Raw genomic sequence first — 72,089 nt, forward strand, 5'->3', positions numbered from 1 at the left:
CAATGCATGCATATGCAATAATGGCAGAAGCTTCTGTGTTTTAAGAACTTGTGAAAGTACTGAAAATAATTGGGTTCACACATGAATTTATTCTTATTATAAGGAAGATTAATGTATATTTTAGAATACATAGATACTAATATAACAGACCTAAAAATAGACTTATGCAAGTATCTCCCAGTTTCCATCTTGCTATTTAAAGCATAATTTTAAAACCCTCACATGTGAAATGATTTTTATTTAGAAATACATATTTGTGATTCCTTTTTGACAAAGAAAGGCCTTTTGTTCTGCTTTCTTCAGCAGAACCTCATTTTGTGACTTTCTACTGTCCCCTAGTGGCATTTTAATCTTTGTAACTATTGTGATAACACTATTCTGCATTGCTTCTGTGCTTTTCTGTTTCTTTGAGACTATCATTAACAAACATTTAAAATACTATTAAACAACCCATCAACTGACTGTGGAAGCAATAACATTGCTCTTTAGTCCAAGCGGTCCTTTCAGATATTTTAAAATGATATAAACAAAGCCAGCAACCATATGCTATCTATATAATGCATTAGTTCATTACAGTAAACATTTCAGATTTGCAGAATGTTAACACAAACCTGATGAAAGAAAAATGTTATTAGTTATGACGAGCCTATACATACCCTACAGTAGCTAAAATGTAATTTGTGACCGCTTAGAGAATTGTCGGTAGTCTTAGAGCATGCATTCCAGATATTTCTTTTATTTTCTTCCCTTTAAGCTCGCATTGCATTACCATTAGGTGGTTTGCAAATATTCTGTACCCCACAGTGTCACTTTTACATCAAATATTAATATGTTGCAGGGAAGTACCAGGTTAGTAGCTTTCTCAACCAATTGAAAATGGACTTCTTAAGTTTTTCATGTTATGTGTGCACACATTTCATAGCTTTTGCTTTTGTAAATGCATAGTTACATTTTCTTGCTTGTGAGTATACTTGTATGTGTTTCCTTCATGTTCGTTAAAACTCGTTCACATTTTCTCAATTACGTGTAGTTTTTGATTAGGACATGTTGGATTTTTGTGTTTCACTTTTCATTTTCATACTCAACCATAAGTAGTCTTTGCTGTCATGGGCTTCAGTGATTAGTTCTCCCATGCTGATCATATATGTTATTTTACAATACATACTAGAATACTTCTTTATCAGATTTTATATATGTATATATATATATATATATAAAGATATGATATTGTAGATTATAACTTGTGTTTTTATATGATGAGTCACATTTAATAAAGGAATTTAGTTCTTATTCAGATTTGGAAAATATGAATCAGAAAATTCAGAATTTAGTTAGTGTAATCACGTAAATTTTGAATGATGGTGCAAAATTCCAAGTGTATATGTAAATATTTCCAGAAACCAAACATTCACTCAGATGCGTAAATTTAGATTTAAAATGATGAGAATTCTTTTAAGCTGTTTTTTTTCCCCGTAATATTAACAAAATAGGGGTCATCAGAAGAAATACATGTTTAGTGTCTAACATACTATTTTTAGTAGATGTAAAAACGTCAGAACTACAAAGTATAGTGATCTTTGGCCCATTAATTCAAAATTTTTGGAATCAAGAAGAGAGATATAATGCATTAATGACTTCTTGGCACTGTCACTGGAGTACTATCCTTATAGTAACCATCACATTAATACAAATGTTTTATGCTTTTTAACTTGAATGGGACTAAAGGTAGAAACCCTTCAGTCGTCATATTTTCTTGAGGTGGTATATTGTTCATTACATGCCTTGGTTGAGAAATGAGAACAAGATATGACACTGTATACAATTAATACTGTTAAAAAGATTATTCAATTGGGTGCCAGCTTTTGAGTGTTTTTTTGTCTCCAGCACTTATATTGTGTCTGTGTAGATCTATTTTATCCATCCTTAGGACTGATGAAGATATCTGAAAACAAAGACCCAGAATGCTGTCACTTTCAGCACATACATACAAAAATGCAACCAATGTTAACATTCTCTTGATATCGTTTTTTAGATGTGGAAAGGAGTCATTTTAAAGTCTAAAGATTATTTAGTCTTACAAGAAAGCTAAAAATCTGTTCCTCTTTATTTGTACATTTTCATATAATGTGGCGCAGCTTTAAAATTGCTTCTTTGATGACATACTTTTCAAACAGTAATATTTCAAACTGAAATGTAGGACTTTTGCAGCTTTCTTTCTCACAAATTTCTGCATTCTTTAAATATAATCCTTTAGTAAGCAGATTTGTATTATGATATAGCTGCTGTGTTATTGGAAACACTCAAATTACTTTGACAGGCTGAAATAGAGTGGAATTTTTTCTTTGAAATCTTGTGTAGCTTTGTTTAATGAAATGTAGCTTGTTCGTAGCCTTAGTTTAAAAGATAAAATTATCTGTAAGGTTTTTATTAAGAGGTTATATGTTTGTCTGAAGAATTGCCTAATTAATACCAAGGTACTGAGAAGATTAGAAAATAGATAGCTTCTCTGTAAATCACAAGAATAATTTAATGCTATCAGTGACCTACTTCCCCAAAATTAGTTTTCTCTAAAACATATAATAAAGCTAAGCAGTCTCACTTTTTACAACTCAAGAGACTGTCTAAACAGAATGAACAGATTTATATGGTTATTTTTAGTATGTGTCGCTAGGATTGCAGTTTACATTTGCTTTTGAAACTTACTTGACATTTGTGGTGCAAAATACAGTCAGAATTCCCATTAAACTTCTTCGTAAAGTACGGTCTCAATAGGGTTGTTACCTCCCCCCCCTCAATGAGGGGAAAAAAAACATGAATATGCACATCATGTGGTTTGGATTTGATGTTATTTTATTACTATTAAATAAAACCATGAATTGAAACACCTGCTGATGAATGTGTAAAGAATGTTTATGTAAATAATTGCTCAGCTTGCAACTAGCAAAGTAACAAGGCATTTTGTCACTGTTTCATAGAGCAACAGGTAAATGCTGTCATGTCTAACATGATAATTATTTTCTTTCATCAACCGAAAAAGCAATTGTTTATTGAGATAAAATCAGGATTAGATTCTTGAAAGGTAGAACATTGTGCTTTTTGGGAAGCTGTTTTTGTGTGAATCATAGGTATACAAAATTATGTAAGATGCTGATATCTGGCGTTGAATGTATTTCCTGAATATGCAGTGTTGTGCTCCATGTTAAACTACAGTTATACACAGCTGTGTTAAATCTAGCTGGGGTAAATTGTGTGTAAATACATACAGGTTTTCTTGTTTGTTTGTTTCCTTTTTGGTAAGCATTTATATGAACTGCAGAATATTGAAGAGATAAAACTGAATCTATACTTAACCAGTTTATGTTCTGTTAAATCTATGGGAATGTTTTTGTGATGTGAAAAATAAATCTAAACTGCCATTGTTATTTTTTGCCTTCTAAAGCTATCATATTAATTGGGTTAGTGTAAAAGTGGAACAAGGAAATGCCTTAGCCAGCATATCATTCAGCTATATGAAACTATTCAAGTAGTTCTTAAATTTCAAAATATGACAACAAACAGGAATTTTACTCTGATAAGATGTTTTACAATAGGATTTCTTGAAACTGTGAGTGAAGCATTGAGTAAATTGTAAGAAAAATGTTGCCTTACAGATTTTTTTTTTTCTTATGCATACACGTGCATGAGATTCTACGGGCTTTAGAAAAAAATCAGTTTGCCATAGCCATTTTTAAGTATTAAAAGTCAACGCGCAGCACTTAAACATTGAAACAAATCATTCCTGTGAATGTATCACTTGATAGATTGCTTTCTACAAGGCTGGCATGGAACTGAAAGAATAAAATGACACATTCAGGCTAATAGGGTAATATTAATCATATCTGTGGTGAAGAGGAAATTGAGATAACTTGTAAGGGTTAAAAGTGGGCTGGTTTCTTTTTAGACATATATTTAGGAGGCTTTTGTTGTATCTGGCTGAATATTAATTCAGCAAAGTAAAAGTAGCAAATGGTTACTGTAGGCTGCCAGCAAACTGTATATGAAACAAAGAATTACTGGGTTCATACAAGCTGATAACAGATTACTACACAGACAAAGCAATTTAAAATTTGCAGCTCCAACCAGACAATTTTTTCTGTTTTACAAAGAAGTACAATTACATTTTGAATGACCTTATGCCACAATGATGATATAAAGAACAGTGCTCCTGGCTCTAGCTTGTATATTCTGTATACATTAGTGCATTTCAGTTGCTGTAGATGTAATTGTTTATCTTTGTCAATTTTAAGATATGAATTAAACACAAATGTCTTTCAAATGTGATACTGTACTTACTCTGCTCAAACGATAAAAATAATTTATTGCAGTAATCTGGATTTATGACTTGGTTAGTTAGAGTAAATATACGGCCTCTATGGGATTCCCTTTTGCCCCTTAAATTTTGCAGTGCTTTGAAATGTACTCCCAGTCAGAGAAAGTTTATCATGTTTTGCATAGAATGCATTAAAATCTAACATGTTGAGATATTTAACTTAAAAAATAATGTGATGAGACAAAAATTATTTCAAATATCTACTTTAGGTTTAAAGTCACCAGATTTAATGTTATCCAACATGAGATTTGAAAGCCAAAGACTGAAAATCTATGTAAGGTATTTTTAGCTATATACACATGCCTATTATATATAAAAAAATAAAGATATCTAAAAGGCTTTATGTAACAGGGACATCTTTAATTATTCAATTTTTAACTATTTATTTGTCTTTGTATTTGTGATTCATACTACTGTGTAATTTTTTTCGTTCTCTCTGGCATTCATGATAAGCCCACATCTATTCATCTCTCGGTATTAATGAACCAATACAGAAGTAGAGAGAGAAAGAAAAATTATCTTGTTAATTCAAGATAGTCTTGTGTTCTATTGCAATGGGAAACTCAGATGATGTTAAGCACTTTTTAGAAAAGTCTTCTTATGGTATTTTAGCTAACAAAATATAATACATGTAAAATGTTAGCTATAAAAAGATTGCTCCTTACCTTTTACAGATATGCCTTTTCAGCAAAAAGCTTAATTGAAAGAGAATTGATGATGGGATTTTCATTATTAGAAGAGAAATAGACTCCTGTATTTTCCAATAATTACTATTTTTTTTTTTTCTTGGGGTTTTGTGCATTCTGTAATGAGTTAAATTTATGAAATGATATAAAGAACATACATGTGTATAATCATAATTCACCTTACTTTCAAAGATGATGTAGTTCTGAACAGTGCTTTTAAACTGGGGAGTAGAGGTTTTAATTGTTTTGAGCCAGATACCTCCAATTATACACAGTTAAGCATACATAGTTATATGTTCATAATAATATATGAATATATGAATATTTTCATATATATATGAAAATAAATATTATGGACAAATAAACATGTATTCTGAAAATGATTAGCCTTTTTAAATTACTGTAATAGATTGTATTCTTTATTCTGCTACTTCAAGCTAGGGTCACTACATTGGTGCATTCACTCTTCTGTAACCCATTTGAACCTATGACACTAGCACAAAATGTAGAAAGTTTAAATACAAGGTGAGCTCCCAGAATAAGCATGTAGTGAGTGAGAAAGTAATTTGATATCTTTATTGTGCTTTTCTGTATCTAGGTATATTTTTAATCAAACATTAGTCTATAAATAAGCAAATAATAGAAGTTAGAAGAGAAGCAGTTGATCTAAATCGTGACAGTAGCTCGTTTATCTTTGTCCTAACAAGACAATAGGAAATGACACTAAGCCGTTGTTTTCTATGCATTAAGATTTCCTTCTTAAACAAATGCAATTGAGGCAGTTTGTTTTTCAGAGACAGCCCAGCACGCAATGCCAGTGGCCAGAGTTTTGTCTTGTCTTCATCCAGGGAAGGATTAATCTTTGTGATGGTGCAAACAAAATGTATGTCTGAGGTCAAAGTGCGGGTTGCCTTTTGGGATCTGCATTACATTAATGTCATTTTTGGGTTCCTGACGTTAATCAAAACCAACACCATAAAGCGTCACTTAGCTAATTTGTGTATTATTGTCAATGTTACCATTAATTATGCGTTTGTGAGGAAAAAGAGGATTAATGAGATGTCACAGGTAATTTACAATGATCAGGCTCCCCAGGACATTAAGAAAACACTAGCTGTGTAAGATTACCATTCAAACATAATAGTGCTCATGCAGGAAAGTCTTTGTTAAGTCCATGAGGCAAGTTTTTCTGTCAGTGTGAAATTTATCTTGGGCATAGAATATTTATTTTAAATTCATAGCTGCATGTAATACGTATGTATATGTACATATTTACTGAGTTCTCTATTGAACACTGAAATAAAAATAAATGGTGTCACATTTTAATTGGGAACTCCTTAGAAAAGGGTTCTCTGTTTTATGGAGGTTCAGTGAGATACACTTCAAATTTCTAAAGGGAACATCAGTCATCTGAAATTTGTATTAAAAATGCTCGGCTATCAAATGATAATGTCATCATTAACACATCATTACAATGGTATGATACGATATGTGGATGTAGGTGTATATACATATAATTTAGAAGCAAACAATAATGAACAGTGTGCATTTACAACATATGTATCAAGCATCTAAAATGTTGATAAATTTAAAGTTCAAATATGAGAACTTGACCATTCATTAACTAATGACCTTATTCCATTGATGCTGCTGTTTATTAAACATTTATCCATGCATTCTAATACAGACTTTTTAGAAAATTTGTTTGCAGGACTGCAACAGTCAATTTTTATTTTAAAGTAAAAGAAGTTCCTGTAGATAAGGGAAGTAATTTTACTTAATTTCACAATTATGTATGTAGAGCTCATTTCTGGTTGAAAACTGAATTTGTATTGATGTCTATTATTTTACTGGACATGGATCCTTTTGAACAAGGTTTTCTAATACCTCTAATTGTGGTGCCTGTTTCTGACAGTGATTTTTTTTTTTCAAATGTTGTACAGAAATAGGAAGATCTGTGATGAAAATCATTTAAAAATAATATTACCTTGTTTATATCTCTGTGAATCCATTGTAGTTTCCTCAAAAGATACCAATGGTCAGAGGTCATTCAGATCATGTATTTGTATTAAGTGTAAATCATTCAATTTGATGGTTTTCTCCCACTCCCCAATACTCTTGTAGATTGTTTTACATAAGATATCATCTAGTGTCCAGTTGACTTCTGAAGCAGTGTGACTACACAGTATCTGTAGGCAAACTGTGACAGTGCTCAGTCACACCCACACGGCACAGAAGTGATTCTTGATGTTTAGAGGAAACTCCTGTGTTTCCAACTTGTGTCCACTGCCTCTTGTCCTGGCACTGAGCACTTCTGAATAAAGCCAGGCATTTTCTTCTTTGTGCCTTCCAATTAGGTATTTACAGATATAGATAACATCCCCCTTGAACCTTCTCCAGGCTAAATAGTCACAACTCTCTCAGCCTATTCTGATCAGATTGATGCTTAATTTCCTTCTGCATTTTGGCAGCACTCTGTTGGACTGTTTCCAGTATGTCCAGGTCCATTCCATACTTGGGAATTTCTGCTCACCTCTCAGAAACAATTAAAGATAAATTTGTGTGCAAGTACACGAACCACTGCAAATGAACAAACAAAAAGGAGAAATCAGCAGATATCAGAATCCTGTCATCTTGAGTGCTCTTTCAGAAAGAAAAGAGTGCTTGTAATACTTGTGAATGAGATCTCAGTTCATACTCATCTTTGCCTAGAATCGTTGGGACTTCCGTGGAGGTTTTAGTCAAGGATTTCTTGAGTGTTCTTTTAATACTCTTCTTAATTGTTCTTAGCCAAAATATTGTGTCCAGTTTGATCTCAATCATGTTTTTTAAAAGCATAAGTGTTTGTGTCCAACTGCAATCTCATCAAGAATCAATCTACACTATTTTCTCTTGATGATCCAGATTTGTGTCTGATATGGCAAAAATGAAATGAAAGCTAGAGTAAATATGGTTTGGTCAAGTATGTAGCATAATAAGTCATGAGTCTTTCTCCTTCCAACTTAAGAAAGGAACCAAATTTAAGAAAAATGGCTTAGAGCAGATAGTAGCGCATCTTATACAGTCTTCTACTTTTTTGAATCTTCACTTAAAATACTAATGAGCTCATTAAAATAAAGTGACAAAAAAAAAAGGTTTATTTTATCTGTCTGACCTTTGTGCAGTGAAGGTAAACATTGCTTTTTTTGAATAATACATGCAAGACTTTTTACTGGATGCATTTATAATCGGTTTGTATGTAATTAGAGTTGTGATGAAACTTCTGCTTATAAAAACAAAACAAAACAAAAACAATAAAATAAAATAAAAAACTATTCTACCAAAACTTAATTCTGGATTTGAAACTAAAATAGGATATTGTAAAACATAATTTTTCTGCAAGCAATGAAGGTTTTCTTTACTGACTTTCATGAAAGAGAAAATCAATAAGTTTGTATGCAACTTTTGTTTAGAAAAGAAATAAGCAGTATTTTAGACACAGAGTAATATCTGAATATTATTTTTGTTTGAAATTATTTTCATCTGACAAAATAGAATTTGTGAGATTACAAACCATCAGTTGAAATATTTAAGTGATTAAATGATGGAACAAAATAGCATCGCCATTGTGCAGAATTCAGATTTGACAGGTGAAAGCAGGTTTCCTTAGCAAACATGCAGTCTGATGGGACTTGTCTGTCAACTTACAAGCTGTGCTGGGTGAATATAATACATTGTCATAATGTCCAAGAAACACTGAGATATATCCAAAGTGTTTATAACATCTAAATAATTAAATAGTTTCTGAGATTAATCAATGACCTATTAATAAAGGAGTTCTGAGTTTGACCATAACTATCTAATAAGTGATAAAATTGCTATTGTGTTGTCTTGTTTCTTGGTATAATTTTAGTTTTTATTTTAATGCCTATGTTTCATAACTGGAATTATTTTAAATGAGATTGTTTCTGTTCTTTTAAAAATGACTTACTACAATAAGATTCAAATGAATTCAAGCACACTGTAAAAATAAATCAATATCAAATGTTGGAGTTTATAAATTAAAATAATTTACACAAGTGTTAAAAAAGCCTGAGATATAGTAATGGGGAACTTGATCTCCTAAAATTGCAGGCTTAGAGACACTATAGTGTGGTAATCCTTCACTGCATCTTAAATCTTTTAAAGACCTCAAATATTTGATTTCTCCAAACGAGTGAGTTTCCGTAAAGTGAAGTAACATGACTTATGGAGTCACAAAATAAAATGCAGGGCCATGCAATATGTTTGATTATGAAATAATGTGCAGTTTCTTTTAATTTGGTAACACAGACACCAGCATGTGAAAATTGTTTTAGTAATAGGTTACTCTTGCAAGTGAATTTGAATGCGGAAAGAGTTGTAATACGTACAGGCAAGTAAAGCCAAATGGTCAAAGAGTAGTAGGCATTTTTTTTTCTGATAGCTGTATCAGTAGTTAGTAGTATTCTTAATTGGCCATTAATCCTACCACAGAAGTTTTTCTACTTATTAACAGAGAATGCTGAGAGGCAAACCAAAACTTAGATGTTTTTTATTTTTATCAGCTCTAAGCTTTTCAGAATACATTGTTTAAACAAGTCTTCAGTTGCATGTATTGGATTTTCTAACTGCTTACAAGATACTTGGTGTTATTCCTTTATGGACATTAGTTCTTAGACCTTTATTCATACAATTCTATGAGCTTTGAATATTTTAATGCTTTAGATCTCTTTCTTTCAAAAGTGCCTACATTTTGTTTTGAACAGCGAGACATTTGCATTTCTGCTACAGGAAGCAGATGTAAAAATAGAACTGGGCAGTTTTTTTCTTGTTTGTTTAGCAGAGAGGATTTGACTATTAAGTATTTGATAAAAATACTAACTTTTAACATGATTTCTCAGTGTAATTTACTGTGTTAGACCTCTATGCTCTGTTTGATGGGTCTTTGCATACCAGGCCTTTTGGTTCATGCGGATGTGCATTCTAACATACAGTGACCTTAGGGAGGTCAGTGTATGTTAGTGTACTCTGACTGAACTTAGTGTTTTTCACATTTCTCTATTCTTTCTCCTGTATTCCAGCATGCATCTAAGACTTTGGTGGTAATTTTTTACCATTATGTCTGACTCTCTGTAATTTAGCCTTTGATATGCATCAATGCCTTTAAATTCTGTCTCTCAAGATTTTTATCTACTTCCCCTGTATATTCACTCAGACAAGCTTGAGAATAGTATTATAGAATTAGTATTTTTTTTCCCTACTCCCTTCTTCCCTGTTTGATGGTAGTCTTTCCTAGTTAGGGTCCCAAACTGCTGTTTATCAGGTAAGATCAATTAATGTGTAACACCTTCTGTTTGTAGAATAAAAATAGTAAGTCTTCTAGTCATCTGTGCCTCCACCCCTCAACCCCCACCCTTCTTTTTTATTTTTTCCTCTTGTTATAAGGAATGTTAGGTTTTTTCATTAAAACCTTCAAATTTTGTGTATTTGAAATAATTTTGCAGTGAAAGGGGAGCTAAATGTTGTGTAAACAAACCTGCTATATCAAAAGAGATTAATGTTGGGGTCATATTACAGAAGTCAGCAATGCTAGCTTTTTTTCCACCTTAAACCTTAAACAAGCAAAATCACATTCTATATGTAGTTCTGCAGTGGTTTGTTAATTTAATTACCACATATAGTATTTTAAATTTAACTGCAAGATAGACTAAATTTATCTTAGTCCTTACCTGAGCTCTGGGATTTGAACCATGATGACAGAAGCGGCATAATTATTCCCTCACTGTCATTAGGAAAGTACCCAGGGTAGACATTTTCTTTTTACTGTACATTAACAAGGATAAGCATTAGTTAAAATACTCACAATTAATTGTTAACAGGGTTGAGTTTCTTTTACAGTCAGGTGCAAAGAAAAGCATGACTTGACAGAAATCTTAAGCTTAAGAACAAACTGTTAAAGATCTATGTTTAAAAATATGATTGAAATATTTGAGGTATACTTACCTTTCAGCTATTTTTTCTCTTGTAATAAAGGGATTTGTTTGGTTTTTTAGCCACTGTCTTTTTTTTTTTTTTTTTTTTTTTTTTCCCCAGAGTCTGAAGTATATCTCTTTATTACTTCAGTCATAGCATCAAAGAGCACTATACATATGCTGTGCTTATTGACAGAGAATAATTACCTTCTATTTATGGGCTGTTCTCTAAATATTCATTTAGTGTAGTTATATGTACTTTGTTCTACATAGGTATGGAATTATGCCTTCATTTGTAAAATGAATTTTTAATTATAATTCTCTTAAAATTATTTTCAATTTGTATTGGTAAATCCAAGTTTCATCACGATATTCCAGAACTCATAAGGGCATGAGAGTGATGACCCCAAAGTCTCTGTAGAAGCCTTGGAGTTGACAGAATTTTTAAATTAAAGCTGATCAGATCTTCAGTGCACTGAAAGTCTAGCATTGCTAATAAAGGAGTAAAACCAGAAGCTCCATTTCAGCTGAGGCCAAGCCGTGCAAGCACGTTTGTGGTCTTGCCTACTGTGTCTCTTGGGATTGCAGTACATGTCTTCCCTTGTCCCATGTGTTGACTCTGATGCTGATTTGAGCATGCAGTGAAAATTTAGCTCAGGCTAAATAAATAAATAAAAGGCAACTATTTTTTCTTCTCTTTTTCATTAGGAGGACTGTTTCTGGCAGTTTATTTCCTGAAATAGAACAAGGGAAAGGGACTCCAAGGGTGACAATTTGGGTTTCTCCAAACTGTTGCAAAGCCACAGCCTGAGGCTATCCTACAGCTAAAATTTTTAGCTGGAACAAGTTGCTAAAGTTGCTGATAGAGAAAAGCAGCTTGGCCCTGTCTGTAGCCACTAGTTCCAGCAGAGTGCTGCTTTCTCTTCAGCATGTATAATCAACCAACCTAGGAACTTGTTTAACTAAAAAAATCTTTAGTTTTCTTTTCTAGGACTATATTCATCCAAATTTGCTTCTTGAGTGTGGCATTGCACAAAGGGAGGACAAGTTTAGGGAGTTATTAAAACTAGGGAGAGTCTAACTGAGCCTACTGCTTTGTGAGAGTGTTTACGCTGACTAGAAATGTTAATTTAATTATGTAGTGTGAAAGGCTGTTGTAGTTGCTAAGGGAGATTCACAAGGGTCTGCAAAGAGTGTAGCAACCAATGGAAGGAATTGATAGTTATTATGCACAGAGACTCATAGCAGCTGATGAGAAAAGCCTAGACCAGATGTGTTGAAAGTTTCTTGCAGCTGATGGAAAAGGTCCAGGCTGCCTAATGCGAGAGACATATGGCAGCTGATACAGTGGCCTAGGGGTTCTAAAGAATAGTTATGGAACAAAAAAATTGGTCAGGAACTTGAAAGTGCATAAAGCTTTTCTTCTTCTGCTAAACAAAACCAGGTTTGCAACAATCTGCAGAGGCCCAAATCATTCTCCTCCCACACCCCAGAGACTCCCTAATTGTGAATTTGCATTGTTCTCTTTTGCAGTTATGCCTATGGCCTTTGGCAGCTGCTTAGCTGATCCCACCCTGCTCCAAACCCTGGTAACAAGAACCTGACTGGACATCTGTCATCAATCATTATGGAAACATGATGCTTGCTGCATTCAAGTGGTGTTTGATATGTATCAATTGCAGGCAGACAGGTTGTATTTTCAGTAGAAGACTTTGAGGAGACAAAAGAAGGGAATTGGTATTTATTTTCTTAGTCTTCTAGTATTTCTGTGTATTTTCTGAATTTTAGGCTGTAGGTTGGATATTAATTTCAGCTAGTTTAGTTAGTTTAGTTAGTTTTTTGTATTGTGCCCACTGATGTTAGATTTTGTAGGTCTGTGTAATCAGTTTGCTTGATAAGATTTCTTATTTGCAGCAAAATTAAACTGTACTTAAACTGTTAATTTTAACAAAACAATATAGATAGTGTGAAGACAACTCTATTAAATAATTTTGTGTTTTTTGCTATAACATTCCTATAACTTCATTTGCTAGGATGTAAACATGTTAAGCTCAAAGATCAACACGTTATTTGACAATACTGCAAAAACACAAAGATCTCCTTTAGCGATCTCCACCTTGATCTGCAGCAACTCAATGCTGTGCTAGAAGCAGCACTGAAATGCTTGAGACCCAAGGCTTTAACTTGTGGTAAAGTGGTGTTTGCTGAGTCTCAGAGCAGGCCACTTCTGCCAGTCAGTGGCAACTGTGATTTAGGATGGTCAGCCAGTCAACCGATTTTTACTCCTCACTATCCTTTCCAAAAGTATACGTATGTAAAATGTAAAAATGAGTGCTATATATGTGAAAAAGATGATGTATTGGACTGACATAGTACATAAGGAATTAATTCAGCTACCAGAGGACATCAGTAGCTGGGTAGAGGTACTGCTTCTGGCATCATCCTAGGCTCGCATGCCTCCAGCTGCCTTCACTGATTTCCAATTTTCTTCCAGATCTGGGATTAGCTTGCTAGGTCCATTATAGTTTTCAGCACACGTTTGGAAGTATTTGGAAAACATTAAAACTTGTACTGCTATGTCTCTAGTTTTTGTTATGTATTTGCTATCATATATTATTGTTTTATTTGATTTTTGGGAACTCAGGGTTGGGAGGAGTTAGGGTTTTTTTTTTGTTGTTGTTATTATTTTGTTTGTTTTTTAAACTTAATTATCTTTTCAAATAAGTACTTTGGACAAAATTCCCATTTGATTTCTATTTTTAGTATATGAATGCCAGCTGTTTTCTAATGATTATTCATTCTCATGTATATTCTACCTTTTCTATTTTGACAGGAATCACTCTTGCTCCTTTTATTAACATATTAATATATTTTTAGAATGAATATTGCTCTAATACAGAGCTGCAGTTAGTGCTTGTTCTCATGTTATTTCAGTTATAAAGACTTTGGATATTTTACTTCATAGGATCACAGAATGGTTTGGGTTGGAAGGGACCTCAAAGGACAATCTAGTTCCAAACCCCATGCCGTAGGCACGGACAACTCCAACCAGATCAGACTGTCCAGGTCCACATTCAACCTGGCCTTGATCACCTCCAAAGATGAAGTATCCACAGCTTCTCTGGGCAGCCTGTGCCAGTGCCTCACTTCTCTCATTATGAAGAAGTTCCTCTGAATATCTAATCTAAGCCTGCTCTCTTGCATCTTAAAGCCATTACCTCTTGTCCTATCACCACATGAAATCTCCAGCTTTCCTGTAGGTCTTGCTGGTACTAGAAGGCCTATAAAGACAGATATGTTGATGACAGAGAAAGGAAAGGCTGTGTGAGGGAAGCTTTAATTAAAGTGATCTCAGAGTACTGTAGTTTTCCAACTGATAGCATGCCTCTTTTTATAATTTATAAACAGAACCTTTTTTCCTAGCCATGTATGATTCTAACTTGTTCTTTGCTATTCTTAATTTAGTCTACTGTAGTGAAGTACTGAAGGCAGGTCATATACCTTTCTGTGCTGAGGAAATCTCTTCCATCATTTTCTGTGTTGTGAAAGACTTTGTTTATTCAGTGTTTAATTTACTTTTCTCTAGGTGACCTAAAATTTGTGGATGGGTTTTTTGTTGTTGTTGTTTTGGTTTTGTTTTGGTTTTTTTAAGTGAAAACAATGCGTAAAGAACAGTCAGAGTTATCTGTATGAGTCTATTTTTATCCTGTGTTTAATTCCACTTGTTCCCTATCTGGAAAACCTGTAGGAGATGAGTATTGAAATCAATCTAGGTCCATTTGTTTTAACCGTTTCAACTTAACCCCACCAAAATCCATTGGAAAGAAGGTGAGAGAAAGAAATCCATGGATTGGAACATTGATTCATGTAATGAACACCCCTCCTATGAGGACAGGCTAAGAAAGCTGGGGATCCTCAGCCTGCAGCCTTTCAGTATCTAAAGGGGAACTTACAGAGAAGAAGGGGGCAGAATTTGTGGCAGGGTCTGTGGTGACAGGACAAGAGGAAAAGGCTTCAAGCTCAGGGAGTGTAGATTTTGGTTAAATATAAGGAAAAAATCTTTTATAGTGAGGGTGGCAAGGCACTGGAACAGGTTACCTAGTGTTGAGGTTGATGCCCCTTCCCTGGACACTTTCAAGGCAAGTCTGGATAAGGCCCTTGGCAACTTGTTTTATCTGTGGTGTCCCTCGTAATTTTTTTTTTCCTTGTATCTAACCTAAATCTACTCTCTTTGAACTTACTGGGAAAGGTTTGGAGATGGCTTCTCTCTGGTCAAACAGAGTATTTTAACGGTTGTATGGAGGTTGAAAGGTTGAGAAATAGATATTTGAGAGAGAATAATCATGTTACTTTGAGAACTGTGCAATGCCCTTAAGTACTGTTGGTGGTAATGATGAGTTATATATCTTACAACACTGCAAACTGGCACAAGAGTCACTTAGAACTGGACAGTCATTAGAACTGTCTTATACAATGAAATAGGTCTGGTTTTAGTGGTTTTTTTGTTTTGTTTTGTTTTGTTGACTTAAGAAGACTGGAAGAGGGATATTTTTTATAGTTCTTATCAGGTTTACACTGAGTTTTCAATCAAATTATAGAGAACTCGCTTGTTGGCTTGCTGTACTTGCAGTGGCTGTGTCCAGAGCAGGCTGTAATAATAAACATCTTGATTAAACAGAAATAAAAGTTGAAGTCTTTAAAAAAGTATTGTAACCATTTAGATGTGTTTTCTCTGCAGTCAATACCTTAACTTGTAAGTAATTCTCTTGATAATAATAATAAAAAAGTTTTAGATTAATAACAACACTGAATGCTGCTCAGCAAATAACTCCAGTGATTTTCTTATATTTTTCATTTTCTCTTGATGTTTATGCTTCATACTTTCTTTGAATATTTCTAATAATTTGTTTAATTAACACCCCTTTTCCCTACTAATCTTTATTCTGAAAATCAGCTTATTGATTTTCTTATCTGTAACTACGAAAAGTGCCATTATTAATTCAGCTACTCAGAGATACATAAAGTGGTGGTATAACTGAGTTATAAGTCACAAGTTATGCATGAATCTGGTTGATTCATAACTGCCTTATTCTAATCTTATGTTGATATACCTTCCCTGACTTTAGCATGATGAACTAGATTCACACAAAGAGGGATTTTCCATGTTTCTTCTGAAGACTTATTCTTCCCTCCCTGTATTTATGAAAACTGCACTAAATTTAGTGACCCTTCTTAAGATTCAAAAGATAGGAAGTAACCTGCTCAGATAAGTAGATTTCTTGTGCCTGTCTGGTCTGTACTCTATTCAACTGTGATGGTTCGTTTTGGTGTGACTTGCCACTGAATAACACCCTCATGGAACAGGAGACTTTATGAGCACTAAACATGGCCTCTGTTTCTAGTCATTTTTCCTTTTATTGAATACACACTTTTAGCTGTTGTTTGGACTTGAGAAATGGAAAAGGGTTTCAATCTGCTGAAAAACATTTAAAAGGTATGAGTAATTTTGTGTGCCACGATTAGAATACTTCTATGCTGATTTCTACTTTGTGTTGATTTATTGTATGTTATTCCTGGAAGCAACTTCCCCATCAGTGAGATAATGGCAGTAAGAGCCAATACGGATCACCTAATGTTGTTACATCATTCCTTGCATTAATTTCACACATATAATGTTTTTGATAAACACGGCTGCCCTCTAGTTCTGCACAAGTCGTGTGTCTTTACTGATTTGTAATCATAGGCTGTTTTGGAGAAAAAGTATTGTACTTCTTACTTAGCTTTTTATCCCACTGCAATGTATCATTAAACTCTTTTATAATGTTATTTATTATGTTATGTGAAGTCTGTGGCTCTTACGAACAGCCTTCAAGGATTTATATTTTATTTATACATTTTTACTTTTGTTCATTTTTTCATTTGGCTATGTAATATTTTAAATTATCTGGGGAAAAAAGATATTGCTTGTTGTAAAACAGATACCCAAAAGAATTCAAGACCATTTAGCCTTTTTTTCCCCACGTTATGTTTCATCAGATTTTAGTTTTGTCCCAGTGAGCAAGAATTTCATAGTTTAAAATAGCAGTTAATTTTTTTTTTAATCTTTTATTTGAATTTATCCGTTCCACTGAAATACATTAGGTGTTTCCAAAGAAAGTAATAAATTATAGACAAAGAAAAAGTTAAAATTAGATCTGAGTGTGGTATAATGCCCAAAGGAAACTGTTTGGAAAGGTTACAAGCTGTCAAAAAACAATTTGTATGGTTAAAAGCCACACAGTTAGATGCTGCTAATGGAGTATCTGTAATGATTATTTAGGCATCGGTTGCTTATTATGTCTTTGAGGCAGCTATTCACTGTGCTACTTTGGAGGCTATAAACACCTGTAATTCAGCACCTATTATACAGAAGAAGTGTGTGCAAGAATTCATTGTACCACATCAAACAAACCTCTCCTCACTATTCTCTAGATTTTTAATCATTTTTTCCCTCTTGGAGTTATGGTTGATGCTGATTGTGAGAATAAAGACTAGTTACTGTAGTGAAAGGATCATAAAGTCAATCATGCGGATAAAATTACTTGGCAATTCAGCCAGCTGGTCTCTATTTGGCTCCACTTCAGTTCATTAGTTTATAGGGAGAACTCACTCCACATTTAAAGAAAGCAAAACTGCATAAAAACTGGTTTGTAATTAATTGCAGCTTTATATATAGAAATAAAATTGTGAAGTGTATGTGCCCACAAGGCACTGAATTTTTTATTACCTATTGTAATTTTGTTATTTTAAAGATAACTTTATTTTGTATTTATAGCCTGATGTAGACACAGGTAGTGTACCCAGCATACCTCCTTTTCTTTCAAATGGCATGTAGTACTTAAAGTGTTTTCAAATCACAATATTTGCTGGAAGACAATTAAACAATTTAGGAGTTTTTTGAGAGTGGCTGTGTAGTACTTGCATTCTGTGCCAGTGCTTTCATGCAGGTGATGAGGTGACAGTGTATAAATGCAAGCATATGTTTGAAGTGCTGTACGTCTTAAGCATATTGTGGTTTGCCTGCTTTGTAAGAGTTAAGTATCTAATGTTAATTGCTATTGTGTTCAACAGTGCCAGAAATAATAAATATACTATTCTTCTAATTTGGGAGCATTTTATAAATAGCACATAAAAGCAGCAAGAGAATTAGTGAGTTTATACATTTCTAATCCCCTAACAGGATATCCACAATGAAACCAAATTACTCCCAGATCCTTTCAGGTCTAAATGGAAAAGCCGAAGAGGCCATGGCCTGTACATTTATATTAGCAGTTACACTGCATGGCTAAGTAAATAAATGTTATGAAAATTTTGTCAAAAATGCATTTGTGACAAACATATAATAATTGAAAGGAGCTTGTTGCTTATAACACCAGACCAAACACCCATATATTAGCTGACCACTGAGCGGTGGCCTTTTTTCAGAAGTCTTCTGCAGGCAAGATGTAATTTGTGAAGGGGGATGGTGAGTACTAGGTAAAAATAACTCTGGGTTATCCTACCTATTAAAGATTTTTGAAATGAGGATTTGTAAGAAATTTGAGGGATTCAAAATCTGTTTAAATGTTTAATGAGATCAAAGTAGACTGAAACACTGAAATTCCCTACATTTCCATTGTTCCAAAGGAAATTGTCCTGTGTAAAAATATATTATTTTGGGAACTCATGACACATGCTTGCCTAAATCACAGAATCACAGATTTGTAGAGATTGAAAGGGACCTCCAAAGATGAATTGAGTCCAACTCCCCTGCTAAATCAGGCTCCCTACATTAGGTTATGCAGGAAATCAGCCAGGTGGGTTTTGGGTATCTCCAGAGGAGGAGATTCCACAGTGTCCTTGGGCAGCCTTTTCCAGTGTTCCATTACCCTCAAAGTTATTTTTCCTTATGTTCATATGGAGCATTCTGTGTTCCCTTCATGCCCATTGCTCTGTATTTGTCTCTGGGCACTGCTGAAAGGAGCCTGGCCCCATCCACCTGACTCTCCCCCAATAGGCATTTATAAGCATTGACAAGATTTAGCTATGGAATAGATAGCAATCTACTTATTATCTCTGATCTTCCTTTCATTATCAGGAGTGCATTTCATTAGTTGATGAATATTTATTTCAACTTTGTATAGCAAATATTACTGGCACAAATGGCAATTTATTTTTGACAATCTTAACAATTATAATTGAATCTGTTTCTTTTTTATATCATCTTTAATAGGTAGATATTATCAAAGCAGAAAAGAATGAAACATTAGTAATGTCAATATTGTCTAAAGAGTACTGGAATTTCAGACTTAAGGGAAATTAAACTGAGATGGCCTTGTTTAGTACTGCAAAGTTACAACAGTCCATGGAAAGCTTAATATTGACTCTACTGCAAATACATCTAATAGGAGGTAAGTCTTTGCCTTTAATTTCTAGCAACTGCACAAAACACTGAGTAATCATTTGCATAAAGAATGTGAACACAAGTGCCTATTCAAATTTTTATGGTTATTTTCCAAAGTTGAAGACATGAAAAATGAGATTGGTCCCTGGCTGAATTCTGAACTGTCATGTATGAGAAATTATCTGACGTTCCTAAATATTTCAAAGTAACTTCTAAATGTTAAAATATATTCTTTCCAATCATTTACATATAATTCCTATTTTTCAGATGTGGGAGGAGGGACATGGTTGGTGAAATTAGTTTTAAGATGGAAGTAGTCCTAGTAAAGCCTCTCATAATTTGTGCTTATAAATAGTGCATGCAAGATACAGTGTGATGGTAGCAGAAAAGACATTCTATAGTTAGAGCTGCATCTTAGATGTGCTTTAACCTAATATGAATTACAGAGACCCAAAACATGATTCCTCTTATGGACCTATCGATCTTCAACACTGTAGAAACACTGTCTATTAGAAGAAACGGGCTGGAGTGATGCTATTAGATAGTGCATGGGAATGTTTAACTCCCTGTACAGTAGTTAACTGCTGTCATTTATTGCAGCTATTGACTGTTCAATTTCCTTAAGTTTATTACACATCTTCATTTCCTGAATGATTGGAGATCATTTAATTACAGAAAATGATTAACTAAAACGTTTAGCAAGCACGCCACCTCCATCTGCTTTATGAAGTTCTGAAAATAGAAATCAGCAATGTTTAAAATAGGTACTCCTATATAAAATTCTTTAAAACAATTTTATTGGCAGAAATTTAATAATAGGTCCTAGTAACAGAGTGAGTGATCCCATATGTACAGGTTAAGTCAAAGTTACAAAGACCAGTTGGTTAACACACTGAGGAGTTTGAAATGATATTTTAGTTAAAATATTGAAGTTTTCCTGAGTGCTAAATTACAAGTATAACATATTGGTCTTCCATGAAATACTGGGGCATGTTTCATTTAAATACTACTCCAAACAAACATGTTGCTATTGCCATAGTAGAATTAAATGTATTTCCTGGTGGCCAGAATAAGCAGAACTCTAAAACATGAAAGGAAAAAAAACAAAACACACACAACAAAACAAAACAGCAGCTATTTCTCAGGATGAGATGGTTCTATTTAATCTGAGGATCTATGGTTTGTGTTGGTTTTTCAATATAGTTGAGCAAAACAAATAACATCACTAGAATTCACACAATTCATTTCCTGATACCATTAAGTTTATCTACACAACTTTAAACTATTCAACCATTATCTGAGCATAGCATAGAGAGCAGAAATAATGAGCCATAAGCGTCACTGCTGCTTAAGCCAACAACAAATCATTCTCAGTCTTAGGCTTTCTGCTGGGTGTTCAAGGACAGTTGAAAATATGCAGCCAGAATTCATCTTCCTTCAGAGAGGAAAGTGACCTTTCTGCTACGGAGCTCTTGAACCCTGGAAATGTTACATTGTAGAACTCCTCCTTGATGTTAGGGACTTATCTTCATCATTGATAAATATTAAAATGTAAGAATAAGTTATTAATATCGTCTACCATAATCAAGGTTACCTGTATACATTTTAATATAATCCTTAAATGATGTAGTATGCATCCCCATTATGCACACCTACACTATTTCTCTTTCAACAAAACACAGACTTTTCAAAATAACAGAAACTCCACATGCTATCTATTATGAATTGCCATATATTTTATTTATACAAAACAAACAACATCTTGGATATACAAACAAATTATGAAAAGAACACCTGGTATGGGATTACACAACAAACCTCAACTTTGCTAATAACAGTTATTATATACTTAGGAATAAACTGCTTTAATTTCCTAGATATTGGGTGTTTCCCACATATTCAACAATTACTAAAATTTCTTGCTTTGTATGAGGGTTTTCTGTGCTTCTATAGACTTCACCTTCTTGGCTTCCAAATTCTTTTCTCACACCCTAAAACATGTACTCAGTTCGTGTATCAGTATTTTTTGCCTGTGGAAGACTGTCTGAATGCAAATTCTGTTAAATTTACCTGTATTAAATAGTTTATCATCGCAGCAGTAGCTTCTGTTTTATTCATACTGTGAAAAAGGTCCTTGGCAATCTGATGCTCGGATAAAGCTCTGTTGATTGCTGCTTCTGCAAACATTTGTCCTTTTATATTATGTTTTGTTTTCAGTGCAGGGGGAATAGAGAATAGATCCTAATTTATAAACTCTGCTCACTTGTTTCTTTTTCCAGCCTTCTCTTCTCCATGGCAGATTCTCCAGGCCTTCTGTGGACCTTGGCTGGGCTTGCTCCAGGTGATCTTTCTGTCTCTGGTAGCATGGAGCCTACTGCTGGACACAGTACTCCAAATGCAGCCTCACCCATGCAGAGTAGCACGGAAAGATGACCTCCTTCGAATTGCTGGTGGGGCTTTTCCTAATGCCGTCCAGGATGCCTTTCTTGCTGCAAGGGAGCATTGCTAGTTCATGATCAACTTAGTGTCAGTCAAAGGAAGCACAAAGGGAAAATGACAAATAGTAGCATCTATCAAGAAGCCAGGTATTTCCTGCTCCATGACTAATATTGCTATTCTTGCACCAATTAACAGTTTATCAAGATCAGAAACAGGGAAAAATTACAATTTCATATCTTCTCTTAAATTGCTTCTCTTTAGATTGTGGTATCTTGATCAAATGAAGAAAATAGAAGAGTTTTGTGACAATGCTTATGTATACTTACATTTTACCTCTAACAACATTCAGTGTACTATCCTAGAATTTATTTAGTAAACTAGAAAATACACTATACGGTTTAAAGCTTTACTTCTACCTGTTATTTATAGCATCTTTAAATTTGGGGGAGAACTGATTGAAAAGACAGATTTGTTTATAAAGGTACAAAACTAGGAACTAATCCTGTGTTAGTTTCAGGCAGAGCTTTCCAGAAATTAGGAAAAATTACAGTATATGTAAAAGGAACTATTCTTTGCGTGTAATATTAGTCATGTCTATTACATGTCACATTATTAATGACATCAATGTAATCATATGTAGTTTTTTCTAAAGTGTAAAACATTATTTATTTTAAGTTGTGGCTACGAAGTATGTTTCAGTGGATTAAGAGCATAAGGTTGAAGTAGAATCGAATAATATTTGTCTAACAAATGTAGAATTATAAGAATTATTTCAACAGTTTTTCAGTGTCCAGTACAGAATCAACAGTACCAAATATGACCTGTTTTGAAATACCATTTCATTTTTTTCTAACCCTTCCTTCTTTTCCTTGATTTGAACATTGCAATAGGACAATGATAAAAAAATATTAGATAATCGCTTGTATCTATTATGCAATTGCTTGGGTAATTTTTAGTGGGGAGAGTTCATGTAAGCAAAAAAAGTTGGAACAGTTGATATGTTGATCTAATGGAAGGTGCCCCCAGTATCAGGGGGCTTGGAACTAGATGATCTTTGAAGGTTCTTTCCAGCTCAAACCATTTTACAATGACTCAGAGGACTCATTACAGTGGAATATGTCTATATAGGTTCATGCATATGGGTAGCACTTAATTCAAATAGTTGCCATGTTAATGGACAGTGATTTAGGGGCAAAACCCAATTTGTCTTACAAGTCAGAACCTGTAGTCCTTAAAACTGCACAGGTTAAGAAATACTCAGTGTTTTAATTCCAGATGGTTTGATTTTGTCTGCTTGGAGAGTCAACATGCACAATCTACCACAGACTCTTCTATTGTAATACTGATCCAAATGTGTTATGTCAGATTCTACTGCCTGTTTATTTAGTACTTTTTTGAACATGTAAGAATGGTAGCAGAGTCCAGTGGGAGAGTGCAGTATTTAAGGAATGTTCATATAGTAGTTCTGCTGTGGCTTAACCTGGCAGGAGGCTGAGTACCACGCAGTTGTTCACTTACTTTCCCTAACCGCACTCCCAGTGCAGTGGGATAGAGAATCAGAAAAGAACAAAGTAGAACACATGGGCTGAGAAAAAAACTATTTAATAAGACATAAAAAGGGAAGAGGAAAAAAGAATAATTATCAATATATGGTTTTATGTGCATATATATATAGGTATTTATACACAAAACAAATAATGCACAAGCTTACATAATTGCTCACTGCCCACCAAGATACCCAGTCAGTCCCCAAGCAGTGACATCCTATCCTGGCCAGTTGCTCCCCTATTTCAATTTATTTTATGTGACACCACATGATATGGAATATCTTTCTAGCTAGGCTGGATCAACTGTTCTGGTCCTGTCCCCTCCCAATAGCTTGTACCCCCTCAGCCTAACTGGTGGGATGTTACAATAAGCTGAGATACTGAAACATGTTTTTCTATGTTTTGTGGCATAACACCATACCAAACATTGTAAAGGAAAAATCAAGTACTTCCCAGCTTAAATGAGAACAACTTAACAGATAGGAAGCCATTTATTATTATGCTAATATAAGCAACATCTAGGAGAGTTTGACAAAGCTATGAACAATACACTTTTGAGATGGGGCACAGTGGGCTGTCTGGGCAGCTGGAGCTTTAGAGAATTGTGCAGTGATTACTAGTTTATTTATTTATATTTTTAAGAACTAAATTAAGGTAAAAAAATAAAGGACATGAGTGCAGCATGCCTTATATTAAAGACTTACATACTCTATTTGTTCACGAGCTGGAGGAGCTTCTGTTTTTACTGTTGCTTTTCTACATCTTGTATCAAAAATGTTCGTAAGTTAGTATAAGACTATAATGTAAAGTTTATGAAATTAAAGACCATAAGAGAGTTTATAGACCATTCATCATTGGATACGGGTCATAAACTTTGAGTTTCAGAAAATAAGAAAGGAATTTCATTTGTAGCGCACTGTTGCCTGAAGCCTACCTAATGAAATCTTTCCTAGTCATAGAACTAACATGGTATCTAGCTGAAAAGCACTGAATATTCACTGTGTCTATTAAACATAAAAAAGTAGAATAAAATCTTGCACACTCATAGGGTTGTTTTTCTTTTTTTTTTTTTTTTTGGGGGGGGGGGAGGGTTCACTTCAAACAAAATTAGACAGCTCCTGTTCATTTAGTACATTCAACAGGAGTTGAACCTTTAAGATTCCACACTGTCAGCTCCCATCATTTCATTTGACAGCTGACTGAGTGTAATGCACCCAAGCCATACTAAGTGGAAAGCTGCTAATGAATACAATTGCTTTTTTAAACGAAAGGAAAAGAACACGTTAACCAGTGCTTTGTGGATATGTGGATTCTGTTGGTGTTTCGTCTTTCATATGTAGCATTATACAACAGGGTTATGAAAAGATCTATAGATTTTCTTAGAAATAATGTATCTTGTTCTTTTTTAAAATTTACTATACTATATAATGTTTTCTCAAAAACTAAATACATAATTATAAAGAAATAATGTTTAAAAGGAAAGGCTGATGCTACTTACTCGGGATTCTAAAATATTACTTGCATGAAGATTTTAGAATGTTACAAACCATGCAAGAGGAGTATAGTACCATCTTGTTATTTTATATGATTTCAGGCAGAATTCTGCTTGGATTGGATTCTGATTGAAAAACAGCAAAATTGTAAAGTTTTGCTGATAGATTTCAGGCTTACCAGCTGTGGACTTAGAATGTACTCTCTTGTGCTTGGAAGACTCATTAACCTTCGTAGTCTCAAAAACCCTCAGGAAAGTTTCTATTTGAGCTGAAGAATAGATGTGGTTGTTGATTTGATATAGCATGGTAGTTGTAGGAATAGGTTCAAATCTCTGCTTTGAGATTGAAATCTCTAATCCCCTAAAAATTCAAAATGGTTTGCATAGGCTGAGCTTCTGCTAACTTCTGCTATCTGAAACAAATCCTACTTAATTTTAGACATGCTTTTGTTGTTTTTTGCATTTACTTTGTGTGGTTTACTGGAGGATAGCTGGCTTATAATTCTGGACATTATAAAGATAACTTCTGGTTATGGATAAAAAACTCAAAGAGGAATTTCCAAAGTAAGGAGTCTTTTTGTTGTTACGGAAAAACCTGGTCAGATTTTTAAATAATCTGGAAACTGCCTATTACATTTACTTTGAAATCTCAGCAATTCCACTTTTCTGTACACCAATGTTATTAATGTGGAAATATTCAGTTTATGCTAAACTCTAAAATTAAATGGTAGAAAAAAAAATCAACCATTACCTTTGAAGTCTGCGTGTTTGTTTAGTGTGCTGGTGACTCTCTTGTTATATATTATTGTATATATATCATGTTATGTATATAATATGTTATTACATATAATAAGTTATTCCAAATATTTTCAATGAAAGTACTTGAAATAACATCAGTTTTTCTGAAATACGCATTACCTTAATAGGCAAAAAGTTCAATACATTAAATATTACTTTCATGCTGATACAAACAAACAAACAAAAAACCCCACAATTTTTAGTGTTTGTTTTCCTTATTTAAAATTGCTTAGAGATTAGATACTTTGTTTAATTTAGTAAAAAACAGAAATTCTTGTGGTCTAGATGTGTATGTCTCTTTCTTACAAAACAAGCTTATCCCTTACGTTCACTTGGCTTTTCTAGTTGTACTTAAAGATCAAAAACATATGCTGTTCCAGGTGTGCTTGTGAGCAGGCACCACTGATAGGGCTTTATGTAAAGAGATAAAAATTCTGTACATGAGCTGTCACAAACTGTTTGGCTGAACAAAGTTGTTGTTTCTTAAAGCACTGTTGATACTCTTAAATGGAAATGCAATGAGAAACACTTGTGCAATAACTAGACTAGTCGAATTGGAAGTCATCATGGATTCCAGGTCAGAAGTAAATAAATAAGATTGTTCATGGAAGGTCAAATAGTATCCATGTTCTCAAGGGGTGATGAAAATTTCAATTGCCAAGAGTGTAGAAACAGGTGTGATTGTTAAATGGCAGGAGAATGGAGAGCTTGCTTTAAGCAGAACATTTACAATTCTACTGTCAAGAATATTGTACAGAAAAGTTTAAGTTTATGCCTATTACTACTAATTTTATCCTGAAGAGCTAGGAATGCAGAGAAAATATTCTAAATTTTTGCCTTAATATTTAAAAGCCAAACAGGTGCACTGGATAGCACTGTGCGTTTCTTTCTCCTTTTCACTAAGCACATGTGAATGAGAACAGACATGAACCAGACAGTGGAGTTAGAACACATATTGTATGACTAGAACATAAATTCATCAGGTAGTGCAATGTGCTCTTCTTGCCTCTTCTTTGAAATTTCCACTTCTATAGTGCATCCTTTGTGTGATGAACCCAAACTCCTGACAGACTATATGGAAAACTCTCTTCAGAAGAGAGAATGAAGAGGGTGAATGATTACTGTATGAGATCAAAAAAACTGAAAATGTTTCTAGCAAAATACAGTTTAGGATCTGATGAAGGATATTTCTGGTTATTTTTCTGTGTAATTTGGCCATGGTTAATTTAGCAAAATAAAGAAATAGATGAAGGAAAGTGAGAATCACTGGAAGACAGAATACTGAGATCCTTAATTAAACTACGCAGAGACAGTCTACTTGATTTAAAGTTTAAACAGAAGCATATGGTAAAGATCAGTTCACTACTGGGACCAAGAACTGGGCTTTGTTCTGTAAACTCCAGCAGCAGCAGCAGGAAGAAAGAGAGGAAATAACAAATGCAGACACACTATAAACAAGCCCAGGGAATTACAGGGGACTAAGCTGTAAGAGTATGCTAAATTACACTTATACATAAAACTTCTTTGTTTTCTTGCTGCAAAGGAGGATATCTAATGTTTATAAATAAACATGGGAAAACCTCAGACTGACAGTACTACTAGAATGAAGAATCATTTTATTTAGCTGGAAACTCCTGATAAACTGAATCTTTGCTTACATTAGTTGAACTTCTGAATGAGATACCTGTGTGCTAGCATTTATTTGGGTTTTGGGATGCTTTAAATAGTAATTGTGTGAGATTTACATAGAAGGAATTCTACTTCAAATTAATTAAGTATAGAATTTGTGTCGAAGATAGTTGACATGCCTCTTTGTGTTTGTGCCAAAACTGCCTATTGCTAACAGTGTGAATCAGGTAGAAAGCTTTTTATGCAATAAAAAGAACGCTATTATTTATCACTGTATTTTCCTATATAGCATCTTTTTTGTCTTCTGTATTGAAAATGTATCTTTATTTTTACAAACACTGTATTCTGCTGCAGTTGTTTGCTAAGTTCTTTCACAATGGAAATACTGCAGTTTGCCTTTTTTCATTGAGTGATTTGCCAACATAGGTGTACATTCTTGGAAGTAAAATAGAAGAAAAATATTTTCTCCATATCTTTTAAAAACCATTTTCCCCTACAAATGCCTTGCTGTTTTCCTTAATGTGTCATGAACATCTCAATGCAGTGAATACTGAAAGCAAGCAGTGTAGCTGGATTATCGTGCATGATCAAATCTTATGCCACCTTCACTGCTGTAACTTTTCTGTTTCAGAAAGGGAGCCTATAAAGTGAAAATCACCAGTGAAATGAGAATCAAGCTGAATCTTTCTTATGAAAGGAGGATATTTCTTGATCATTCATTTTGTTTTCATTAATGTTCCATCCTAATTCCTGATTCCACCCCCCACCTTGCCTTTCATATGACAGGGGAAGAGAAAGTAATTTTAACCCGGTAGATGTTCCTGACAGCCTATTCTCTTTTTCTTTGCAGCAGTGCCAATCAAAACTGTGCTACTTGCACCAATGTATTTATTCCAATGTCATAAACTACTATGATGAATGCAGAGAATTTTTTTTCACTGAGTAGCAATTGTGCTTGTTTTTACAAGTATTTTCATTATATGTATATACTACCATACTATTATGTGACTAGTAACCAGTATTCTGAATACAGAAGCTGATGTGGAATTATTAGGTGGAAATGAGTATGACCTAAAATTTTGAATCTAATCCTGCTCTAAAAGACTTCATGCTGAAAATCTGAAATGTAGGAATATTAAATTAGACATAGAAGTTTATACTCTTTACATTTAAAACAGATGGAAGGCAGTTTGCAGTCACCCTGTAGCACTTATTTACCCACAGTATTACTGAATCTAGAAGCTTCCTAGAGTTCAGAGGCAGATGATAAATATACAGAGGTGTTCAATGCTTTTTCAGCTAGCCAAGTTAGAATTTCTGAAAAAGGCATACACACACACACATGTGCAAAAGGGGGTTTAGAAGAAAAAAAACCTCTTAGTAAGTTTTGGGTAAAACAAAACATATAAAACACCGCAAAAATATAAGAATTCAGGAATAGCTGGTTGTGCCATCATTTTATATTACAGAAAATCTTATTTCCTTTCAGGACAATGGAAATGGCCATTTTATTTTTTAGGTACTTCTGGACAATTCCTGAAATTATAAATACAGCATTTCTTACACAAGTGAACCAGAAGAGTATAGCAAAGAAGTACTGCAGTTGCTATTAAGCATTTACCAGAGACATTTGACTGTAATATGTTGTTTCATCAGCTCTAAAGAAAATCATTTCTGGCATGAAGAGCTGGGTGTCACATCAGAAACAAATATTTGACATTTTCTTGTTTCCATCATGCCTTGTCAATATAGTTTTATAAACATCTATGAAGTTTTGCACACAGAACGGATAAAAACGAACAGTAATGACACAGTATTCACTGAATGGATGTAACATACTGGAATTTCTACTGAAGTGTAATTGGAAGACTCTACCAATAAGAAATCATGTTATAAAATTGATTTTTATCTCAGCATTGTTAATGATAAAATTATACTGTGTCAATATATTTTGTACTTTATTGCAGCACAATAAAGTAACATCTTTAGTATTAAAATGTGCATCTTACAACATATTGTTTTCATCAAAGAAATTGGAGGGAGCACTTGCAATCTAAACTATTTCTTTTTTTCCAAATTTACAAATATTTTTCTCATCTGTTTTCACTTCTTTTCTGCTACCTTACCTTCATGTTATATCAACATTTGTTTCATCTTTTTGAAAAGTGTTTTTTATAGATGTAGGGATGTAGAAATAATAATAACGAACAGTTTAAGCTATGTCATAGAAGGAAACTTATTGAAAGATAAGGAATAAATATAACAAGTACGTTGAGCAAGGCTGGTTGTTGAAACATGCTACTGTAATAGACCCCGTGATATTTAGCTTCTTTGTTAGTATAGTGATTATTGACAATATATATGTATTTTCAGGTAGAAGAATCATGATTTTTTTAGTATATCTGATTTTTATATTGTGATTTATGAGGAAGATATTTTCTCAATGGTTAGAGATTTTTATTTTTTTTTTTTCATGTTAATATTTATTTGGCTTTATTGCAAGTCTGGCAATGACTTCAATGACAGATTGATAATTTTATGTCACTCTTACTCTTGGCTGAAGCTGAGTTTCTATCAAGCTCACAGATCCAATTGCTCTTTCCTTAAAGGTTTGTTGTAAGGAAAAAAAAAAAAACAAAAACCAAAAAGGTCTTCTGTCATAGCGATACCCATACTTCCCAAAAATTGATTATACTCCTAGCACTTTTTTCTGAATATTAAAAGGTTTACAGTCCATCATAAAATGTATCTGCTGGAAAGTTTTTGAATTTTTAACAGAAAAATGTTGTTACCAAAACAACTATTAAGAAATATTTTCTGTTTACATGTTTCCATTCTTGTAGATTTACTTCTGTATGTCAATGTGTGAGTCCATTATATAAAAATATTTTTGAAATTATTGGGGTTTATTCAGAGACCAGGTAGATCACCAGTGATGCATGTGTCAGTGGTTTACAGCTACTCTGTTGGAGCATTGTTTCATGGGGAATGGAACTCAGTTTTCTTTTAAATAGATAACTCTCCAAGCCACTTCCTTATCCTGCTGTTTTGTATGAGAGATGTTAACCTATCATTACACTCTGCTGCTCTGTTAGCTGATATGTATGACAATTCTAAAGATTTCAACTCTGTTAATGACTTTTTAAAAACATAGGTGATAAATTATATATGAAGGGGTTAAATGACAGAACTAAGACTGCAATTTAATGCACCCAGAAGCTATGAAATGACAGATTAGATTGCATAAGTAAGCTTCAATTAAGTCCTGTTGCATATCTTTAATTATGGCTTGTACTGTTATTCCATGAATTCTTTCTTCTTCAATGCCTAGAATGGATCTGATGTGTGAAAGAAGTAGGGCTACAAACAGTTGTTTGTAGGACCGTTGGTTCACCTGTTCTTAAGTAGAAAAGCTTGTAATTATTGAGTCAAGATACCTCATATATAAAAAGGCAGTTTCTGTTGTCAAGACAATTTGATGCTGCTATAGAGATTTAAAGTTTAATTCTGAGTTTAATCCTCACTGTAATACTTACCAGTAATGAATGGACTTTTTAACAAATCAATTGAAACAGATCTCTATCAGTGTTTTTTGTGTTTTTTGTGTTTGTTTGCTTGTTTTATTACCCTTAAACTAATGGTTATACCCAATTTTGAATGCTAATTTTGAGACTTTTGAGAGTCAAAGATTCAGTACATGGAGGCTGTGCTTTGCACAAGCTGAATACCTTATGAAAATCAGGTCCTGGAAATAGGATTTATTGGATATTTTAAGTTTTTCTTTGTGTTGCTCAGTTCTATTTGTAAATGAGTTTATTACTTCTGTTCTTTATTGTGAAAAAAAATATATATATGGAAACAATCAGAAATTATTGTTATAAACTAACAGTAAAACAATTAATCTATGGAAGTATGACCTACATAGCACATAGAATGTTTAGAACAGATGAAAGTCAGGAATTTTGTTGTATTATGCTAATGCTAAACATTCTGTGTGGCTGGGCTTTTTTAAATATATATATATGTGTGTGTGTGTATATATATATATATATGTGTGGGGCTATCACACTGTGTATATGCACTTTACACATGCTGAATCAAAGCTGTAGTCAATGCTTTCTTGGATAATTTTGATACCCTTTTTAACCTCTGTGATTTCTGTGGAATTTCAGTTTGAGATAGATCACTGTGGCACATGATATTAGCATATGATATCTTGTCAACTGACTTGTCAAACTATACTTTATGGTTTAAAATGAGGGAGCTTGAATGTGTGGGTCAAAAGGGTGAGTATAAGTAGAATCCCATATGACGCAAAACCATAGTGGTGCTTAAGGGAAGTAACAAGTACTGGCCAAGAGGTACTGAAGGAAAAAAGGTAATTTATTTTTCTTTTCTTTTAGAGAAAAGAGAACACTGCTGGTTTGTCCTAGTTTCATTATTTCATGGCTTGAACTATTCCTGTTTATGAGAGTGGAAAGGCTTTTGGATGAAGTTCAAACGAGGCAGCTGACTAACAACCCCGTCTGTTAGTTGACATGGGTTGCCTATGAAGTACTACTTTTTTGTAAGACTGCAATTTTGTTAATTTCATGTTTTATGAGGAACATTCCCTAGAGAAAGAGACAGGAAAAATCTACTCCTGGGTATGATAAAAGGTGTGGGAAAATTAATCACCTGAATCTCCTACATGGTTATCTAGAGACTGCAGTTCTGACCCATATATATGTTACTATTTTTAAGGATCCAAAGAGCAGATGGTATTGGTTGACAATCAGCAAAGACAAGTAAACATGTTCATAATGTTGCAAGGTTAAGGAGGTGACTTCAGAAAGCAAAGGATTTAGAAGTGAAGTACAGAGATGATAACAGGGCTACTTTCTTCCAGAGGCAGTACGTATTTTTTGTTGTGTTTGATGGCAAATTAGGGTGGAAAAAATTAACCCCAGGCATAAAGGGATTATCAGTCCCTATTTTCATGGTTTTCAGAACAAAAAATGTTAGTTTATATTTTAAACTTTTTTTTTTTTTTCCCCTGCTGGTTACCATACAAAAGGGTATAGCTCAATAAAATGAAAGATCCTGTGCATCGTGGTTCATATTCTTGGCCTGAAGGAATTCTTAGTCAGGTTAATGGATCTGCTGGCTTTCCCTTCATTGATTTTTAAGATGATTATGTTTTATTTATAGGTGACAAAATAATAGTTAATCTTAAACTTATTGAAAACTTACTTTGAGATTACGTGAAATGATCATTCTAACAATACATTCAGGGAAGCCCAGCTATATCTGTATTAAATCTTGTAAGTGCTGATGTGAGGTGAAGCTATTGATGTGAAATTAAATGTGCTTTCATATATGCCTGTGTTCAGAATAAAGTAGTTATTCATAGGATTTTCCTATGAAAGGTTTCATTACATGAAGCATTGATACACCTCAGATGTTTCTTCTGTGAAAACTGTATGTGAAATATCTAAGAGCTGAAAGCTCCTGTATAAGAGTGTGGTGTCCTCTGGAGGCTCGAAGAACTGATTTCCAAGTCAGCCAAGTCATTTGTCTAGTGGTCAACCATAATTGTGTCCACAGGTTTGAATCTTAAACCATAGCACATGGCTTGAAAACTTATAGTGGAATTTGAACAGCACAAGAAACAGCTTGCCTTAACACTGTTACATTATTTGTTTTGTTACAAAAAGCCAAAAAAAAAGTTTTGGTTTGGTTTGGCTTTTTTTTTTTTTTTTTTTTTTTTTTGTCAAGCCAATAGATAATAACATAATTTCATAATATAGAGCTGTAAAATGATATTTATCTCTTAGCACTGAATATCAGTATTCATCTCATCTTCATCTCATCTTTCAATAGTGCATTGAACTGGGTGGCTAAAGATGGAGATAAGCTGAATCAAAGTTATGCCTCAGGCAACTGTAAGCCCTTGTTTCACAATCATAATGTGTGGTGAAAGTTCTAGAGTGGCATTATATTTTGACAAAAAAAAATAAAAATAAAAAATCACTTCTCAGCAGTTTCATTAGTCATAATGATCCAGACTCAGTGAATTTCTGTGGGGTAAACTAGAAGAAAGGCCAGTTTGGGAATGTACAGCACATTCTGTAGACAACAAAGTAAGAAAAAAAGGAGAGAGATCAGAACACGGCAATTACTGTTAAATTTTTCATGCTTATAATGCATTATCTCAAGCTGGCACTGCTGTTAATGGCTGTATAAGGCCTCTGACTGGACACCTACATTAATTTTAGAGCTCCTCTATTGTTTTGCTTGAAGCAAAATTTGACATCAACACGATGTTTCACCTTTGATTGAACTTAGTGGGGAAACAACATGAAAGTAAATTAAAATCCCTGCTCACTTCCCACCACTTTTGCAATAACATTTTTTTGTTTTTTCCATTTTACTCCAAAAGCTGCCTAAAAACCTTTGGAAGAGGTTTCCATAAGGAATTCCTATTTTTTTTTTTCACTTCCTTTCTCTGAATCCTAGATGCATTCAAAGCAATATATTAAAAGTTTAAGGAGTGTACGAAAAGAAATAGATACACTGATTTTCTTCAGTTTGTTTCTATACTGATGAACTTATGTGCAGTGTATAACTGAAAGAGAAATAAAGGGAAGAGTTAAGGCATCAGAGTGTATGTGTAGTCTGTACAAGCATAACTATATATAAGGGGAGAGCTACTTGTGTAAGAGAGGGAGCTGCATGCTCTGAAATTACTGCATATATAAAGTATTCCTATTGGAAAAATACAGCTGTCAAAATACATTCACAGGTAGTATGTGAGTTGGAGACCTTGAGACAGGAAAAAAGGGCAGAGGTTGAACAAAACCACCAGAAGTTTGGCCTCCAGATTTGGCTATAATAAGAGATGATCTGAACTATTGGCCAGAATTCAAACCAAAAGAGAAGTGAACTTGTCAAAAGGTTCAAAAAATATTTCCTATTTTCTTGCTCCTCTGCACTTCCTGTTTCTACTTAGTTCTCTGAGTCAATGGCCAAGGTAAAATTAAAAAAGCTGATCTTGCACTTTTGTACTTACATTGGCTGCAGTGAAAGGATGGACCACAAGAAATCTCACATGATGTCTCATCTCATAAAACTGTTAGGTTAACACAGTAGTTAATTCTATTAGTTCAAATCAGATGCAGAAAATTAATCAAGTTTGTTTACTCTTCTCTATAATTAGATATTGACAGTTCCTCTTTTTTTTTTTCTTTTTTCCCCAAACCGCAATAAATTATAATAACTTAAGTAAATAACTGTCAAAAGTTTAAGATTGGTGTGCACATTTTAGAAGAAGATTCTGTGATTTTCCTCTTTCAATCCTTCTCTTTTTCTTATTATATGAAAGAGAACAATTGCGGCATTTGTACAAACAGTACAACAAAAGCCTTGGGACTACTCAGAATACATAAAGTTGAGCATATGTGCAAATCTTTGCTGGATTGTGCCCAAAGGGAGCATCTACAAGTATAACATACTGAAATTACTTGCATGTGTGCTGTTTAGGTCTTTATCTATAGCAATTCGGTAAGAAACAGGGTTTTCTTTTGTGTGTGTGTTATTTGTATATATAGGCTTTGTCCAAGATTTGAAGGAATTCCCTTTGAATTATTGTTAATTGACTATTGCTTAAAGATTATTGCAGGAGCAGAATGATGAAATGCAAATAAGGAGGGATGTACTAAGTGGTAAAATATCTTTTTCTCTTGTATGAAATAATCACCTAATTTTAAGGATTAGGGCAAAAGATGTTTGACAGCAATAGTGCTAAGTACATTATTTTGTAATTACAAGACGTTGAAGTTACGTAGTTACATCTTAATACTTCTCTAATAAAAAGTATTTACTGTCTGCTTTATGACTAAGAGGAATTTGTGTTTCATACCAAGAACAGAGAACTGTTAATCTGCCAAATCTTCCTTCTCTTTCCTTTTTAATGTTTTATTAAATTCTGTTAAGCTTTGCCTTTAGACATTATAATGGGTTAGATCTCAACCCTGGATATAATGATGAGTTAGATCTCAATTTCTGTTCACATTTTTGAGCAATCTACATATAATTTGTTTAGATTATTAATGTGGAGCTTGAGATAAGACTGTACGATTTTTAGTATTTTGGTCTGATGTTTCTAGATGTTAGAATTAATATTCAGAACATTGCAAATAGTAATCAAATAGAAAAATTAGAGAATAATAAGGAAAAATAATTTAGAAAGTAGTTTTTATTTCTCTTTTGGTGGGTTTCCTATGTTGCTGAGGACTCACTTCCCTCAACCCCATCCAAAAACAAAAAAAAAATTTAGGTGACTTATGTTGATGGAATGGAATTTTATCAAGAGGGTTTTCATTTTCTAACTCGAGTCATCTATAATTTTCTAATTTCTATAAAAAGTCATTACTATAAGAGGCATCATGTCTACATACAATCTGTTCAAGTTAGGAATACTGCTATGATGTAGCAGATGATAGGAAACACCCAGAAAACTTTTATACAAAACCAAAAATACAGGCAAAACTAAGGAAGTAGCAAATATAGTAAACTTCCATAGGGGAGAAAAAAAAAAAGAAAGAGAAAAAAGACAATGAACTTCCTATTTTACCCTGTATGTATATATATATCTCTATATACAATATGCATTAGATAATATAAAAATAGCAAGATTTTACTTAAGATGATATTATATACTATGCTTTCTTTTTTAAAGGGCAGAGATGGAAAACAAGCTGATCTGCAGGACTGGTATGATGTATCAAAAATATCTACTGTGAAGAGAATGAATGTCAAAACATAGTTTTGTACATTAAGATTTACAGAATATACAGTAGAAGAGTTCAGATTATAAAAAAACAGATTCATAAATCTACCTACACTTTTGAGAACAGTGAATAATATCCTTTCTTATGGTAAGCATGAGAAGTTGAAATACGCGGAAAAGTATTGATCACTTTCAAAGAAAACAAGCCTCAGCACTTATGGCTTGTTCAGATCAAATACTCAGGTAACCAAGTAAAGAAATTTAATTAGAGTAGGCAAATAAAGTGTCACACTGAAAATAATGTTTACATGCTTATGACCTCACATAGGCTAAAAAGAAATTATAATCCAGGAACTGATGCATTTTCCCATGTAAATAGAATATTTATAATATTTCCATAAGCTTGGAATGTATCATTTCTTTCTATCGCTTATATTCTCCTATTGAACTATAATTATAGCAATAATAGTAATAAGAATAATTGTGCTAATAATAAACCTTAAAACTCTATTCATGCCTTTGCTACAAGTTAAGTAGCTGCTGATATTTACTGCCTAATGGAGATTCCCCAGATTGTGTCCATTTTTTTCCATCTTTTCCTGTCCTCGGCAAGTGTGCAATCATCTATCAAAGAAGCCTTTTCAATTTTTTTTTTTATTTTTTCTCTCACTAGATTCTTTTCCACAAACTCTTTTATTTATCACTATGAATATAATATTTTTCTAAATTTGATGATACATATGAAACAAGCGCCCATGAAAATAAACATGAAGCATAGGTTCTGCATGACTCCTTTGTATGTTAATTTAAGCATGTGTTTTATTGACACTATTTTATGTTTTATTCTATCACAGGCAGATCATGAAGAGGTATTGCTTGCCGTTTGTTTGCTATTCTTTTGGAAATCATGACTACAGCTTTCAGGCTAGGTAGGCAATACAATTGCATCAGTCTGTAAGAGTTGTTGAATATATTAAGTATATAGATGGATAAATGAATGGAAATGAGGAGGCAGAAGCAATGTTCTTTACATCGAACATGGCTTATTAAGTGGAACTGTGTAGATACACAAAGAAGAGAAGCACATTTAATCACAAACTGTACTTCTCAGCCAGTATAAAGTAATCTAGGTGATTGTTAACACATCATATAAAAATTGTTTTTCTTATAGCATCTGAGCAAATAGGATTATGAAGAAGTGCTGTGCAGTAGTAACTTTTTGTGCATTAACTTCTATAGAGAGCATCATATTTGGGTTTGGGTTTGAAGTGGATATTAAGACTGGCTCTTGAGAAACTGGCCATCTGTATAACCTTACAATACCAATTAAAAAAATAGCTGAAGTGCTAGGTGTGCATCTCCATTCCAGGACAGATGGTTATATTTAAACAAAGCAAACTGCACTTAACATATAGGCATACCCAGTTTACTGTCTTTTTATCCTTGAGAAAGCTGTTCCAAATACTGATACGTCCCAGGATAAGACTGAAAACACTAATTACTTGCAAGTGTAGACAAATGAATCCCTATTCATTAAAAAACAAGTACTGGTGCATACAGCGAACATTTCCTTTGTGCTTAATTATTCTTTTTCTTTGGATACATCACATAATTTTATTTACAAGTGACTTTTTAAAGTGTGATCCCCAGTAATGGCCATCAGTCATTCTGTTATAAATCATATTGTTATAAAATGTGTTATATAAAATGTTTATATGGTTATTTCTAAAAGATGTTTTACATCATGATTTTTCTTCTTTTTTGATCAGAAGCACTTTCTGTAATGCCTACATTCCATTCGACAGTACTGTAGCCTAAGTAGTTGGAATTTAGCTCTATTCATAAATTCTTCCTTTCAAAAAAAAAAATCCTGTAACAGATACAAGAGAAAGAGATTAATTAAGTGATATCAATTGTGAAAGCGCTGTTGCTTAGTTTATCTTGCTAATAGCAAGTAATGTTGATGGAAAGAGATTGGGGTTTTACTAAATCACAGCCTGCTTTTAATCCTTTCCTTTTTCTTTGAAATACAAAATAAACAAAGCATTCCAAACTGCTCTTCAATCAGACAGGTGTTGATAATCTTCTTTTATAATGCAAGGTTGAGGGAGCATTGTTTCACAGAAGAATGCTGAATCATCAATAAACCCCCCAGAATAAAATTCCAACCCCAAAACTAAAACCACAATGCTGGTGTAATATTTTGATTATTATGACAAGATATTTGAGATTTATAGTTTTTTTGTTCATCTTATTTGGCATAAACTCCTTTTCCTGCATTTTTTCCTAAAAATAAATGAGTTGAATATTTTCTTTACATCTAGCTTAGTATGTAATACAAATATTATTTAGTATTTTCTGACAATATGTTTGCAAATTGAAAACCCTCAAGAAACACTATTTTCTTGCAAGTGAAAAGTGGAACTGTCATTGCTTTAAGAAAAGGAGGAATCAGGGTACACAACTGTCCTCTGGCTTACTGTAGTTTGATTTTCATGCAGAATACATATATGGGGTTCATTGGGAGAGTGGAGAATGGTCAGCTCAAAATGGAGGACTGCACAAAAAGTTATCTCCTGGGATTTACATGCAATTCTTTTTCTTCTGAGGTAATCAAGAATCTTTAGAATCTTTGCTATTCAGATGAAGCAGCTTAAATTTGGATCAATATAGTAAGACAAAAAAATATTTCATTACTTTTAAGTTATATGACAGATAATGTAGTGGGAGGGTGATAGAATATCCATTTTTTAAGGAAAAAATGATAATCTGTGGTTGGGTAAAACCATTTTGTGATGGTTTTATGATTTTTTTCTTATCAGTATTCTGCATCATAACATCATGTAAAACACGAGGAATAAAGGAAAAATAGACATTGCAAGATTCTTTCAATTTTTAGGTACATGCTCAAAGTTATAATTCCTCAGTCTTGTTAAAGAAATCATTTAATAATGAGCTTCTAAATCTAATTTTAACACTGATTTTGAAGAAAATATGTTTTCATTTGTTCAGTGAAGGCAAGAATGGGAAAACCTTTGAAATAATGAGGTGCAGTAGAAATATTTTTAAAATAGTGTGAGGCCACAACTGTGTCACCTTGAACATTACATCTTTCTACAGTAGCCATTGAATGGCACTTCTGAGTTATGGCTTGAAATCAGTATCTCTGAGTTAAAAAGGATAGTTTTTCTATCTTCTTTCTCATATGTTTTGGAGCTGTTTAAATTTTTGTGATGTATAAATAAATATATAAATATTTATTTTTAATAATTTATAAGTAAAAAGGTCATTTGATGAACTTTAATTAGGGTAGTGCACTGATATGATTAAAAATCTTTTCCTTCCTACTCAAAAACATTATTTTAAATTGCTCACAATATGCTTATGATTTGAAGTGGAAGTATTTCAAACTTAGGCTGAAGTTAGTTTCATTAGTGATATGAGCTTAAAACAACACTCTAGGCTTCTGAATGCTCAGTTTGTATCAAAGAGAACTGGTAGTATCAAATATAGAATAAGTACTATGGGAGTCCTACAGGAGTATGGAAAATCAATACATTTAATTTAAAGTAGAGAGAGAATGTGAAAGGTTTTCATCAAAAATCAGGTAGAATTTTAACATCAGCATGTTTCCTGATCTGAGCATATGGGAACTCTCTATGGCCTGAAAATGATGAATGGTTATGTATTCCTATTCATTTCCAAATAAGTAATACCACATAAGCTTTTTATTAAATGTACAGGTTTCACAGATTCTCTCTTTTTAATCAAGTGATTATTGATCTGTACATGACATTAACAGATCTATCTTGCAATACTTTTACATACATTAAAAAATATGTGGAAAGACTTAGAGTCCACTATTTTCATCAGAAATCTTCAGAAATCCTCTAATATTTTTAGTACAATTTTGTTGGTAACCTCCAAAACAATAAATAATTAAATTCCTTAATTTACGTGTTCACTCATAATGGTTTCTTACCATTACCAAAAAGAAAAGTATTATTGAATATTAACATTATAACTTAATAAATGAAAATATTTCAGTAGCCAAATTCAACAAATTCTTATCGTTTACTACTATAGCCTCATTTTACTAATCATAAATCTTTAAAAACGACTCCTCAAAAAATTGTTTATATAGTGATTTGTATTAACTTGTTGCTCTTTGGGACATTTATACCAAAATGATTCTTTTCAGTAGTACTATATTATTTTTATTTTCTGCTTTCATAACTCAGCTTTCCTTTACTAAAAGAGGTAAATTTTAATCCTATCTTTATAACAAATAGATGAAATATAGGATTGAACCAAAACTTTATGTCTTTAAATACTTAAATGAGTCATGTGTGAAGACCAGAAGGTATCAAAATCTTCAAAAACAAAGTCTATCAAACATATTCACTACCAAATTTAAGAGAAAAATTGACTTTCTAAGAAAGGTTTCACAAATTAAGAAAATTAAGTAGATTTGATTAAAGCTATATGTCACAATTAATTTTTTTACTTTTCACCACTCATATTTTGACACTTGTTGAGTAAACTGATGTTAATATAACATCAGGAAAGATTCCCCTACTGAGAGGAAATCTAGTTAAACAAAATGATATTAAATATTTTAATAATTTAAAAGATGTATTGTAATTTCATTTTGCCTTTTGTTTTTAATATTTTCACTACAGTAAAATGTCCACTGGGAATAATAAGAGTAAAAAAGTATCGACTGGTGAGATAAAACTATTTATTTAGTATTGGTTGTTTTTGTTATGATTGTGTATGTCAACCCAGAACAAGACCTTATTGTGCTAGGCTCTTTACAAACAGTGAATACCAGATGGTCCCAGCTCTAGAGAGTTTATAATCTGAATCAACAGGGTGAAAGATGAGGCATAACATAAAACACTAGTGTGAACAATGTGATGGCAGCAAATGTTACATTAGTTCCATAATTTCTAGCTGAAAGCAAGGAGGGAGGGTTTAGTATGTTTATGGGTGGATTAGGTCTAATATGGCTACGGTGACCTTGTTAGCACTTTGTATTTCTGTGAATTCTTTTGAGAGAGATACTGGGAAGCAGCCACTGGGAAGCAGCCCTATGACAGTACATACCCTCCCTTCCCCTCCAAATTGCCCCTGCATCTCTGTTTGTAGGAGTTGAAAGATATGGAAATGAAAAAAGTGCAACTATTATGGATGTCAAGAAAGGCAGAGATTACACTACTGTAGGAGAAGGATAGTTTTGGACCAAGAAAACTAATCATATTTTCAACCAGAGAAAGTTGTCTGCAGCGAACACTTTTCTTTTTTCTGCTGGAGACTGCTTGATTATGTAGTGTTACATTAAGAATCAGTGGTCAGAGAGAGAAACCATATGAAAACCATTACTGTGGAGTTTCCCTTGTGGAAACAGACTCATCTATTCTCTGCAGACAAAAATCCAAGTTTGTCTTTTGATATACCATCATCTACAGCTAGAGTCCATACAAATCCTTACTCAACCTGTAGAATAATCTCAAAATTATTTGACTCCTCCAAATTTAATGAGTTAGGGCAAGTCTTTTTCTGTAGAGCCAGACAACAGGGATCCTGTGGTCCTGAAGGAACTGTTTGATGTATTTGCCAAACTTTTCTATGCCTTCTTCAAAAAGTCATGAGTATCAGATTAAGGTCCAAGTGACTGGAAGAGGGGAAACTTCACTCGCATTTTTCAGAAGGACATAAAGGGAATTACAGACCAAGGGTATCATCTCTGTGCCCTGGAAGATCATGGAGCAGATCCTTCCGGAGATACGTGCAAGACAAGGAGGTTATCTGAAACAGCCAGCATGGCTTCACCAAGGGTAGATGGTGCTGGACCAATCTGATGTTTTTTCTTTAATGGTGCAACAGCATCAGTGGACAAAAGAACAACTGATGTTTTTCTGAACTTCTGCAATGCTTTTTATATGGTCCCACATCACATTCTGATCTCTAAATTGGAGAGATGGATATGAAAAGTGGACTATTCAGTAGATAAATAATTGATTGGATGGTCACAGAGAGCGTTGTGGTCAGTGGCCCTATGTCCAGGTGAAGGCCATTGACAAGTGGTGTTCTCTAGGAGTCCTTCAACATCTTTATAGATTACCTAGATAGTGGGACTGAGTGCACCCTCAGAAAATTTGCAAAGACACTAAGCTGAATGGAGCAGCTGATATACAGAAGAAAGATATGCCATCCAAATGTAAAGCTTGAAAATGAGTTCATGAAACTATTGAGGTTGAAAAGGTCCAGTTAGAAGGTGTTGCTCTTGGGTTGGGGCAGTCCCAAGTATTTGTACAGACTGACAGGAAAACTCGTTCAGAACAGCCCTGCAAGGAAGGACTTAAGGGTTCTCATATCTCATGTCTTTTCATCTCAGGACTACAAGAGCCAGCAGTGTGTGTTTGCAGCCCAGAAAGCCAACAGAGATTTTATGAGTGAGGAACAGTAACTGAGGCTATCAAATAGAAGATGCTGTATTATCAGTATTCATGTAGTGTCTTATTTCCTTTCATTTAGTTAGTCAGTCTTAACCATTCCTGGTAATTGCTCTATTTTCCTTTGTGATTCATGTGGTTCATCATTTTTATCACTAGAAGAATACCAATTCATATTAATATGAAATAATTGAAAGAAATCTTATGTAAGTGTGATAAAAAATAATTCATGATATTTTGGCCATTGTATTTAAGATCATTGTGCATAAAATGTAAATTAACCAACAGTTGTTTCATTGCATAGAATGAAATACAGTTATACCGCTGGTATGGGAAATCATAAGAATGAACTAATAAGTGGTAATGCTTCTCCCCACAGATGTAACAAACTTATAAGTTTAAATGAAGTTAGTAATATTCCAAGAGTATCAGCCATCCTTACATTGGACAGTAAATTTTATTTAGGCACTGATTACATACTTCTGAATCAGCCTCAGCATGCTAGCACATTGGCCTACTGAACATCTGAGCAGAGACTCAGAATGTCCAACAATAAACATCTCCTCTTGCAAGATGTAAAGGGGTTAGAGATTAAGCCTTTCAAGGTAGAGATTTATTTTTCTATATGTTTAAAAGCTGTAGCTCATAGGCTATTTTTTTTGTTTTCTAGTCTTTCATTATCACAATGATCTTAACATCTTTAACCTTTCATATTACAGGTTCGCCATTAAATGTCAGATAACGTGTTTCATAGGCTAATTTTTCTTTTTTGTTTTTACACTTATGTCAGCATCTATGACATTATAGCTTTTTAACTTCTTCAGTGAAATATGGTGTCAGAAGGAAACAACTTGTAATCCAGAATTCTATATTCCAGGGCTATATTCTCTGCAGTGAACACATGGCATCTAGCAATGAATTTTCTATAAGCAGTTTGGATTAGAATCTATTGGTTTTCAGGTGAAGAAAAAGTAATTGGAATAACATCATACTGGTTATCAATATCCTTCTGAATCAAGCAACTTAATATTTTATTTTAAATAATTAATATAAAATTACTATATATTTTAAAAGTCAATTTCTGCTTTTTAGATTTATTTTCCTTTGGAGAACACTTTGCAGTTGAGAAAGCAGGAAACACTAAAGAAAGGCAACAGTTTAGGACACAAGGACCTCAAATTCTTTGCCATTGCTGCTTTGTTGTGCAACCTGTCCGCCCCAGATTATGCTCCTCTCTGGCTGCCACGGTTTTATGATTTTTGGTTATTGGTATTCCACATCATAACATCATGTAATGCACTGGGAGTTAAAGTGTTAATGCTCCAGTTCCTGGTACCTGTCCAGAAGAGAAGAGCTACATTCCTCAGGCGACTTTGAGGTCAGAAAGGTCAGAAAGGAGATAAAACTCCTGGCAAGGTCACCTGATGGGGCTCTTCTCCTCTTCACTCTTCTCCTTTGCCTTTACTCACTGCTGCCCATCCCAACTGCACGCATCTCTTCAGTATTACTGTAAAGCCTACAGCTTTCAGATACTCTCTTATTATATTTGATTAACTTCAGTTCAAATTATATTGTATTATAGTCTATTATCTTGCATTCCGATACCATATTTAATAAGTTAGTTTGTTTCTCCTCAGATTGTTGCTGCTGTTTTCTAATTAAATTGGGCTCCCTTGTTTCCCTTTTCTGGAGGTGTGGATTTTGCAAAATCCCTCTGCCCCACTAGTCACGGAGCTGGGCCAAACCAGCCTGCAAATTGTTGACACTGGCAGAGAGACCATTATTATTACTGGCTCATCAAATGCCAACAAAAAACATACAGGTTTGGCTGGATGTTGCGTAAAGTAAGTGATTTTGCTGAAGTTCTGACAACTTGATTGAAAGTTTAACAGCACATATTTCCGAAGGGTGGTCTTCAGTTGCTGAGATAAACATACAGTGTCATTTGTGATGCTTTGAGGTACCTGAGAGATTCACATGGAGATATGAAACAAGACTTACAGAAATCTTAATTGCTTCTAGAGTGGCAACTGGAAGCAAAGCTGATATCAGAAATCATCTACAATTGCAGATTTCTCTTAATAACTATGACTGTTTTGGAAGTAGACCACTTCTCTGTTTCTTTCATGTGCCTTAAATCCAATATTAGAAAGGTGGTGTTCTACTCTAACTGGAAAAAAAAAAGTAGCATATATTTGTATATTATAAATCCAGGCTGGATGTGGCTCTGAGCAGCCTGATCTAGTGGTTGGCGACTTTGCCCATGGCAGGGAGGTTGATACTAAATGATCTTTGAGGTCCTTTTCAACCCAGGCCATTCCATGATTCTGTGACAAATGAAAATTCTAATGATATGCTATCTTTGTTTGTTTGTTTCCCCCATAACCACTCATTTTGCTGTACTTGCACAACTTACAGTTGTGCTGATACTATGAAGGAACAAATTTTAACATAGAGAAGTGGGAGCACCAGGACTCTTTCTCATAGAAGAAAAACGCATCAAATTAGATTCTTGCTCTAACTTGAAGCGTGACATTTGAAGTTGGAGAGGATGTTGGCCTGTTTTCCTGAAACTAAATGCAGTGGAGACTAATGTGCTGAAACACAGAAGAAATAGCAAGACTCCTGTCTCTCGTTCTCCTCACAGTCTTACAATAGCATTGACACTATTCGTGTCTTTACCTTAGTGTCACAATTCTCTTATTGTGTATGTCAGCTAGAAAGATTTTCCCAGAGGAAATTGTAGAATGATAGCTGTTCTTGTGCTATAGGAAGGGGGTCAGAAGATAGACATGAATGGGAAGGAAGCTAGAAGTCAACAAATCTCTGACAGAACTTCTATTCTATGTACAAGAGGAAGTGAATGATATAAAAGTGGACATAAAGTGGCTATAGCCAATCTCATTCTAGGTTAGTATAATATATTCAGAAATGAGGCCTACTTATGTTTGTCTCTTGAGCTTGTCATCATTAATGCCACTTAAGCAGCAGTTTTGGAAACAGTTGTGTGCTATTGTAAGGTGTATTTTTAAGCTGGGGTCGCTGAGGTAAAGACAAGGAATAAGTACACTGTTTGACCTGTCACAGGAATTCCAGATAAAACCCCAGAAGTTGAGTCAGAGATAATCACAATATCTGGAATCTGTAATAACAAACTGTTCATATATCTACCTGTCAGCTGTCTTCCTCTAAGAGGGGGAAACAAGGTCACTGAAATGGCCATTTTCCATTCTTTTTTTTTTTTTTTTTTTTCCCCTGGATATATCATGAAGCAAATAGAGAATCAAATGTTTACAGGAAAATATTTTTCCATCAGGCCCAAGTAAATTTATTTCAAACATTCGTTAGTTACTTTTTTTTTTGGTCACTTTTAACAACTTCCTATAGGTAGTAAGTTAATCATGTGTATATAGTTTTGCCAGCTGCTTGGGAATAAAGCAATTTCCAAAGCCATAACTATTCATGTGAGGTACCATTCTTTGTCTAATAACGATGTTTAAATGACTGTCTTAGGTTGTGATGTGACAATGCTTAGCTCCGGGACTTAATAAGAAGCCCAATCATATTTAAAAGCAAAAGTAAACAAAGTATAAACCTGGCTGTGAGTCCAGTCCATTTGCAATTGTGCTTTGCCTGCAAACCCTAGAGAGCAACCAGTAAGGAGAGTAAAAAAAGCAGCATTGCTTTGACTAAGTTGCCTAACTTAAAAAAGAAAATGTATTTGAATATATCAGTTATACTCAGCAATTAAGACCTGTAACCAAGGAATAGAAACAATTGAATCTCTGTGCCTGTCCCTCTTGTTCCTCATACATTCTGAGTATGCTGCACAGTAATATCAGTGCAACAACTGGCTTTTGACCAGTGCTGTTTTCTTTTTTTCATTGGCAGGGAGTGGTTTGCTGCCCGAGTTCACTCAGGAAGCCAGTGCAAGAACAGCAGCTTTTCTCCTGGGTCTTACGTTGGCACTTGGCCAGCTGAACCCAGCTTCCTACACTCTGAGCTCAAGCAGGACACAGAGACACGTTCATTTGGCCAAGGGGTAAGGGAACCCCTCTCTTCTTTCCTTGTTTTGTTTTCATCTTTGAGAGGCCAGATGCGGTTTTTATGTGGGATAAGGTTATTTAAATGAAATAATTGTTATCCCCATGTTTTTCAGTGTTTCTTAAAGCATATAGAGAATGAATTCCACACAGAGCACAAAACCCATATAATCACATAAAGCGGTCCCAGTAGTATTTACCAGTACTTATATTTCCTGTTAATAATTTGTTGTTGAGCACTGTGTGTCTTCATTTAATATAATTTATCTTTATATGCACATAGTATATTTTTTACTGGTAAAAGAAATACCATGAATAACATAAGTGCATTTCCTACGGGAAAAAATGTTGACTTTATCAGGACATTCAAATTTACTCTGGAAGGGACATTTAGAAACTTTATTTAGTTGAAAGGAAGATCCATTGTTTTGAATGACTTCATGATCATGCTATTTATAGAACTGAATTTGTTTTCCTGATTTTCTGAAAAAAAAAAAAAAAAGCCTTCCTGCTTAAGTTAATTTTGTGTGTATATAATATATTACTATTCTACCAAGAATAGAATAGGTAGTAATATTTTATCATACTGATTAGTGTCAGTGATTAGTGATTTATTTTATTTTATATTATTAATATCTATTAAGGTAGTACTTCTCTTTTTCAGATGGTGTCTCCTTGAAGATAAGACCATTGGCTCTCTATTTAAAAAAAAATAATAAACAACAAACTTTTTCAAATGCAGGATATGGTTCTGTATTACTTATGTGTGGCAAACATTTTCATAATAATGTAGTCAGTTTACTGTGAAAAAATCACATTTTCTGCATTTGAAGATAGATGAAAAACTTTTCAAAGGGATCTAGCAGAGCTCAGTATTTCTAAGAAACTGAAAGTTCTAGATTTGCAGCCTAAGTTATATCTCATTAGTCATGTGACTGATCAAACCAAACTGATCTTGTATCAGCATGTTTATTTCTGTGTACTGTATTGTGCAATTTGCTTCATAAGGGGCTGAATTTAAGTAGTAATTAGTACATCTTTTAACAGCAAAAGGAAAAAACAGTAGGAGATTATTACTTTCTTATCTAATTTTGCCAGTTCTACAATGAGTTAAAAACAGTATTTTTCTTTTAGAAGCACACTGTATATCACAGCAGAGGGGGAATCTAAGGGGCAAAGCAGATACATAGCCTCATAGACATCTGTCTTGTTTTGTTTGTTCTATATACACTGACCTGTGATAAAGGAGACTTTAAAGAGATGAAGAGAAGGGAAGAAAAATTATTACAAAAATTGTCAAGGGAAATACAGTTAATAATCAACATGTATATTTTAAACTCACTTTTACTGAATATAGAAATCTCTCTATTAAAGTTTTATTTATTGTACATGAAAGGGGAGCTGATAGAATAACTATTCTGAAGAATTGTACAAGAAAGGTTTTTAGAAATTTTAAGTAGTGACAGGAGAGTAAAAACTATAATCCACACTATCACTTTTCTCTCTCCCAAATGGGCTGGAGAATAGAAGGTGTCTTGTAAAACCAGGATTTCCATTTCTAGATAGAATTTACTTTGTGGAAAAGAGAAGCAACAGTTTTATCATTTAAGCTTGGCAATAGTAACTGCATTTAAGAGTTTGATCTTGGGGTTGCTTTAAGAAAAACTAGTGCTTTAGACAACAACAACAACAAAAAAGGAACTAATTAAGACTAGTTAGTGTTTAGTTGGCAGCCTGCGATACAAATCACTTTTTACAAACTCTTTCCATTATATTTTTATGATATGTTGAAATGTTGAAAATGACTGGTAATCGTGTAATCCTGTTGCCACCACCCAGCAACAATACACAATGGCATGCATTGCTACTGCAACTGTACTCAGCTGTAAGCTATTAATAAGCTGAATACAGCTAGGATGCTTAGGTGTCAATGTCCTGTACAATTTATTTATAGACATATATTTTACATCTGTTAAGAGAGGAAGATGCATTTCCTACTGACAAATTCCATTAATATAGCAAATAGAGAGGAAAGAGTTTTATATTTCATAGAGTTGTTTACTATTCATCTGAGCCTAGGATATTCCTACAGTAACAAGAAGACATTTACAACTATTCTGCCCTCATGAGGCCACATCTAGAGTACTGTGTCCAGTTCAGGATTCCCCAGTTCAAAAGAACTGGGATCCTTTCCCACCAAAAACTTTCCATGATTCCAAGATTCTGTGGTTTCCATTTAAGTAAACTAACTGCAATTTTTCATCTATTTCTTCACCTCAGTCTTCTTTAAAGACATATTAAAATTATCTACTTTAGATTTTATGTATAAATTTGTTTTCTCATACACATATTCATATCAATATTAACCAAGTTTGATTTAAAAATAGTTTTTCTAAAGTATTAACTATATTGTACCCTGATACTTTATTTCCTAAGAACTCCAGCTCCATAGAGCATGTTTTGCTTTATTGAATGTTCAACAGAAGAAATGCTCATTTGAACTACATGTTTTACATGGAGATTTGGCATCATAAGAATTACAGATGTTGAATCTGTCTTCTAGAAATTGTGACAATTTGGCTTACAGTAAATTTGGGACTTTTCTCATGAAAATTTTGAAGCTACTTGCTATTATATTAAATATCAATCATAGTTATAACATCGGTTGTTAAACATTGTGAAAAGTAAAATAACTTTAAAAAAAAGATTATGGTTATTTTTTCTGAGGAAGAAATGTGATCCATTGCAAAGGTAAGGGAAAGCTACCAGAAAGCTCAGAATTTACATAGTGTTTGACTGATAATTTAGTAGCAGAAAGTAATCTCCAAGAGATTGCTTCAACAAGGAAATAATTGCATGCATTCTAATATCACGCATCAATGAAAATGAAGAAAAATAGAAGAAGGAATATATTATAAACTGACTTATTTGTAGGAGAATAATTTCCTTGATATAAAACCATATGCAACACAAACTTCTCTCATTGCCTATTTGCTGAGGGACACCTATAAAACAACCTGTAGAATAGCTCAGAATTGCTTACCCAAAGGGCAGAGCAACTCCTTCTGCATCAATCTCTGCTGACAGGGATGAATCTGATTGCATACTCGGATTTTGCTGTATTATCTTAGATAAAATAAAGGAATAAAAAGTCTAATGTTTGCCTTGAGAAGACAAACATTGTTTGAATAGAAGCCATGAACTTTGAGTAAGTCAGAATGCAAAGAATAGCAAAAGTACAATTTCCCATTGTGGACAGTATGCATTAAGATTGTTCCACAATCAGAAACAATACATCCAAAGTGGGAAATGAGCAAAACATCAGCCTTCTTGAGAATCTGTTGCACATTTTCTCCAGTACATTCATCAGCTTCGGAGATTTTTCACAGCTGTTGTTAAATGGTACTGGCTAGTTGAAATGTGGTATAATTTTTGCATTTACGTTGTGAATATGCAGTTTAATCAATGCAATCAGTTTCACACAATCGTATTATATGTCACCTCACATATTATTAACATTTCATTTTGTCCATTTGATTTTGCCTGGTGTAACCAAAATAAGCGTCTCAAACTAAGTATAGCAAACACACTTTCTTTGCTGAGATCACTCTCATACTTCTGTTACCAAGTCACTTCTTAAAAGATTTGCCAAAAATAAACTTTCTGATGATGATATCCACTTATGTTCAGGTCTTAGTGTGAAAGCAAGAAATTACTATCAATCCAGCAGACCATAAAGACCTTTTCAGTAGATCCTATCTTTTTCCTCTGGAAGCTCATTATGCTTATAAATCATTTGAGTAAACAATTGCCAAGGAATCTGATTCCAGGTTCCTATTTCTTCTTTGGATATTTGATTCCTGCTGTAGCAGCTACAAAGGATTTGTTAGTTTGTTTGTTTGATTGATTGATTGATTGATGGAGGAGAAATAGGCTTCAGAACAAATGCAGAGAACATGGATGTAAATACCACCCTCACCAAGGAAATCATATGGGAAGAACATGGTCACATAGGTAGATTATCCTTAAATACAACAAATGCACTTGGAATTTCATAGAACTTCTTCATTGTGATTCTTTAATTTTACTTACATATCATTTTGTTGTAGATATTTATTGATTGAATACTGTATTGCTTTTTATTCCTGTTTGGTTTTTTTCTTTCTCTTATTTTTTTAGCAGAATTCAGAAAAATCATGAAATAATGCTAATATTAAATTAGTTTCTGATATTTCTTCTTGCAGTTAGATGCATCTAACACCTATACATTCGAGTCAGTAGAATAAAATGATTGTATTTGTGCATATGAAATAATATCAGCAACCTAAGCATTTTTATGGTTTATCTGCATTTATCAAAATATACTGTGTGTTAGTATGCTATAATAAATGAGGAGGTGATTTTATACAAAGTACTAAGCACTGTACTTTTTTGTAAGTACTCCCATTGTACTGAACAAATTTTTCTTCTGATATTCATAGCTGAGAAAAGTACAGGTACAGGTATGGAATACAAAAAATTTTAATGTCACAAGCATCACTAGTCAGTGTATTTTTCCATGTCTCTACCAAACAATCACTTTGTTCTTCCTGAAAGATGGAGTCTGTCACTCCATATTATGTTGTACTATGTAGGGCAACTAGACTGCACACCAGTTCTTTTACATTGCTTCTTAAAACAAATCCTTATTAGCATTCGGATGCTGAATGCTTGTCATGAGAAGTCATTACATGTAGCCAAGCAACTGCATGTAGTTATCTCTCACTGTGTGTACTGAGTGCCTGGGTAGAACTAACCATATATCAAATTTATGCAACTAAACCATGAATCAATATTATTCTTCATGCATCGTCAAAAAAGCTCTCATAGGCTAACACAGCCCATAGATTCAGATAAATTAAGGGATAAGTTCCCTGATGAACTGGAATCAAGGTGGATTTCTAGAATTCTGTCAAGACAATATTTTTCTCTGGTTCGAGGCAGATATTTTTCTCACTGAAAATGGGAGATGCAGATATTGTGGGGTGACAGATTGGCTAAATTGTTGTGACAAGTTTGTAGAGAAGAGATAAGTTTATTTATTAAAATGTTTTCACAAGAAATCATATACTTTAGCATAATTACTGACAGTTAAGAATCTTCCACTGTAGTTATGAACATTATTTAAAGTGGGATAAAATTGTCTAGAATTATAATGACTATTTATAATGACTTTGTCTGTTGAACTTAATTGTGAGGGAGGCCCCACTTGAGGTAGAAAGCACACCATAGAACAAAAGGGGGTCAATTTTTTTCATTCTACTGTTGAATATTATCCTTTATTCTTTCATCTGTTTTCAACTTATGGTAGCAATTATGAGTGCTAATGAGACATCTGATCTTGCTTCAGGCAGTCATTTTCTGCTTAACACAACAGAGGTATCAAACGTCCATTTTACTGTTATAGAAAAGCAATGGGATGGGGTCACGTATTCTTGTCTCATACCTACCCAATCACGACAGTTCTTTTCTGTTACCTGAAATTTGCTTATTACCTATTACACTATTTTATTTTCTGTCTGCACCTCTTATATGAACTTCTTGTCACTAAGTTATGTCAGGAAAAGACATAACTTTTACAGGTGTTTCCAATTTAGAAACCAGTCAGAACTATTTGAAATATTTTTTTCCTTTGGGGAGCTAATTCTAGTCAAGTTGAGAATTACAGATGTGCTGTTTAGTTCAAGAAACAAGTGGTGACTGATGAGTAGAAGTAGCGCTTGAACCTGGGACCCAAGAAGTAGAGTTTAATAAATTGGGGTATCAGTCTACAGAGAACAGTACCATTTGAAAACATGATTTCTTTCATGTTGACTTAATTTTTCAGAAACCGTAACCAAACCTGGCAGTTCTGAGCCATTCATTTCATCAGTCTTATTTATCAGCAGAAAGTCGGAGAATGCTTTTGGGCCTGTGTTCCTCTTGTGCTGACAATTATACATATAGACAGCGCTGCTAGTATTATGTAACATACCCAGTGGAACTAGGAAAACAGTTTTGATTTAAAGGAAGCATCCTTGCATAGACTCAAAATATGCGTAACAAGCATTTTGAAAATATTTGATTAATTAACATGAATTATTGAAGAAATATCTTGTTAATAACCACTGCTTTTTCATGATGACATGATCACTTATATATTGAACTCTTCTAGTGTCTACTTATCACAGATAAAATTTGGTGCCAATTAGCTATTTACAGGAGGTAGACATGAGATCTTTTGTCCTTTACTTAGGGACATAATTTAGCAGTGGGTTGTTAGAATTAGGGTAGTATGGTTAGGTTGCACTTGGACTTGATGATCTTTAAGGCCTTTTCCAACATGTGCTATTCTACGATTCTCTCTGTTCTAGAATAGAACACAGGAGAACTTAGAGCCTGATTAGTGTAAATACTTCCCTAATATCCAGTTGTTTTAAATCGTAACAATTAAAGAGAAACACTTGTGCTCTGGGACTGATAGCAAATGCTGTTAAATATGTTTCTGCATATGAATAAAATCTGGCGTCATGGAGTTATCTAGATCAATCTATGACCATGACAGGGGGGCAGTAGGCCCGTGGGCCCCCTGGCCCCAAAAATTGGAAGGGAGAAGGAGAAGAGGCAGGGAGATGGGAGGTGGGCTCAAGGAAACAAAAAGAGCAGCAGCAACAATCTAAGGAGGAAAACTTATTTGACTAACAATGATATTGGAATGCAAGATAACACAATATAATACAATCTAATTGAAATTGAGGCTAATAAATCAAGTATAATATGAGAGAGAGAGAGAGAGAGTTTTCCAAAGACCGAGGAGCCTACTTTGAAATTGAAGGCACACGGCTTGGAAGCACACCCACACCCACTGCCAGGCAGTGAGAGAGAGAACAATCTGTGACGTATTTCCCTCTCTGACTGTGAGGTCCTCTGGAATGTGTAGTTCTTCTGCTCTGTGTTCCACATGATATCACGATGTGGAATACCAATAGCAAAAATTACATAATCATGATATCTGGCTTTCAGTGAAATGTGTTCTAAAAGCTTTTTCACAAAGCAGAATGGTGTATGATCATAGGATGTATTCACTATGATTTTGATCTAGTTAATGATTTGTCTGCTTTTTGGCCAGCTTCATACTGGGGTAGAATTTTGGGCTTAATGTAAGGAACAGATTTTACTATGACATTTTAAAGCATACAAAAAATAGAAAAAGCAATATTAGTTTGCTTTTGACATGTGGAAAAAAATTAAGTAAACAGAGATAAGAAAAATTCACTCAAGCTGGTGAAAAGTGAGCAGTTTATGTTGTTTTCTCCATCACAAGATTTCCCTCTGGAAAAACAAACAAACAAACAAAAACAATATTGGCAATAACTTATTTGGAAGTATCTCCTTCAAACACTGTTTTTAACAAAAATATAATTTTAGTCTTGTGACTGAACATTGTTTAACAGGGTCAGTGAAATATTTCAAATTACACTTCTAGTCTAATGTTATATGTGCAACTTTTACTTGATAAAAACTGCTCAAATTGCTCAGTGAATATTTGAAATTTTAAAACTTCATAGAGGTTTTAGACTGAAGAGATGAATTTCAGTGAAAAATTATTTTGAAAATCTGCCAATTTTTTTGTCTTCAAATATCTCTATCGTTTTTGAATATTTCATTAAATATTTATATTTCTGAAATATACCATTCCTGAAACTTGAATACAAAAGAAATCAAAGCTTGCTAAAATAACTTGAAAATATATAGAAATGCTTTTGTTCTGATTATCCAACAGAAGCATAAAAAATGGAGGACTAGAATCTGCAGTCATTGAATCCTTTATTCCTATTATTCTGAATTTTACATTTATGGAGTCCAAAACAAATCAGTAAAGCCCATATATATAAATGTAACTCTAGTAAACAATGTGCATTCTATAAACATTTATTCATTTAGGTGGCAATTAGGTGATTTGATTTTACTCACAGTATAACACTAAACCACAGATACTGTGGATTATATCCCAGAACTGGGAATGCACGTTATCAAAATATAAGGGTTTTTTAAGTGTTCGTTTCTTCTTAGTATGTTAGGCTTAGTTAAGTCTACTTGGAATTGTGTTAGGGAAGAGAAGACATTTTTCAAAATGGACAAATTTCTGATGTGCTGTCATGTTATAATGTTGTTTCTTGACATAGCACTTTTTCCCTCCTTCAGAATATGACTTCACATATCAGTAGTCCTCAAATTCACAGGCACATGTCAGCTTCACCAGCTGCTCATTAATTTATGTATTTTAAAGAAGGTGGAGAAACATGGAAAGCTTGTTGCTTATCAAGTGAGTCAAATGTGCATATGAACGTAATGAGGAAACATAATGGGTCAACTGGACAAAACTCCCACACTCAGTTCCTTTCTGCTTGATGAGTTCCTTCACCAGAGTTTGAGCCTGGGAATGTGCAAATTTATAGCACAGTGTTCCTTATTTTAAAACAGCTGTGATTCACTGTACGGAGGTGGGGAGAACTGAGAAGTTTTGAGTACATTAGTTCTTTTAAAGGAGGAAAAAATAGCTTTTTTTTTCTTTCTTTCTTTCTTTTTTTGGATAGAAATTTAGCAGACAGAATATTTAAGCAGGATGTTTGGTCTTATATCAAATTTGATCCTGCCACCAGTTACTTTCTATTTCTGCAGGCAGCTTACTTTGTCACTTAGTATTAGATGTAATGCCCACAGAGCAGTAATTACATTTGACACATAATTATTATGGTTTTGATGACAAGAAGGCCTTTTCTTTTTCTGCTTTCATAACATATATTCCTGATAGGGTTGGCTTGCTGAATACAGTTAGTTTTAAAGCACTTGGATTTAAACTGAACCCTTGGACAAAGAATAAAATGAGAAGGTAAAGAAAGGGTGAGCACATTTGAAAATTCCATAGATGATCTCACACAAGTAGAAAAGAAAGCACAGGAAAGAAAGCCTTTAAGTGTTGTTAACGCAAAAGGAGAAAGAGCTGCCTCACTGCAGCCATGCCAGATCCCCAACAGGAAAGGAGAGCTTTTAAGGTTAATAAACTGAAGGAGGTTTGGATAAAACGGAGGCTTCTGGCAAGGCCGCATAAACTACACAAATGAGTTTCTAATCTTGCCACCTGGGCATTTTTCCAGCTTTGCACTCTGAGTCACCCCCAGCTGCAGGCCTGGATGAGCAGTTTAACAATCCTTCACTTTTTTTTTTTTTTTTTAATGATCAGAATTGGAGTATCATGTTTCTGGAGCCTGGGGGTTTTGTGGTATTCAAGCAGGGTGAGTGTTTGGAATTCCTCCAACCATACCTGCAGCTGCCTCTGGAATGGTTAGAAACCTAAAGATGTAATGTTTGGTCTATTACCTTCTAGCTACCTCATCTCCTCTTGATTTCTTATGGTGTTCAAGTACAGTTGAAAGGGTGGTAAACACACCTCCATCTTTTTAAAAATAAAGTTACAAGAGATGGAGGGAGCAACATTAATGGTGGGAATCCTTCAATTGAGCAGTTTTGAAGGAAACCTGAGAGGAAAAAAATGACCTGGCTTCCTTCTCTAATCTGTGAGCCGAACATCAGTGTCAAGGAAGCTGAACTTGATGTACAGGGGAGCCTTCCTTTTGATGTGTACTCTTCAATCAGTGCTGAAACAATGATAATCAAGTTAACATACTATAAAGCAGCTCTAATTTTAGCCTGGTTTGTTATTGTAAGCATTGGTAGGGAAGGATAAAGGGGGAGTTAGAGGCTGCTATGAATGACTAATACTGTATTTCACACTCATAAGCCATTTTTAGTATTGTGGGATATAAAAATAAGCTTTCAGTAAAATTTTCCTATTTCACTTCTCTTTCCTTTCTTCTTCCCCTCTCCTAATGATGGATTTAACTAATTACTCTTTTAGCTGGATGTTGATAGACAAGTATTTATTATGGGTACTGTAAGCCCCTGAATTTTTTTCCACAGTGAGTCCACAAACATATACATTATACTACGGGTCTCTAGGGCTGTCAGAGTTATAGACCAGCCTGAGGCATAGCAGTATGATAAAGTTTTCAGGCCCTGTTTAGTTAAGACTGAAAATCTGGGACCCAGCCAATCTATACCACTCAGGGCTCTTTTCACAGTCCAAAATGATTTGGCTTAAACATTTCCAACTGTGATGAGGTCCCATTTCAGTGATTACACAGTCATTCACTTTTCCACATCAACATCAAAGTCATTAACAACTGAGTATTATTGCACTGGCTGGAATTCAGTTAAGGACTAGAGGGATGTTGCTCTTTATTAAGATAAATCATTGCCTTGGTTATGTCACCCATGAAATAATCAATTTACTGTGTTGGTTAATTTCCTTCCTCTTTGATCTGTGAATTAAATTCAACAGATCATTGTTTCACACAACTGCTGTGCAAAGGATGCCTTAAAAGAAATGTGCCACAATTTCTGATGGTAAAAGTCTAATAAGTATGTAAAACAAGATGACTGCAAGTGACCTGAGAACTTTAGCATTTTTTTTCCCATTCTTCATTCCAGTGGTTTCCTTTGAAAGCTTCGGGGGTAAAGGAACCATCAAGCACCTATTTGGGTGATCCTCCCTTAAAATTCCCAAAGAGTTAATGAGAGGAAAGAGAAAAGCTAGCAGAATTAACTCTGAAGCTTTCAGACAAGTTAGATTTGTGCCAGAGTCAATGAAAATGTTTTCATCTAGGTGTATGAAAATGTATTGGCAGCTTTTATGAGATGTACATACTTGGATGCTTACTCTGGGGAATTTTATAGAAAAATTCTACTCTCACACTAAGCCAAATATTGTGATCAAAATAAATCTAAATAATACAATGCTTTGGTATTGGTTCCTATTTCGATCTTCTTTGGCATTGTACTATATATTCTGAAATTGAAATATACATAAATAAGTGAACAAGTTAGGGAGACTATTGCATCCTTCCTAGTCCCACACACCTGTGTTGAGAAGGTTACTGTAAAAGTACCTATTTCAGTTAGATTTTGAGTTAAACTTTATGCAGCATTACAGTTCTAATTGCAGAACTAAGATTCTCAGCTTGCAAGTTTTTATGTCTCTAAGGTTCTAGAACATGAATTATTGAGTACTAATACTAGTGTTTTTGAAAGAAAAGGCATATTAAAATATTATTACTATGATAATTAAGCTAGAATTCCCAACTGAACTAAAAATAAATCAATACCTTTTTTATCTTCCTTTTGTACCAGTAAAATATTTTCACTCATCCTTAGTTCATTGATCTGATTTGTAGCAATGGACCACTACACTACTGAGTGACACAGGTTGCTCCAAAAGTAATGCCTCCTATTCATTTCCATACAACAGTTACTAAAAACCCAATAACACCATTTGATAGACCAAATTCTCAAACACATAGCATCAATATCATCACCATTTGCTGTGCATTATTTCTTTTGCCAACACTGAACAAGAGTCTGCATGCTCTCCTCAAAAAAGTCTGTACCAGTGGAGGTGACCCACTGCTTCACAGCTCCTATGAAGGTGTCATTTCTAGGAAAATACTGCCCATGCAGTCGAACTTCCACTGTGCTAACATCCACTGTTTGGCCTCCATAAATGTGCAGCAAGTGTCAGTGAATGTCAATGGGTGCAATTTTTTTCCACATGGAAGAACTCAATTCCAATTCAGTTCAAGTTTTGTTTTATATGTGCTTCCATGTCAGACACCATTTTGTCAGACTGCCCCTCTGCTGCCATCTGTCACACAGCAACAAATTGTAATAAAATATTGATGGAAAGGCTCAATCTCTACTGCCATCCCACCAACATTTGCCTCTGCTGCTGTGGGCCAATGTAATAAAATAGGAGTCATTACTTTCAAAGCAGCCCTTGTAGTTTAAGAATGGCACTACAAATTCACTTCATAAATAATGAAAATTGATTGCAAATTGGTATCCACAACAACTGCTTACCGAGTTTCTCCTTGGATTTAAGATTTTTAAATTCTCTGTCTATCCTCTACAAATCTGGGATGTGAGTTCATGAAAGAAAACCAATTTGAGCACTCAAGAAAGTTTGTGGTAGGAACTATGAGTGTGAGAGCAATTCATTGCAAATGAGCCAAGGACGCTTAATATTGAACAGCTTATTGTCACTACAATAAACCTGATTAATTCACAGGGTAATTTAACTCTACATTGCTAATAAATCTTACTTGGCAATCAACCTATACTTTTGTAATTAATTCTGTTTGTTAACTTCTTCTTGTCAAATGCTTAATATTCATGATCTTTTGACCAATTAGTTCACATTTCTAAATAAAATATTCTAGAGGCAGAAAGTAGAACACTGCTGTTCTTCACGCATGATTACTTATTTTGTTGACATGAGAGCATAGCAACTGCAAGTTCCTTCAAGCTGTTATAGGATATTTATTTCCTAGAATTTCCATGAGTCTATACGCTCAGAGTTGTTAGAAGACAGAGACTTATCGTGGAGTTTTGAGCACACATTTAGCTTTTGTAATTCTGCTTCAGGCCATAGCAAGCAAGTTAAACAATCACTGATTGACTTTAATTAACTCTGGTTTGCAAGGTCAGGATTGCAACTGATAGATTTCTGAAACTTAGCCAAAATTAGGATCCTATAAAAATTCCAGAAATGGGAGATTATACAAACTCATTTTAAAATTTGAATAATATTATTTATTTACAAAGTTTTCTTCTTCTGATGCTCTAGATATTTGACATGCAGTGTTCACCAGTAAATTTGTGATTATTCAAAAAAGGGAAGGGAAGGGAAGGGAAGGGAAGGGAAGGGAAGGGAAGGGAAGGGAAGGGAAGGGAAGGGAAGGGAAGGGAAGGGAAGGGAAGGGAAGGGAAGGGAAGGGAAGGGAAGGGAAGGGAAGGGAAGATAGAAGAGAAGAGAAGAGAAGAGAAGAGAAGAGAAGAGAAGAGAAGAGAAGAGAAGAGAAGAGAAGAGAAGAGAAGAGAAGAGAAGAGAAGAGAAGAGAAGAGAAGAGAAGAGAAGAGAAGAGAAGAGAAGAGAAGAAGAGAAAAGAAAATCAGTTAACTCAAACACTTGATTCTGTGTCAACTTATATGAAGGTAAAAAAAATAATCAAATTTCCACAAAGACAGCTAAAAAAAATCAAAATTGAAATTGTAAATTATTTGAAATTAATGTAATGAATTCTTTGATATAAACTGTGGTTTTTGCTAGAAGCCTTGAGGAAGATACTCCACGGTGATTTAAGGTTTTGTTTTGGGTGTAATTGTTACAGAATTTAGTGAATAACTAGGGCTTTAGGTAAAATGAGTTTCCACATACAGTTAAAATTACATATTCTAGGGAAATATTGTAGTTAGTGTTTTGGGTTGTAGGTTTTGTGTTTTATTTCTCATTTTTATGTCAAAAGGCATCTGTCTTAGTGTTTGGTCTTGCAAACCTGCTATGTATGAATCTCCAGACTTCAGCAGCAGTTCTTTAATTTTGAAGGGCTTACTGAGAATCACTAAGTACTTTTACACATATATTAGTTGGATCTATGTCAATGAAAATGCTTAACATTCTTATTCAAAATAGAATCTTGAAATCTGTTAGCTTCCTTCTCATTTTTACGTTGTTTCTCTTCTTCCTGACTGCCAAGGAGATATATTTTTTCCTAAGACTTGAATACCAAATCTATTACTCTGTTCCATGTAAGTTCTTTTATCTTCCCATGAGTACTTATGCAGTGGATGAGCAGTGAAAGTAACACTGTAGTTTGCAAGAACATATAAAAGATTGAATCTGTTGGCAATTGAGGTGCTACTATAAGCTGACTTTTCATTAAAATTTTGCTTTTTCTTGTCCATTCATCTGCTGCACTACCAATTTATAGGAAGCAAACAGGCACTGGAAACTCATCAATATCAAGTAAGCAGCTAAATGAAACTATTATCCAAATTTCAAATGTGAGTTCTTTCTATCATCCTTGCTGGAAGCTGAGTGGCAGTGAAACTAGATAAAGACATTTCCTCTTATTCATGCAAAATAATATTGCTTCTGCTAAGAAGATTACTGTATATAATGAAGAAAATGTGTGGCACTGTGATTTCTGCTTCAGTAAAACAGAAAATGCCTCTCCCTGACAACATGGGCTGTTACAAGACCACTAGCAACACAGATTTTTGGAAAACCCACCAATAAAGGTAGATTTTCAGCATTCACTATATAAATATTCTCTGCCATCTTTTCATTTTCTGTTTAAATTTGCTTCTGCTGGAAAAAAAAAAAAAAAAAGTCAGGGAAAAATTGTAAGTAATCTCAGTAGTTTGTCAGAAGAGAAACATATTCCTGAGGTGACCTACCTCCCTTGTAGGAAAGCCACTTTTTTTCTTAGCAAATTGCTGTGTATTTGTTCAGCCACATATCAAGCATTTTCAAATGAATTATTCTGTGAGTATTTGTTACTAAAATAAAATAGAGCTGTGATCATGTTTCTTAAAACCAGTTCCCTTTCTCCATTTTTTTTTCTATGTGGATGTGTTCATTGGTTGTGTTACTGATATGAACATTTGTAATGTTCATGAGGATGCACAAGCACTTAAGTATGGAAAACTTTAAAAATAAATAGTTTTCTCCCACACAGATCTATTTCTCTTCACTGTGTTGAACCTAGCAAATGAAACCAGTGTTTTCTCGCACTTGAAATCTGATTTATCACAGGAATTTTCTGGAAGTGATGTGGGGATACTGGCTCCTGGTATGCACGGGAATAGGTTGTCTTTCTCAATCAAAAGAACAGACTCCAGTTGTTTATTTCTTCTTGCCACGTTCATTTAAATTTGTGTATATTATTGTTGTGCACTATAGTTTAAGGGGAAAAGTGGAATACTTGAAAAAACAGAGACTAAGCTAATTTAAGTATTTTTATTGTTAAGGTCATATAAGACTCTTCCTCACATTCTGTATTTAAATGATTCGGAATGGGAACTGAAATCAAGATTTATACCTTTTACACTTGCTCTAGCCAGTGTTCTGAGGTGGCTGTTCTGTCACTGGGAATCTATAAAATATTTCTATGACATAAGCGAGTCAGAAGACTGAGCAAGTAACTGAGTTGTTATATTGCCAGATGATTATGCTGTTCATTTGCATTCCAGTCTGAGTTCTTTTGCACTAGTGGATATTACATATTATACATTAAGTATCTCTGGAAATAAGAGTGTCATTTTCAAACACACACTACTGCATTCACTATGGCATCCTTAAAAGTATGTGTTTCAGGAAAGGAGAGCTGGCTCTTGATTTTCCATACAACTTATGAATGTACTGGTATGAAAGCCTTCAAAATTTTAAGTATTTGTTTTAAAATGATTTGAGATTTGACAGAGCCAACAAAAATTCTGATAGGGGCTCTGTGCAGCAGAGATTCTTGACATCACCCAGATTATATTTTGGAAGGATAGATACAGTTCATTACATTATTATTATTTTTAAATGTTGCCAGCAGCATTTATGCAGTGAAAATATATAGGTATGAAGTTATTTGGTAATAATATATCATACATAGTACTGATTAGTGAAGCATCTAATCAATTTTAATAGACATCTTTTAATTCTGCTGTCTTTTTGTGTTGATACACTTTACAACTTCTGGCAATATTCTTCAATGCTGTCACTAAAAGCAGATCAATTACAGCATATCCTTTTAACAAGTTTGAAACAAAATATGCTAAGTATATTAAAAATGTGCCAAGCATGTTACGCCCACTGCCAGTTTCAGTACTAGTAAATTATCCTTTTTTGCAAGTCATTGCCTGTTGCTGTTCACAGATTATGTGAATAAACCTCCAGTTCACATTTATTACCTTCTATTTTTGAGAATATTTTTTTGAAAAATTTTGTATTAATAAATGTTCATTAGTGACTAGACACAGTAATGAAAGCAATAAAAAAAAAAATCTAACATCTTTTACCACCTAAAAGTTTTGCTTTCTTTACTGTAGGATAGAATAAATCTGATATTTCAACCTTCAGCTACAATATAGGTTTTAGTCTTCACACAGCCTGATAACACAAGAAATGTATTTGATACAATGCTAATTAGGAAAAATATTCTGATTTAAATAGGGAACACTGGGATGAGATAAAAAATAATAATAGTAATAAATGAGTGAGGCAAAGCAGTGTGGAATAAGCAAGCACATTTAAAGACACACTGTTTTATAGAGTGAAGGGTACTCAGCCTTTGAAGGCAAAAGGTCTTCAAAACTTCAGCACACTTCAAAAGCATATATTGTGATAAAAATTGTGTTAGCTTGCTATCTTACATGTTAGTGTGTAGAGGAGATGGTTCTTGAGGAACCTGCAGAAAATTAATAGATTAACAACACAGCTGGAGAATCTTGCCTTTTTTTGGATTAAATTAGAAACCCTGATATTAGCTGATGAGGCTTAACCAGTCCTTGTCTTCCTTGCAGCATTCACTTGAATGCTCTGCATCCATTTTCCTCCTGCTTTCCCACATATCCACATGATGTTTCCTGCGTCAGTTAAAAGCTATCAGTTAGGCAGCTGGAGCAAAAATGCTGAAACACTCCCTGAAGCAGTGATTGAGCACCTGGTAAGAAGGCAGGACTGATCCAGGGGAGCTCAGGTGCATGCAATGCATCTGAATAACTAGAAGGGGCCAGGCTCCACCTCTTCCCAAGCTTCATTTAAGGGTTGGCAGTAGAGCTAGGTGTTTCTCTGCAGGTCTTTGTATCCTGGGGGTCTCTGTAAGGTAAGCAGTTTTATCTTTTTTTTTTTCCCTGTATCCATAGATGTTGTATTTAGACTTGTTCTTATTTACTGTAGCCTAGGATTGTTCTGCGCCATTATTTTTGCTGTATATTCCATTGCATCACTGTAGTACATAAATAAATTGTCTGCATGTTCTTGCTAATAGTATGCTTTGTTGTTTAAGTTTGTTATTACTGAGAAGACTGGTGACTCTGATAAGTTATTTATGTGTTTTAGTTTGCAGTTTAGATTTAAGCGGTGGTTAATTGAGAGGAAATTGCTAAAATGTTAGGAACGTTGTTGTTAGCTCACAGTCAGAGTAAAAGGAATGAGAACTTTATGTACATTTCAGGACACTGAATCCCAGTCAGACAAATAGGGAGAACTGATCTGAGGTGACCAAGTTTTGTTCTGAGCTTGAGGCATACAATTGGTCTGGTTTGCCAAGTTGAACACTAACCTGTGTAACTTAAATTTCTGGATGGAGAGGCTGTTTATAAGCAGAAAATCTGAAATGGCTGCCAATTCTCACTAATAAAAGCATGTATAATTCATCTGTTATGGGTTTTCTAATTTTAAACAGATTTAACCTGCTGATAGTTTTTTTTTTTTTTCCTGTAAAGTTTACTGAGCTTTGTTAGTGTTCTGCTTTGCTTTCTGCAGCTTAGGACATACGTGACCAGCAGGGAGCTTCCCTTTATGTATGGGAATTTCTTTCTTCAAGTAAAAAAAAAGTAAAATGGTATATCCTTTTTAGTAAGTAATGAAGTTACTGTGGATGCTAATTATCCTCTACATTTGTGAATAAAGGTTGAGCTATAATGTTCACTGGAAATAAAAGAAAACATCCTCTTATTCCATCTTTATTTTTTTCTCTGGAAGGAATTTAAGGACTCTGGCCATCTGGATGTCTGGCAACTCAGTCAGAGCTGTGGCTACTGTGTGTGTGCAGATTAACTGTGTAGCACATGCACAGTAAGTCCAATGTGTCCAGTACACATCAGACCTGCTGCACATGTGCTGCACAGATGGTCTGTGCATACACAGTAAATCAGATATGTTAAGTCTACTGCGCATATGCAAACCATCTGTGCAATACACATATATATATATTTCTGCTTGAAAATCCCTCGTTAGAGCATGAAAGGTTGTGGCAGAGAGGAACTCCAGTGGTAGAGAGACCGTGAGACACTCTGACAGTGGCATAAATTAAGGCCGCTTCTTGCCTGGATTTGCTCTTGCCTGAACCAAAGCTGCAACAAATCAGTTCCTCAGAATCAGAAAGTGTGACTAGCTGCTCAACAGTTTCCCCTCTGTGTAGCAATAAATGGCAGGAGACAATCTGCATCAAAATCATTAGTTTTATAGACATTAGTTAGGGGTTCCCTACTATCTTCCTAAACAAACTGCAACTGCAGGTAGTACGTCAGGTAACTTGAATAAACAAAATCTGGAACTTTCCTTTGAAAGGAACAGTGGTGCCTATTCTGCAAGCCTTAGGGATACATTTTAGCTATTTTTGTTCTCTTATATCCCATGAATTCTGTTCCACGTTTCAGCATTATTACATGGACTGCTTGATCCTGATAGGGATGTTTACTGGTTAGTGAGCAGGTCACTCCAGAAGTAATGCTTGCTAGTTATTTCTATGGAAACTGCAATAGATACAAAGAGCATAACATTACTACTTGATAGAGCAAATTCTCAGCTACAAAACACTTTTTCAGCGTAGTTGCCATAACTGACTGTGCATTTTCATGAGTGATGAACAAAAGCTTGCATCAGCTATGCTCATAAAAATCTGTACCTCCCAGTCATGGAAGTATTTAGTATGTTCTTTAAACTATGTCTGGTTTTGGTCTGTATCTAACAAATTCTGTGGGTTTGTTCATGATGAACCTCTTGTTTATGCTGTGGAGTAACACTGTTAATCTATTTACACCAATTACACATTTTTTCATACCAGAGATTCTTATTTTAATATCGTACAGTATAGTTGTATGTTACTTTTTACTGATCTTCACAACAAAAGAAATGATATGATTTGTCATGTAGTGGCAAGTAGTTTTGCACATAGTGTTTCTCATTGTGTTCACATGGATTTACTTGCTCATTTAATTAGAAAACAAAATAAAATCATAACTATGTATCAGGCAGAATACTGCAATGTGGAATTAGTGATAAATATTCAGAGTTTAGTCTAATTTTAATTGGCTGGAAATAATCGCATTGTCACAACAATTTTCACGAGCATATTTCTTCTATTCAAACATACTCTTTTCATAGGAATGGAACTGCATCAAGGTGATCTTAACCAGGAAGATCTTCCTGGTTAAGATCACCTTGATGCAGTTCCATTCCTATGACAAGAGAAGTGCGTAAACAGAGCCATGAACATGTCAGTACACATATCTTAAGTTTTTCTGAAAAGGCAAGGAGAACAGCTGTGGTGGTGGTGCAGATGGAGAGGCAAGGAGAACAGGTGTGGGGTGTGTGCAGGTAACAAGGAACGGTCTCTGGTCAGACACAGGAAAACATATATTAGTCCTTGCTAATGGAACGTTCAGCTTGCAGAACATACATGCTGAGTAGTTCAAGGATACCATATTTTTGGCTGCTTCTGAGGGTGCTAGTGCTCAGAAATAAGTGGGTTTTTTTTGTTGTTGTTGTGGAGAAAGATGTTCTTTGCTGAGCTCAGCTTCTACAACTCCTGGCTCTTTGCCCTGTTGCTTTACCTATCCAGTCCTTGCTGCAGTCCAGTTTACTTGCTTGGCTCTTTCCTCCCAACTCGCTTGCCAATTAAGTCCAAGCAAGGCTCAAGTTTCCGGTCTCAAATTCCCAGTATATAGCTCCTCTAGCAAGTCTATGTCCTTAAACAGTACTATCTCTCTTCCTATCCATACCTCTCAATGCTTTGTGAAATATTTCTTCCTTTCTTCTTGGCTTCTAACTGGAAACTGCCAGAATTTATATGCAGTGAATGTATTTCTGCTTTAATCTGGGAAGGCCTGTAGCTTTATTTCAGACAAAACCAGCCTCAATTGGATACTATCAAATGGCCATTTTTTACAATGATTTTAGTACAGTAATGTAGTAAGTAAATCATATAGAGTCAGTGTTTGAAGTGCTGAATTCCCATATGCTGTAAATAGCTTACTGAACCAAAAGGAAATATCTAAATGAATAAAATAGGACTTTTTCCTGTAAAATAAATTAGAAACATATACTCTACAACCTTAGAATGATTTTGAAAGAAGATGATGGAAACATCATAAAAGGGCAACAAACAATAAACTGTGATATTCATCATTTTTAGTTTTTGTTTAGTCTCTCTTTGAAGGGAACAAGGTGGATGGAACAGCAATAGAGAGGAAAAAAAGCGGGGGGGGGAATAGGAGGGGAAGAAAGGGAAGTTTAAACAAAGGGGGGTAGGAGCAGGGGTAGGAAAATTGGGGATTATTTGAGGCCATCTCCTTGACCCCAGCCTACCCCCACTGCTGCAGCCACTGGTCAGGGTGAAGTAAAGCTGACAATAGCTATTTATCATACTGTTGAGTTGAATGTAAAATGAAAACCACAGCTACCTTGTGTGATGCAAGTAGGTACAGGAAAGGTTTAAATCAATGGAAGATGTTATCCCAAAGCAAAGCAGGAATTCTTATTAAATTCAGCTTTTCCTAAAAGCAACAAGGGACTTAACCCAGTAAAGCTACAAAAACATAATGGTAATGCGCCTTGATATCAATGTAGGCATGTTACAATTCTGGAGGACATTCTTGACCCACTCCTGATTTCACTTTGTCATTATGTTGACTAATGTTTGTTCCCATGTATAATTTGCTTTCATGGATGAACCAGAGTATGTACAATGAAAAAAAGTAGTTTGCTTTCACAAAGACTTCAGAAGTTGCTAATGATTTTTGATTTTTATATTTGAATCAAGAAGACAGAAGAGAGATCATCCTTAGAAATCTCATTGTTCTTTTCTGTAAAGACTTTTCATACAACACAAAAGTACAGTGGGCATGAGGGAACTTCTGCATCTGAGCTGATATGTCAGGTGTCATAAAAATGGTCTATTAATCTTGACTCACAGAATGCACATCTATAAATGGAGTGTACTTCTGGGCCAATCTGAGAAGAAAGTTCAGTTCTTACAAACAAAGCATGCAGTTTGCTTCAGCTGTGTGAGCACATATGCAGGTTTGAATAATCCATGCTGCAAAGAATGTGATTGTAAAAAGATGAAAAAAAAATAACCCTTTTCTGCTCCCAGTACCAAAATACATCAATTAAAACATACTAGTTAATGTGAACTTCCAATTTTTGGGATGATGTAATCCATTATCCATATAAAACTGCTGCTTCTGCTTAAACTGCATGTCTTGTATCTAGATAAAATGTCTAACGTCTTCTCTTCGCCTATATTTATTCCCCAAAACAACTGTCCCAATTGAAGAATGCAGCAGTTCATCAGTTATTTTTTTTATAAATCCAAAAAGAGAGCTCCAGTTCCTTTATTATAATTGTGTAGTGGAAAGTTATAATGTTGTGTAAGATAGAGATCTCTTTCACTGTCAGGTGCCACATTGCTTCAGCATATCCAATCTCCTTTCCAAACGTGAAGGTCTCCTTCAAAGCTTTAAGAAGAGTTTTATACTTAATAGAATTGCTGTATTTTAAAATTGGTGTGTGAAAATTGGTATAAGTAAAAATTCTGTATTCAATTACTGGTCTTCATGAGATCTGCTGCAAATGTGTCACCAGTTCATCACTAAAAAACAGTTTATTGTGTAGCAAGCAATTAATACATTGGTTTTCTGTGATGCACTATGAAAAGAATTTTCACATATTTTTAGCTTGAGTGACTCATACTTCTATGGAGATGTCGCGGCTAATTATTGTAGATATAATTATTTTTTTTTAAATTGCTTTTCCAGTTTTTTCTTTTTTTTTTCCTGTTCTTTTAGTCAGGATCCTATCTTACTGCTCTGCCTTTGTAGAATACGTAATACAGCTCAGCATACAGTTGGCTTTCTGGGCTGCAAGGGCATGCTTCTGGCTCATGTGCAGCTTACAATATGCCCTTGCAGCCCTGAAAGCCAACATTATCCTGGGCTACATTAAAGAAGCATGGCCAGCAGATCCTGCCTCTCTACTCTACATTTGTGAGACCTCACCTGAAGTACTGCATTTAGATAATGGCATCTTCAGTACAGGAGGCACATGGACCTATAGGAGTGTGTACAGAGGGCCAGAAGAATTTTCAAAGTTTTAGAATATTCCCCTGTGTGGACAAGCTGAGATAGCTGGGGCTGCCTGGAGAGGAGAAGGCTCTGGGAAGGGTGTCCCTGTTCATTGCAGGAGAACTGGACTAGGTGAAATTTAAGGGTCCCTTCAAATTGATCTTGATTTTGATTCTACAGAAGCCATTGATTTGTCTAAAGGAACATAAGTTTTCTAAGTGGAGAGATGGATTTAAAACTTAATATGTGTGTCCCAAAACATATTTACTACCCCACAGTTCAAAGTTATCCCTTTAAAAAATTGGTATATGGATACTCACTTCCTTTACATGCATGGAATGTGTGGGTTAAACAAATACATGTAGTATGTGCTAAGCCCTTGCTTAACATTCGTCCAGTGATTGTAAGCAAGACCCTTGCCAGTGTTTTACTCCATGACAAGTATAGTTTCCCATTTGATACTGGCACAGTGATAGCATTAGAACAGGGAACAAAGACTGTGCTGGACATTCTGGAGAATGACAGATTATTGAGATGGAAGAGTGAGTTTGGTTGTGTAAGCTTAGACCATGTTTTGCTTGGTTTAGTGTAGTAGTATTAAAACAAGCTATGTGCTCCTTGCTTTAATACGGTAGCATAGATTTGAGCCTGTCTCATCTAGATTTTACAGAAGTTGACTGCTGTCTTCTGCAAGTTTCTAGTATTTGCAGCTCTGGCCTGGGTTTGCCAAAAAGGCTATCACAACCCTAGGAGAAGTCTCAGTGTCGTAGACTACACTAAACTCAGTCCATATTATATGGTTATCCCAGGGCCATGCTAATTGGGCATTTAAGTTATTGTCTTGCTTTCCTGACAAAGGATGACCCGGCTGATGCTATCTGTAGTGGTTTTGCTGTTTTTAATTTGTTTTTATCAGAATGTCATCAAGATGATAGTTATGATCATAAAGTATGAAGTTTGCTTTTAGCTTCATTTGGTTTTGCACAGGTTAGGAACAAGATGTCTTATTTTCATGAACCTTGGAATATAGTACTCTTTAGAAGACTTTCACAGTTGTCATATAAGTGATTTATCTTAGGGATGTGACTGAAATGATCTAACAACAGATTATTATTATTACTTTCAAAACTTCTTTCTAGATTTTGTTTAAAAACAACAAAAACAAAAGTAATACTTTGGGAGCTGTAAAGATGCAATTTCAGTTAGAAAAAAAGGGACATAACCAAGCTTGCTTTTCATGGTGCCTTACAAATCAAGCAGCAGTCTTTGTGATATTTAGTGTGCACATATACATTCTTGTTTATTACCTGGAGAAACATTTCCATTAATCTCTTTATTCTTGCTAACAAAGGTGTGAATTTTGGATAGTGCAGTGAATCTTTTCAATGTAGTATTTTTAAGAGTTTGTAATCCTTATGTTGCCTATCACAATCACTCAAAGTAACTTTGTAATTGACAAAACACAGGGGTAATTATGTTATTCAAATCCATGGTTACCTTTTTCCAAAGGTTTTTTTGGCACGTCATGTGGTTGCAATATGTTGATGTGGTTTTTACATGCATTTCAAATCCATAAAAGGCAACATATTCATCTGGCAGGACTTCAAGCTAAGGCTGTTTGTCTGGCATGTAGTATGTTCCCATAATATTTGTTCATCCTCAGAGGAAGATTGCCAGAGTGCATTCTTAGTAATGGAGTTAGGTAACACACTAGGAATGTGTAAAATCATATCCTGAGGCTCAGAGGCATTATTTTGTGCAATATCTGTTCTAAGACTCTTGGCAAACTAGATAGCGTTAGAGCTCTTTCCACTGAAAAGAATGGAACTCATATCTTGTATGTGGGCTGAAGAACCCTGCAAATAACCTCTGATATGACTAGATGCAGTAATTGTACAGTGCTCAAAATGTAAAACGAGTGATAGATTCTATAGGTATCCTCTTCAGTGCTTCCCTTTTTGAATTTCTAAGAAGGCTTTCTTTTTTATATCAGAAAATATTCTGTCAGCATCTAGGCTCTGTAATCCAGTTCTACAATCTGTTCCTTGGGTCTTTTCATCCTTATTCTATTGTAAATCAATTTAGCACCATTTACATGGGGTATAAACCTTTTAAATCTTGCTCCACCTTGTGTGAGTAGAAGTTCAGTAATAAAACCTTCTTAAATAGTTATGACTTGGCTAGAGCAGTGTCAGGCTGGAACTGGAAACAGTAGTTGATGTAAAACAGTGGGAGGTATTCCAGTATGTTCAGGCTAAACTGTATTTCTTCTGCTTTATGAAAATTCCCTGTGATGGTGGGGTAACACTTCCAAGATGTTGCACATCATTTGGTCTATAAGTAGAAAACCAAATTTAAAATATCCAAGCTTGCTTCATTCTGTCATCACAGAAGATTTCAGAAATACAGGAGGAAAAAAAAGAGGATTCATGAGATTATTCATAAACCGTGTGATTCTTTTTTCTTCTGATGTTTCCTCCCAGTGAGATATTTGAATTTGTAACTGAAATTTTATTGTATTCAGTACATATTTATTACTTTCTTCTCTTTTGAATCATAAAAAAAAAAAAAAAAATTATAATAATCAGTACTAGCAGTAGAAGTCTGAAATGAGAGCTTATATTTTGTTCTTCAAACTACCTCACTTCATCATTAGGAGTTCTGTTTCACGCACAGAGAATATTTCTCAAATGAGTTTTTGTTGCTGCTGCTTTAAGTGATCTTCCTCACCAGACCAGATAGAAGGCATGTTACTCTGCCTTTCAGAACGTAGTGCAGCTCAGGTGCCACAGAGCTCAGAAAACATGAGAAAATTTCATGAGGTCTTCCCTGTGAGAATTTACTGTGGAGTGAAAGAATTGGTCTTTCTTAATAAATAAATAAAGGTAGTTTTAGTTGTATTGTAATCTTTGAAAACAAGAAAAAAGATGAATTTGGATATAAACTGTGAAATTAAACTGAATTAGGAAGAGGAAGTTGATATATTGAGTAGTTTCCATTTACAAAACAAACAAAAAACACCCTGAGCTAGTAACAGGTATTAACTTGCAGGAACTTACTCATTAATGACAGATGCTGGTATGGTAGACTGTTACTTCTCCTACTCCTCTCAACATAGGAACAAATTGTTACAATACTGTACACATCTGATTCCTGTTTTTGCTGAGGTATTGATTGGGTTTAAACTCACTTAACCATTTTATGGTAATTCACAGCTTTCTTATTGGTGTTTTCCTGATTTTAGTTCCATATTGTGTTTGCTGAAATTTGCTTTAAGATAATAGAGGTAATAAAGATCGATGGCGTCTTTATCTAATGAAGCTATTTTGTGAATCTATATCAAGCTCTTCTCATTCTGCCAAGAGCAGAGCATCTGTGATTATTGCAGTATAGTTTTAAACACTCCGTTTGAGACAGAAAGACCATCTA

General features: G+C 34.3%; 1 protein-coding gene and 1 long non-coding RNA gene across 2 annotated transcripts; both read left to right on the forward strand.

Annotated features, from left to right (window-relative positions):
* The first annotated feature begins 11,741 nt into the window (after window positions 1-11,741).
* Window positions 11,742-24,480, forward strand: LOC146760744 (uncharacterized). The gene is made up of 2 exons (XR_014947170.1): window positions 11,742-19,456; window positions 21,729-24,480. It is a non-coding gene; the product is annotated as an uncharacterized LOC146760744 (long non-coding RNA).
* A 5,707-nt stretch (window positions 24,481-30,187) lies between these two features.
* On the forward strand, window positions 30,188-47,416 carry LOC116653538 (uncharacterized). Its single transcript, XM_085550379.1, has 4 exons — window positions 30,188-36,108; window positions 36,979-37,053; window positions 46,474-46,624; window positions 47,290-47,416. The coding sequence occupies exons 1-4, from the start codon at window positions 36,041-36,043 to the stop codon at window positions 47,302-47,304; spliced, it is 309 nt and encodes a 102-aa protein (XP_085406505.1). The 5' UTR covers window positions 30,188-36,040; the 3' UTR covers window positions 47,305-47,416.
* Window positions 47,417-72,089: the final 24,673 nt, after the last annotated feature.

This window comes from Coturnix japonica, chromosome 5 (assembly GCF_054131305.1).
Source record: "Coturnix japonica strain WE chromosome 5, WE-NBRP24, whole genome shotgun sequence".
Classification (NCBI taxonomy): Eukaryota; Metazoa; Chordata; class Aves; order Galliformes; family Phasianidae; genus Coturnix; species Coturnix japonica.

Coding starts and splice junctions, on each gene's coding strand:
- LOC116653538 (XM_085550379.1), top strand. CDS start 36,041: ATGATATTATATACTATGCTTTCTTTTTTAAAGGGCAGAGATGGAAAA. Junction 36,109..36,978: donor CAAGCTGATCTGCAGGACTG/GTATGATGTATC, acceptor ATTCTATCACAG/GCAGATCATGAAGAGGTATT. Junction 37,054..46,473: donor GACTACAGCTTTCAGGCTAG/GTAGGCAATACA, acceptor TTTCATTGGCAG/GGAGTGGTTTGCTGCCCGAG.